At 27.4% G+C, this 72,089-nt stretch overlaps 3 protein-coding genes and 3 long non-coding RNA genes across 11 annotated transcripts; 2 read left to right on the forward strand and 4 right to left on the reverse strand.

Moving 5' to 3' along the window:
- Positions 1 to 3,372: 3,372 nt before the first annotated feature.
- Positions 3,373 to 7,002, forward strand: LOC136088674 (uncharacterized). 2 transcript variants are annotated; one of them, XR_010642388.1, is made up of 5 exons: positions 3,373 to 4,357; positions 4,462 to 4,838; positions 5,041 to 5,137; positions 5,333 to 5,440; positions 6,811 to 7,002. It is a non-coding gene; the product is annotated as an uncharacterized LOC136088674 (long non-coding RNA). The 2 variants fall into 2 exon arrangements; XR_010642387.1 differs by lacking the exon at positions 3,373 to 4,357 and having other exon boundaries at positions 4,364 to 4,838.
- A 1,095-nt stretch (positions 7,003 to 8,097) lies between these two features.
- Positions 8,098 to 11,599, reverse strand: LOC136088675 (uncharacterized). Of its 2 annotated transcripts, XR_010642389.1 has the most exons (6): positions 11,182 to 11,599; positions 10,856 to 10,896; positions 10,487 to 10,583; positions 9,844 to 9,916; positions 9,096 to 9,152; positions 8,098 to 8,291 (listed from the first exon to the last, which is right to left on the reverse strand). It is a non-coding gene; the product is annotated as an uncharacterized LOC136088675 (long non-coding RNA). The 2 variants fall into 2 exon arrangements; XR_010642390.1 differs by lacking the exon at positions 9,844 to 9,916 and having other exon boundaries at positions 11,182 to 11,596.
- Positions 11,600 to 13,801: 2,202 nt separating this feature from the next.
- On the reverse strand, positions 13,802 to 17,379 carry LOC136088676 (uncharacterized). The gene is made up of 5 exons (XR_010642391.1): positions 16,435 to 17,379; positions 15,954 to 16,330; positions 15,654 to 15,750; positions 15,358 to 15,465; positions 13,802 to 13,993 (listed from the first exon to the last, which is right to left on the reverse strand). It is a non-coding gene; the product is annotated as an uncharacterized LOC136088676 (long non-coding RNA).
- A 15,875-nt stretch (positions 17,380 to 33,254) lies between these two features.
- On the reverse strand, positions 33,255 to 38,578 carry LOC136088677 (beta-1 adrenergic receptor-like). 3 transcript variants are annotated; one of them, XM_065813025.1, is made up of 2 exons: positions 38,423 to 38,568; positions 33,255 to 34,548 (listed from the first exon to the last, which is right to left on the reverse strand). In XM_065813025.1, exon 2 carries the CDS (start codon positions 34,510 to 34,512, stop codon positions 33,448 to 33,450), a length of 1,065 nt encoding a protein of 354 aa, XP_065669097.1. In that variant the 5' UTR covers positions 34,513 to 34,548; positions 38,423 to 38,568; the 3' UTR covers positions 33,255 to 33,447. The 3 variants fall into 3 exon arrangements, with proteins under 3 accessions (XP_065669097.1, XP_065669096.1, XP_065669095.1); XM_065813024.1 differs by having other exon boundaries at positions 33,256 to 34,548; positions 38,440 to 38,578; XM_065813023.1 differs by lacking the exon at positions 38,423 to 38,568 and adding an exon at positions 34,649 to 35,059 and having other exon boundaries at positions 33,257 to 34,548.
- Positions 38,579 to 51,140: 12,562 nt separating this feature from the next.
- On the reverse strand, positions 51,141 to 52,521 carry LOC124808207 (trace amine-associated receptor 7e). The gene has a single exon (XM_065813026.1). The coding sequence runs from the start codon at positions 52,201 to 52,203 to the stop codon at positions 51,172 to 51,174; it is 1,032 nt and encodes a 343-aa protein (XP_065669098.1). The 5' UTR covers positions 52,204 to 52,521; the 3' UTR covers positions 51,141 to 51,171.
- Positions 52,522 to 59,270: 6,749 nt separating this feature from the next.
- On the forward strand, positions 59,271 to 63,258 carry LOC136088678 (uncharacterized). 2 transcript variants are annotated; one of them, XM_065813027.1, is made up of 5 exons: positions 59,293 to 59,506; positions 59,828 to 60,884; positions 61,151 to 61,271; positions 62,977 to 63,033; positions 63,118 to 63,258. In XM_065813027.1, exons 1-4 carry the CDS (start codon positions 59,485 to 59,487, stop codon positions 62,998 to 63,000), a joined length of 1,224 nt encoding a protein of 407 aa, XP_065669099.1. In that variant the 5' UTR covers positions 59,293 to 59,484; the 3' UTR covers positions 63,001 to 63,033; positions 63,118 to 63,258. The 2 variants fall into 2 exon arrangements, 1 of the variants encoding a protein (XP_065669099.1); XR_010642392.1 differs by lacking the exon at positions 61,151 to 61,271 and having other exon boundaries at positions 59,271 to 59,506.
- Positions 63,259 to 72,089: the final 8,831 nt, after the last annotated feature.

Genomic DNA, 72,089 nt, shown 5'->3' on the forward strand with positions numbered 1-72,089 from the left:
TTTTTAATTCATTACTTACTCTTTGGTTTTGTTTTGTTGCACGTATTGAAGAATATGCTTCATCCAAAATTTTATTGGTTTAATCATTCTAAGAGTATTATATATACTCTTAAAATGTTGTTCTTTCTTTTTATTTGTAAGTAACGTGCAGTGATGATTTTCTAGATCGAAATTGTTTGGGGTGAAGTCTTTATCAGTAAATTTACACAAAGCACAGCTGATACGGTATAAAGCAATTTTTAACTTTTCTACGCAATGAAAACCATACTTAGTCTTGCATTTACTGCGTTAAACGTTGTTAATAAAATACTATCTAAATAAATAACATTTTAAAATAAATACTACGTATGGCACTAATAACAGAACTTGACGCTTTCCTCCTCTAGCCAAAGCATGTTTTTGCGTTTGACATAGTAGTGATGTCAATTTCATTAAAATTCCACAAATTATTTGGTGAAAACTTGTATTTGGTCAAAAGATAAATTATTTTAAAGTAGATCCACATTATGTTTATTGAATGCAGACATTTAAGCCATTGATGTTATCTCTGGTTTTTTTATAAAAAGTTCTGGATGAAGGTTTAAAAAGCTTTAAACCAATTAACACCGGCATGTTTATTTGCTTCCCAAGGTTTTACACAACCTAGACAGAAATATGAAACTTTATCTCAAGTTTCATATTTAAATGTAAGTGCTCTTAGCTTAAAAGGATTAAATCTTCCATTTTTATAGAAAACAATACTGAAATAGCTCTTTTTTCTAATACTGCAAACACTTTTATAGAACTGCTACTGAATAAAACAGATTGCACTTAACCCAGTATGGTGCTAGTTAAGCTTTTTAATCCGCCTCTTAAGAAGGATTTGACTTGAAGTATTTGTCACAACATTTTTAAATGCTTGGAACAATTGAGATGCCAACCACCTTTAATGACTGTTGCTTTCTGATGTGTCATAATGCTTCTAAAATAAAAAATGAATAAAAAGTTCATAATAATTAAATTGATTATACAAAGTAAATTAAACATAATAATGTTTAATTTACTTTGTATAATCAATTTTGACTGGCTTATGTATTATTTTATATGAGCGACAAATATTATGTATATACCTATATATTTACCTGCATTTATACGCATATAATCAATGAGTTTACATATATATGTATTGCTTATACATATGGTAATAAACTTAAATATTCAAACCATTTTCTCAAATAGTTTGAATATTTAAGTTTATTACCACGAGGAATTGTTGAAATTGACGGTATTTCCGAAGCCGATTGCAATATGCTTAAGTTCAATGTTATTTGTAATTGTTTTATCAACTCCAAAAACTTGATTAATACTTATCAGTTATTCCATCTTCGTATCTTTCTCCAAACTCATAATACTTTCCTCTTTTCTATTAAAGAAATAAAGTTAAATTTTGAAAAACTGTATTTGTATGAATGATACAACATTCTTTGATGCATATTTACGAACTGATTCTACGACTACTGAGCAGTAATCTTATTTAATGAAAATTTCCAGAAACATAATTTATTGTGGACTTCATTAAAGGCAAGCGCAAGAACATCCCTAATAAAAGGTAACTTTGTATGACCAAATGGGATATTTCTATAGAAGTTTATTAATTATGATTTAAAACTAGTTTGTAACTGCTTGTTGCAATATTTTTCATTTTATTCGGTATTTAAAATTAAACTACATGATGAATAACAAAGTATTTTCAAGCAAAATGAAGCAAAAGCAAATTTTACACTTAGGGGTTGTCCATTAATTACGTCAACATTTTTTTGGCAATTTTTACCTCCCCGCCTCCCCCTTGTCAACAACGTCAAACTTTTAGAGATCCCCTATAAAATTACGTCAACAATTAATTTAAACCCCCCCCCCCCTCTTTTTATTTATGTAAAATAAAAAAAACATGAAAAAAAATTTAAACATTTTAAAATTGCAATTGTAGTAGTAGTTTTCAACTTCAAGAAAAAGTGTTTAAAAGTAAAATGCTTAGAAAAAAAAACTTAATTCAACTTTTAACTTATAAACATTTTTTAAATATATATAACCATTTAAAATTAAAAAGACTTGCTCTGAACAAAAAGTGAATAGGAGTAAAAGTTATAAGATTTTCAATATCTTTTTTAACAAAACAAGTTTATATTTTTAAGTTGTTATATTACGATTAATAATTGCAAACTTAAAAAATATATATATAATTAATTTGAAAGTTATGAAATTTCTTTTTTCTTTTTTTTAAATTTAGTTTAGTTTATTTTAGTGGTCAATAACTTTAAATATTTACAACAATCCGTAATAAATTTATAGAATTTTGAAAAATCATGAATGTTCTCTATGTTTAAATTACCTAAAAAGATGTGCTGCATCAGGTACCTCAATACTAACAGCCTTAAGATACTTATGCACATCTGTGACACAAGTACCATGCTTTAAGAACATAATAGAATACTGAAAACATATGCGGAGAGAGTTTATTTCCAGTTATCGTTTAAAAGTTCTCTTTTAACTAATTTAAATATTCATCTAGTCGATTTTTGAAAATGTCAATTACTATTTTCGGCAGGGTATTCCACTGCAACACAACACGGTTCGTGAAGAATTTCTCTCTTAACATGCAGTTGAGTACTCTTTGCTGTGCAAGTCTTTGATTATGACCATGCATAATATATTTTGACGACGAGGGACAATTGAATAAAACGTGAAAGTTTATTTCATCAAATTCACGCATGAACTTGAGCATCAGAATTAAATCACCTCTTATTCTACTTTCTTTAAGTGTCGTAAGACCTAACATGACTCTTCGCTGCTTGGCGGTGGGATTCTTAATCTCAAAAATGGTTTTTGTAGCACGGTTTTGAACCTTTTTCTAGCGTTTCTGTGTCTGCCCGTTGGTAAGGTGACAATGCTTGGATAAAAACATACGTGGCGTAAACTTACCCAGTCGGCATAACTAGTATTGTAAATACTCGGAGTATTGATCACGTATAACATACCGCCATTGATACCAGAAAAATGCGCATTTAGTTTTAAGTTTCGAACTCGAGTTCAATACCACTTATTTATCAAAAATACGTATTTATAATATTTGATCAAAATTGGATATGATATCGAACCCAATTTTGATCAAATATTAACAAAAAATGGAAAAACGAAAATCTTTGCTTTTAAAGCGCATGCTTAATCTGAAATTGCGAAAACAAAATCTAAATTAAAAAGGTCTCTCTCGAGAAATTTAGTAAATTATCTCTAGTACAGTTACAGTGCTTTATTGCACTAAAAGAGTTACTAAAACTTTATCATGAAAATATTTATTACTACTTTTAAATTTATTAATTTAGTTTAATGAAGTCCTAAATTAATATAGTTCAAATATATTTTAAATCCTATCATTTCATACCTTGCTTATGTTGATTATTATTTTATTGACATTTCTGTTATGCTATTATCTTTTTTTGTTCTGTTTTAGAAAATTTAGAAAAATAAGTTAAAATTTTGAGCCAACACTGACATTTTAATTGTTGCTAAACGTTAAATTTTGTTATTAGGATTGCAGTTCTTTTATCTGTTTTTTTGTTCTTTATTCAATAAGTATTTGACTTAAATTAAATATGATATATTTTATTACGAGATATATGTCTTTATATATAAATTAATATGAATCTTTTTAGATTTTTTAATGTTATTTTTAAATTTTTTGTTCACGCAATTCAATTTATATATGTTTATAGTTTGCATATTTGTTTATATTATGTTCAAAATTAAAACGTTTTTGATAAATATATGTATGTGGTAATATGTGTTATATAATTGTTTTCTAAATGTATTTTTAAAGTAGTATAAAATGTATCTATTGTGTATATAAATATTATAAGAGGTGTTTATATATGTTTCATAAATTTAAATAAATATATTGTGTTTAATAGTTCGTATATATGTTTATATTATGTTGTTTCCATGTTTTCAAAGTTTAAGTAAAGTCTTTGATTAGAAAAGATCACAATTTGTAAGATTCTTTTACATTCATTTATTCAGTTATAGTAATAGTAAGATTACTGGTAATATGTTTAATGGTAATAGTTAAATTGAAATAGATAGTATTAGGCTCAACGAAGTTATTAATGTAAATGCTTTTGCATTTACATTAATAACTTCGTTGAGCCTACTTGCAGGCAACTTGAAAATAGTAGTCAAATGAAAAAAAATAGATCTAGGCAGGATGAAATTAATAATTGTTGAAATGCTAGAAATGTTGCTCGGCTAGCAGAAAACTTGACAGAATTCAGTGTCAAGCAGTGTTAATGTCTGTTAATTTGGGTTTACTTTAGAACAAAGCAAAGTATGAGTTTAACTATTTATAGTATCAATTAACACTTTTAAATTTAAATAATTTTAATTTTTTTATAATTTTTAACATAGTTATGTTCTTTTTTTCATTTTTAGTTTGTCTTCCCTTTGTCGTACGACGATGTACCAACATGAATTGTTTTCTAAAAGCTAACATGAAATAACAATATTTAACAACTACTACTCTCTTATCATGACATCTTATCTCTATCTGATATTTTGATTTGCGATTCATATATGATGTTTTTCTTTATATTTACTTATCCATTACATTTTTTCATTTCAGATTTATCATATGATGGATTTATGCAATATAAAAGAACGAATATATGTAAATCTTTATGAATTTTTTAAAAACATCTTCTAATAATTAGTCCAGTCAACGTTCAAACTTCAATTTTGCATATGTCATCTTTAAGTAGTTTCTAGGCTTTTCTAAATGTGTTTCTTATTCACATGGTTTTGCAAGCAAGGTATGCAAGCAAATTTGAGCTGAAAATTTTTTTTTTTAGCCTTTAAGGAGAATTGATGTTACACTTTTTTAAATTTAATTTGTTTAAATATAGTAGTTTTTTACAAATAAATGTTTGTTTGTTCTTTGTTTTTTTACTTATTTGTTTTCAGATTCTTAAGAACTTGGCAACTTATCTAAGTAAGTTTTTTTTTTCTTTTTAGTGCAATTGGAAAGAGCTGAAAGTTATTTTTTAGAGCAATTGAAAAGAACTGAAGTGTTTTTTAGTTACTTCACACGGTATAACTGATCCTGATTTGAGTAAGTTTACTATTTTGTTTTATTTTATATTGGATTTATTTGATATTTGATATATGTTATATTTGATATATATTTTATGTATTTAACATGGAAAACTGACTGTAATTTGTTGACACAAAAGTTTATAAACATAAATCTGCCTATATTTCAGTATATTTTATATTTCTCTGTATCTTTATAAATATTCTTTCTTAGAAAAAATAACAGACTGGAAAAAATAAATAAATTCGTTGAAAGTAGTTGAAAAAAATGATGATGTATTTCCATATTTCTTTGTGTAAAGTGTAATACCACTTTTTAAAGGTATGTGAATAGATATATATAGGGTTGCCAGATGTCCCGATTTTACGAAGGAGAACTAAGTAAAAAAAATATTTTTACATATTTGGCGCAGAATTCTCCTTTGTAAAATCGGGACATCTGGCAACCCTAGACATATAGGGGAACATGGGGCAAGATGACAACTGTTTCGAAAAACGCCTGTATCTTAGTCTCTCCCAAAAATTAAAACTTACCTTTAGCTGGTGATGTAGCGATGTAATAAATCAAGTCAAACAAGGATAAAAAGTTTTTTTCTCAATGTCGGAAAAACTTTTTTAATACTTAGCTTTCGTCACAAAAATAATATTTAAAAAGAAACCATTGATAAATCTAGTAAAATAAATCTACTTCCCTTTCAGCTAAAGTCAACTGTTATATTTAGTTTTGCTTAAGAGATAACTGTAGGTCGTCATCTTGTTCCATTCGTCATCTTGCCCCATTTGTCATTTTGCCCCATTCGTCATTTTACCCCATGTTCCCCTATATATATATATATATATATATATATATATATATATATATATATATATATATATATATATATATATATATATATATATATATATATTTAAATAATTAATTTAGAGTAAAATATATTGATTGACATTGCTTCATTTTTTTATACAAGATTGTGCATTTATTATTTTTGTGCATTAAGGTAAAAATAATTTTGTGCATTTTAGTCTAGATTCTTTTTTAATTAAAAATCATTGATGTAAATTAATGTTGTTTAATATTTTTAATAAACGACTAATGTATGTAAACATATAAAAAGATATGGATTTCAATAAATCTTTAGTTTAAATAAAGTCTTTGATTAGAAAAGATCACAATTTGTAAGATTCTTTTACGTTCATTTATTCAGTTGCAGCAATAGTAAGATTACTGGTAATATGTTTAATGATAATAGTTAAATTGAAATAGATAGTATTAGGCTCAACGAAGTTATTAATGTAAATGCTTATAGGCAACTTGAAAATAGTAGTCAAATGAAAAAAATAGATCATTTCTAAGAAATATTTTACGATTTGCTTGCTATTTTATGGTATAATTGTTTAAATTGTTTAACTATAATTGTCCCTCGATTGTTCAAATATTGTAATAAATAAAATCTTTTCAGTCCAAGTATTTAAGTTAATAAAATATTTTATTAAGTTGTGGTATTATTTGCCAGTGTTACTACATTGTATTGTCTAGCCTTTTTATAATCTTTTTTAATTATACTGTAGTTACAGAATATATACTTTCTGTTATTATTATCCTAATTCTACTAACAATAAAATGCAAATAGTACTTTTGTAATTAGAAATTGTAATTTTTTTTTTAATTTTATTTTTAATTTCATTTTTTAGGTATTTGCAGGCTTTACTTGACTTTCCGTTTCTGGTACCTGTGTTGTGACAGATTTTAAAAAGAACTCAACTGATGTTAATGCGGTCTTCGTCGTTAACTATAAGCAATGACGTTGCTGATAGGGAGTCAAAGTTAAAATATTTATAGATAAATTTGTATTAAATTTTTTAGATAATATATCAAGTTATTAATGTGTTTTTATTGTTATTAAAGATTTAATAACTCATAACCCGTATTACGGGTTGCTTACTGCTAGTCATTATCATTATGTTATGAATTCATATTAGTTAATAAAATTGTATTGAATATTTTCTGGTTATCGTGTTTTATACGTGTTTAAATGTGAGTTTGATACTCAATAGGCGTCGTATTGTATACCTGTCTTTATACGCATCTGATGTCTATTTTTAATGCGCGTTTGACACGATAAAATGGCTAACAAATATTCGTAAATAATGCGTATTCTGGAAAGTTTTAAATGCGCATGTAATACCAGGGAAATATCGTATTGAATATTCTCTGGTTATCGTGTTTTATACGTGTTTACAAGAGTTTCAAATGCGAGTTTGATACTCAGTAGGCGTCGTATTGTATACCCGTCTTTATACGCATCTAATGCGTATTTCTAATGCGTATTCGACACGATAAAATGGCTAACATACATACCACATCGATACGTATTTAAAAGAGTTTCTAATGCGCATTTATAACTAAATTTGCCGACTGGGTATTTCCATACTAAAAAACTACCCAGTCGGCAAATTTAGTTGTAAATGCGCATTAGAAACTCGTTTAAATACGTATCGATGTGGTATGTATGTTAGCCATTTTATCGTATCGAACACGCATTAAAAATACGCATTAGATGCGTATAAAGACAGGTATACATTACGACGCCTACAGGGTATCAGACTCGCATTTGAAACTCTTGTAAACACGTATAAAATACGATAACCAGAGAATATTCAATACGATATTTTCCTGGTATTACATGCGCATTTAAAACTTTTCAGAATACGCATTATTTACGAATATTTGTTAGCCATTTTATCGTGTCAAACGCGCATTAAAAATAGACATCAGATGCGTATAAAGACAGGTATACAATACGACGCCTACTGAGTATCAGACTCGCATTTAAACACGTATAAAACACGATAACCAGAGAATATTCAATACAATTTTATTAACTAATATGAATTCATAACATAATGATAATGACTAGCAGTAAGCAATCCGTAATACGGGTTACGAGTTATTAAATCATTGATAACAATAAAAACACATTAATAACTTGATATATTATCTAAAATATTAAATACAAATTTATCTATAAATATTTTAACTTTGACTCCGTATCAGCAACGTCATTGCTTATAGGTAACGACATAAAGACCGCATTAACATCAGTTGAATTCTTTTTAAAATCTGTCACAACACAAGTACCAGAAAAGGAAAGTCAAGGAAAGCCTGCAAATACCTAAAAAAAGGACATGAAAAAAAATTACAATTTTTAATTACAAAAGAACTATTTGCATTTTATTGTTAGTAGAATTAGGATAATAATAACAGAAAATATATGAACCTGTCATTTCGAAAAGGGCACAAGTCCATTTACTAAAACTTTTCAAAATCAACAAAAATATGATTTTTATTAAAATTATGTCTAGTTTGCTAAAGAAATTAAACATAGAAGTAGATAAATAAAGAACGTATATAATTTATGTATTTTTTATTTTTTATAAAAAAAACACAAATCATACAGAAATTTTTAATTCAAACATATAAACTAACTGCTAAAAGTTGTGGACTTATGTCCTTTTCGAAATGACAGGTTCATATATTCTGTCTACAGAATAATTAAAAAAGATTATAAAAAGGCTAGACAACACAATGTATGCATCGTTACTATAGTAACGCTGGTAAATAACACCACAACTTAATAAGATATTTTATCAACTTAAATACTTGGACTAAAAAGATTTTATTTATTACAATATTTGAAAAATCAAGGGACAATTATAGTTAAACAATTTGAGCAACTATACCATAAAATAGCAAGCAACTGGTAAAATATTTCTTATAAATGGTCATTATCATTTGTGGTATTAAGAAATACATAAGAGCTCAGTAATTACATAAGTTTTATTAAATCTCCCACTCATTTTAGAGAGAGAGAGAAAGAAAGTGTTTCCAAAGCAGCATGTTAACAAATGTAAAAAAGCACGGAATAAATACTAGTAACTGGTTTTATTATGTTACCAGTAAACAAAATTATTTTTACCTTGATTAAAAGCTAATGTCCAGCATTTCTTAATTAAGCTCCAGCTTCTCTCTAACTCTAAATGATTAATAGAGTTAATTTCATATCATACTAAATTTACAAAAATTAAAACCGTGTTTCAACAGCTAGCTAACTAATCAAAAGATGACAAAGGATAGACAAACTAAAAAAAAAAAATGAAAAAAAGAACACAATTATGATAGAAACTATAAAAAAAAAAAAATTATTTAGATTTAAAAGTGTTAATTGTTACTATATATAGTTAAACTCATACTTTGCTTTGTTCTGAAGTGTCTAAAGTAAAATCAAATTAACAGACATTAACACTGCTTGACACTGAATTCTGTCAAGTAAGTTTTCTGCACACCGAGTTACATTTCTTACATTTCAACAACGATTAATTTCATCCTGCCTAGATCTCTTTTTTTCATTTGACAACTATTTTAAAGTTGCCTATTAGCATTTTACATTAATAACTTTGTTGAGCCTAATACTATCTATTTCAATTTCACTGTTATCATATTACCAGTAATCTTACTATTGTTACAATTGAATAAATGAACGTAAAAGAATCTTACAAATTGTGATTTTTTCTAATAAAAGACTATTTAAACTTAACATTTATTGAAATCCATATCTTTTTATATGTTTACATACTAAGTTGTTTATCAAAAATATTAAACAATATTTATTTACATCAATTATTTTTAATTAACAAAGAATCTACAATGCACAAAATTATTTTTACCTTAATGAACATAAATAATAAATGCACAATCTTGTATAAAATATTGAAGCAATGTCAGTCAGTATATTTTACTCTAAAGTAATTATATATATATATATATATATATATATATATATATATATATATATATATATATATATATATATATATATATATAAATATATATATATATACATATATATATATATATATACATATATATATATATATACATATATATATATATACATATATATACATATATATATATACATATATATATACATATATATATACATATATATATATATATATATAGTGAAAACTAAATAATTATTATATACTATATTATTTGCTCTACTAATTATATAACACGCTGTATTGAGCACTCTTACTGGAAATATTAACACAATTCCTATATATATATATATATATATATATATATATATATATATATATATATATATATATATATATATATATATATATATATATATATATATATATATATATACTGAAATATAGGCAGATTTAAGTTTATAAACTTTCGTGTCAACAAATTACAGTCAGCTTTTCATGTTAAATACACAAAATATATATCTAATATAATATATATCAAATATAAAATAAATCCAATATAAATAAAACAAAATAGTAAACTTACTCAAACCAGTATCAGTTACACTGTGTGAAGTAACTAAAAAACACTTCAGTTCTTTTCAATTGCTCTAAAAAATAACTTTCAGCTCTTTCCAATAGCACTAAAAAATAAAACAAAACTTGCTTAGCTGAGTTGCCTAGTTTATAAGAATCTGAAAACAGATAAGTAAAAAACCAAGAACAAACAAACATTTACTTTTTAGAACTACTAGATTTAAACAAATTAAATAAAACAAAGAACAACGCCAATTCTCCTTAAAAGCTAAAAAAAATTTTCAGCTCAAATTTGCTTGCAGACCTTGCTTGTAAAATAAAATGTGAATAAGAAACACATTTAGAAAAGCCTAGAAAAAATTCATAAAAATTTACATACATTTGTTCTTTTATATCGCATAAATCCATGATATGATAAATCTGAAATGAAAAAATGTAATTGATAAGTAAATACAAAGAAAAAAATCAAATATGAATCGAAAATCAATATATCTGATAGAGATAAGATGTCATGATAAGAGAGTAGTAGTTGTTAAATATTGTTATTTCATGTTAGCTTTTAGAAAACAAATCATGTTTGTACTTCATGGTTCTAAAAATTCAAATTGAGATATAAACAAAATGTATATACGGCAAAATGATTTTTCTTGAGTGGCTTTTAGTGAATGATTAAAAGCAGTGAGTTTCAATAATAAAACCACTTACAACTTTTAACAATAGACACCAATATTAAGGTAAGCCAAATGTAACAGCATTAGTAACATAAATAACAACTTTACGCAAAATCTTGCTCAACATGTTTGCCAAGTCGCACACTTTGAAAACATGGAAACAACATAACATAAACATACATAATAACTATAAAACACAATATATTTATTCAACTTTATATAACATATACAAACACCTCATATAATATTTATATACACAATAGATACATTTTATACTATTTTAATGACACATTTATAAAACAATTACATAACACATATTACCACATACATATATTTATCAAAAACTTTTTAACTTTGAACATAATATAAACATATATGCAAACTATAAACATATATAACTTGAATTGCGCGAACAAAAAATTTAAAAATAACATGAAAAAATCTAAAAAGATTCATATATATATTCATATATATGAATATATATATATATATATATATTCATATATATGAATATATATATATATATATATATATATATATATATATATATATATATATATATATATATATATATATATATATATATATATAAACATATATCTCGTAATAAAATATCAAATTATAATTATATTTAATTTAAATCAAATACTTATTGAATAAAGAGCAAAAAACAGATAGAAGAACTGCAATCCTTATAACAAAATTTAACGTTTAGCAACAATAAAATGTCAGTGTTGGCTCGAAATTTTAATTTATTTTTCTAAATTTTTCAAAACAGTACGAAAAAAAGGTAACAGCATAGCAGAAATGTTAATAAAATAATTATCAACATAATAAAATAAGCAAGGTATGAAATGATAGGATTTATAATATATTTGAATTATATTGATTAAGGACTTAATAAATAAAATAAAGATAATAAGAAAATAAGAATATAATAAAAAATAAGAATAAAACAAAATAAATTTAAAAGTAGTAATAAATATTTTTATGATAAAGTTTTAATAACTTTTTTTGTACAAAAAGGTACTGTAACTGTATTAGAGATATGCGATACTGCTTTAGCAGAACAATATCTCTTCATACAACTTTTCATGTATTCCTGACTATTCCTTTTCATTCCAGACAAACTTTTTACTAAATTTCTCAAATGAAAACTTTTTTATTTAAATTTTGCTTTCACAATTTCAGTTTAAGCATGCGCTTTAAAGCAAAGATTTTCGTTTTTCCGCTATATGTTGATATTTGATCGAGATCGGGTACGATATCGTATCCGATTTTGATCAAATATTAAATAATACGTATTTTTGATAAATAAGTGGTATTGAACTCGAATTCGAAACTTAAAACTAGAAGCGTATTTTTCTGGTATCAACGGCGGTATGTTATACGTGATCAATACTCCGAGTATTTACAATACTAGATATGCCGACTGGGTACGGCTGCGCAAAAGTTTTTTTTAGCCTTTCTAAGGAGCGGTTAGCGTTCACCGCAGCTGCTAAAACTTGAGCATTACATTTAAGATCATTTGAGAAAAGAACTCCAAGATCTCTCTCTAAATGAGCAACTTTAATTGCAAGTGGCAGGCCGTTTGATCCTGATATGTAATAGTCTTGTTTTGGTATCTTTTTTCTCGGCCAGTAGGCATGACTAGTAACTAAGTAGTTATGCATGACTGGTAACGAAATAACTAAATTTATTTAAAAAAGTAAAGTTGTTGACGTCAACTTTTCTTAACCTCCCCCCTCCCCCTTGCCAAAAATTGTCAAAAATTTCCAGACCCCCTTCCCCTATTTTGTTGACGTAAATAATGGACAGTCTAAAGTAAAACTTATTTTGTTTAAACTCAACTTTTAGAGTAAAGTGGGGTCAAATGGATTTTAATTATTTATTTATAATAATTATTAATAGTCAAGGATTTTAATTATTTATTTTTTACGGAAAAAAGATTTTTAATTTTTTTTTTAAGTTGTGGAGAATATTGAGCTGTATAAAAATTATAAAAATTTAATAATTTGTTTTTAAATTTTTATGAAACTTTGTTTTATTAAAAAAAATTTATTTCATTCTACACGGACATTCGGGAAGAATGAAATACGCAAATACGTGTGTAATTACCCAGTCGGCAAATTTAGTTATGAATGCGCATTAGAAACTCTTTTAAATACGTATCGATGTGGTATGTATGTTAGCCATTTTATCGTGTCGAATACGCATTAGAAATACGCATTAGATGCGTATAAAGACGGGTATACAATACGACGCCTACTGAGTATCAAACTCGCATTTGAAACTCTTGTAAACACGTATAAAACACGATAACCAGAGAATATTCAATACGATATTTCCCTGGTATTACATGCGCATTTAAAACTTTCCAGAATACGCATTATTTACGAATATTTGTTAGCCATTTTATCGTGTCAAACGCGCATTAAAAATAGACATCAGATGCGTATAAAGACAGGTATACAATACGACGCCTATTGAGTATCAAACTCACATTTGAACACGTATAAAACACGATAACCAGAAAATATTCAATACAATTTTATTAACTAATATGAATTCATAACATAATGATAATGACTAGCAGTAAGCAACCCGTAATACGGGTTAGGAGTTATTAAATCATTAATAACAATAAAAACACATTAATAACTTGATATATTATCTAAAAAATTTAATACAAATTTATCTATAAATATTTTAACTTTGACTCCCTATCAGCAACGTCATTGCTTATAGTTAACGACGAAGACCGCATTAACATCAGTTGAGTTCTTTTTAAAATCTGTCACAACACAGGTACCAGAAACGGAAAGTCAAGTAAAGCCTGCAAATACCTAAAAAATGAAATTAAAAAAAAAATTACAATTTTTAATTACAAAAGTACTATTTGCATTTTATTGTTAGTAGAATTAGGATAATAATAACAGAAAGTATATATTCTGTAACTACAGTATAATTAAAAAAGATTATAAAAAGGCTAGACAATACAATGTAGTAACACTGGCAAATAATACCACAACTTAATAAAATATTTTATTAACTTAAATACTTGGACTGAAAAGATTTTATTTATTACAATATTTGAACAATCGAGGGACAATTATAGTTAAACAATTTAAACAATTATACCATAAAATAGCAAGCAAATCGTAAAATATTTCTTAGAAATGATCTATTTTTTTCATTTGACTACTATTTTCAAGTTGCCTATAAGCATTTACATTAATAACTTCGTTGAGCCTAATGCTATCTATTTCAATTTAACTATTATCATTAAACATATTACCAGTAATCTTACTATTGCTGCAACTGAATAAATGAACGTAAAAGAATCTTACAAATTGTGATCTTTTCTAATCAAAGACTTTATTTAAACTAAAGATTTATTGAAATCCATATCTTTTTATATATTTACATACATTAGTCGTTTATTAAAAATATTAAACAACATTAATTTACATCAATGATTTTTAATTAAAAAAGAATCTAGACTAAAATGCACAAAATTATTTTTACCTTAATGCACAAAAATAATAAATGCACAATCTTGTATAAAAAAATGAAGCAATGTCAATCAATATATTTTACTCTAAATTAATTATTTAAATATATATATATATATATATATATATATATATATATATATATATATATATATATATATATATATATATATATATATATATATATATATATATAGGGGAACATGGGGTAAAATGACGAATGGGGCAAAATGACAAATGGGGCAAGATGACGAATGGAACAAGATGACGACCTACAGTTATCTCTTAAGCAAAACTAAATATAACAGTTGACTTTAGCTGAAAGGGAAGTAGATTAATTTTACTAGATTTATCAACAGTTTCTTTTTAAATATTATTTTTGTGACGAAAGCTAAGTATTAAAAAAGTTTTTCCGACATTGAGAAAAAAACTTTTTATCCTTGTTTGACTTGATTTATTACATCGCTACATCACCAGCTAAAGGTAAGTTTTAATTTTTGGGAGAGACTAAGATACAGGCGTTTTTCGAAACAGTTGTCATCTTGCCCCATGTTCCCCTATATGTCTAGGGTTGCCAGATGTCCCGATTTTACGAAGGAGAATTCTGCGCCAAATATGTAAAAATATTTTTTTTACTTAGTTCTCCTTCGTAAAATCGGGACATCTGGCAACCCTATATATATCTATTCACATACCTTTAAAAAGTGGTATTACACTTTACACAGTGAAATATGGAAATACATCATCATTTTTTTCAACTACTTTCAACGAATTTATTTATTTTTTCCAGTCTGTTATTTTTTCTAAGAAAGAATATTTATAAAGATACAGAGAAATATAAAATATACTGAAATATAGGCAGATTTATGTTTATAAACTTTTGTGTCAACAAATTACAGTCAGTTTTCCATGTTAAATACATAAAATATATATCAAATATAACATATATCAAATAAATCCAATATAAAATAAAACAAAATAGTAAACTTACTCAAATCAGGATCAGTTATACCGTGTGAAGTAACTAAAAAACACTTCAGTTCTTTTCAATTGCTCTAAAAAATAACTTTCAGCTCTTTCCAATTGCACTAAAAAGAAAAAAAAAACTTACTTAGATAAGTTGCCAAGTTCTTAAGAATCTGAAAACAAATAAGTAAAAAAACAAAGAACAAACAAACATTTATTTGTAAAAAACTACTATATTTAAACAAATTAAATTTAAAAAAGTGTAACACCAATTCTCCTTAAAGGCTAAAAAAAAAAAATTTTCAGCTCAAATTTGCTTGCATACCTTGCTTGCAAAACCATGTGAATAAGAAACACATTTAGAAAAGCCTAGAAACTACTTAAAGATGACATATGCAAAATTGAAGTTTGAACGTTGACTGGACTAATTATTAGAAGATGTTTTTAAAAAATTCATAAAGATTTACATATATTTGTTCTTTTATATTGCATAAATCCATCATATGATAAATCTGAAATGAAAAAATGTAATGGATAAGTAAATATAAAGAAAAACATCATATATGAATCGCAAATCAAAATATCAGATAGAGATAAGATGTCATGATAAGAGAGTAGTAGTTGTTAAATATTGTTATTTCATGTTAGCTTTTAGAAAACAATACATGTTGGTACATCGTCGTACGACAAAGGGAAGACAAACTAAAAATGAAAAAAAGAACATAACTATGTTAAAAATTATAAAAAAATTAAAATTATTTAAATTAAAAAGTGTTAATTGATACTATAAATAGTTAAACTCATACTTTGCTTTGTTCTAAAGTAAAACCAAATTAACAGACATTAACACTGCTTGACACTGAATTCTGTCAAGTTTTCTGCTAGCCGAGCAACATTTCTAGCATTTCAACAATTATTAATTTCATCCTGCCTAGATCTATTTTTTTTCATTTGACTACTATTTTCAAGTTGCCTGCAAGTAGGCTCAACGAAGTTATTAATGTAAATGCAAAAGCATTTACATTAATAACTTCGTTGAGCCTAATACTATCTATTTCAATTTAACTATTACCATTAAACATATTACCAGTAATCTTACTATTACTATAACTGAATAAATGAATGTAAAAGAATCTTACAAATTGTGATCTTTTCTAATCAAAGACTTTACTTAAACTTTGAAAACATGGAAACAACATAATATAAACATATATACGAACTATTAAACACAATATATTTATTTAAATTTATGAAACATATATAAACACCTCTTATAATATTTATATACACAATAGATACATTTTATACTACTTTAAAAATACATTTAGAAAACAATTATATAACACATATTACCACATACATATATTTATCAAAAACGTTTTAATTTTGAACATAATATAAACAAATATGCAAACTATAAACATATATAAATTGAATTGCGTGAACAAAAAATTTAAAAATAACATTAAAAAATCTAAAAAGATTCATATTAATTTATATATAAAGACATATATCTCGTAATAAAATATATCATATTTAATTTAAGTCAAATACTTATTGAATAAAGAACAAAAAAACAGATAAAAGAACTGCAATCCTAATAACAAAATTTAACGTTTAGCAACAATTAAAATGTCAGTGTTGGCTCAAAATTTTAACTTATTTTTCTAAATTTTCTAAAACAGAACAAAAAAAGATAATAGCATAACAGAAATGTCAATAAAATAATAATCAACATAAGCAAGGTATGAAATGATAGGATTTAAAATATATTTGAACTATATTAATTTAGGACTTCATTAAACTAAATTAATAAATTTAAAAATAGTAATAAATATTTTTATGATAAAGTTTTAGTAACTCTTTTAGTGCAATAAAGCACTGTAACTGTACTAGAGATAATTTACTAAATTTCTCGAGAGAGACCTTTTTAATTTAGATTTTGTTTTCGCAATTTTAGATTAAGCATGCGCTTTAAAAGCAAAGATTTTCGTTTTTCCATTTTTTGTTAATATTTGATCAAAATTGGGTTCGATATCATATCCAATTTTGATCAAATATTATAAATACGTATTTTTGATAAATAAGCGGTATTGAACTCGAGTTCGAAACTTAAAACTAAATGCGCATTTTTCTGGTATCAATGGCGGTATGTTATACGTGATCAATACTCCGAGTATTTACAATACTAGTTATGCCGACTGGGTAAAACAACACTTTATTAAAAAGACAAAAAGCAGTCAGTAATAACAATTAAAAAAGCAATCAATAATAACAATTAAAAAAAAAAATTAATAATAACAATTTAAAAAAAACAATTAATAATAACAATTAAAAAATCAATCATATAAAATAAACTTTTTTATTCTTGTGATTAAGTTGAGTCGTTTAGAGGTACTAGAGGGTAGGTTGAGTTTTCGTTTGTGCGGCACTTTTTGGTGCAATAAATCTCAGCGCCTTTAACGTATCGCCTTGGTATGCATGTTTGACATAGCCAAACCTTACAATTTGAATTTTCACACTGGCACCATTCCATATTTTGATTTGCAGAAGCTTTGCCTAAAACCTTTTGGCACTTTTTACACTTAAATTGGTTTGCAGCTAATACTTTCGTCGGACTTGTTGCTTGGTTAATATGCTGTTCGCCATTAGAGCTAAGCTTACGTTGCTTTTTAGCTTGCTTTGCTGCTTTTTTGCTCTCAGCATCTTTTAACCTTTTAAGTATTTTACGTTTGTTGAGACACTCCCCTTCGAATCTTGGCACATCTACATTTTTCTTTTTTTGTATGTCAACGTGTTGGATACGAAACATTTGTTGCAATGCTGCTGTAAGTGATTCGGCTGATTGCAGTTGATTTTCAACCTCTATTTGAATTTCCTTTTGAATAACCTGCATAAAACTGTTGAAGTAATTTGCGCCGAGCTCTTTTAACATAGCAATAAACACTGACATCTAGTGGCTGCAGAATATGTGACGAGTAAGCAAATTAACAAGATATTGTTTTCAATGCAAATAAATACGACCCGATAAGTGAAATGTGTCACATGTCCATCGACTAAAATGTAAATACCTAAAATTAGATAACTATAATTAGATTGATATAATCTTATATGAATGTAAAATTAGATAAATATAATTAGATAACTAAAATTAGATTGAATTAGTTACCTGGAATTTTCTTATTGGCGGGGACATACACGTTAGTGAGCCATTGCACAAATTGCTTATCTTCCATCTATCCGGATAAAGATATAGCGTATATGGCATCATCTGGTCAACTTAAACGCCAAATCTCTGTACAGACGTTTTTTTGATTTAAAAATAATGAATGGGGCAAGACGATTACCAGCAGCATTAATGCAATTTCCGTCTGTGTAATGGATTTTTTCATTGTTGCCGACCAATTTCAAAGGTCGTTTGCACCGGCAAACTATATTTTGCTTACCTTGATTACTAGAGAAGCTAGTTTCATCAAAATTCCACAAATGACATGGACTGTTTTTGTTGATACCTGCTACGTTGAATTCTCTTTGCAGTGTGATGAAATACTTTGCTACTATTTCTTGCGTACAAGAAGCGACTCTGAGTGATGAAATATTGCCTATAGCTCTGATACTTAACCTATGACTCCACCGGTTTATGAAAAGGTTATACCAATCTCTTCCTGGTGTAACATTAGGAAACAGATGAGATTGACCTCGGTGTTGCAAGTAGTCGGTCACCAGTGTGATGACATTATTGTAAGTTCTACCAAAGCCCCATCGAATAACTTGATGAAAACTGATTCAAATTGTTTTGACAATCTCGTGCTTAAACCGCTGCTAATTGTTTCACCTATGCCATAGACACGCCTGTGAAGAGTTACTACTGGTATGCTGAATGATTTGGCAGATTTGTTAAGTGAAAATTCACCACCTTGTACTTTAACCACCGCAAGCGCAACTTGCTCTTCGGTGTATAGTTTTTCTTTTTACTTTGCATGCAAGTTCGAGATTTTATTTTAAAATAGATTTAACAATAATCCGTTTGAAGTTTATACACAAAATTTATAGAGATAGCTTCTTGAGATTTAATTATTGATTAACCACAAATGCTAGTTACTTAACAAATAAGTAACTAGCATTTTCATTTATTCATTTAATAAAAGCAGTCAGTAAAAGTTATTCATTTAAATTCAGAAAAATTTAATCGAAAATTTTTTTTCAATACAAAAAATTAGTAGTTGGAAATTTATTGATTACTTGAGACTTGATAAAAAAAAAGCCGCATTTAACTTTTTGTTAGCGTATTTCATTCAACCCCACAATTCTCCTTTTCCGTTTTTTACTCATTACTTTTTTTCCTAAATAGCAAATTTAATTTTGAAAATTCTTCATTCTTGAAGATTCTTGATCAGCGTAAAAAGTTATACCAGAAAACTTTTTAAGTTCAATGTTTTCAAACTTAACTTCCGAGAGTTTTAATTTCATTTTCACAAAATAATAAGAAAAATTTTATTGCTCATACGAAAACTTAAAAATTTATAACTTATTTTTTTTCATCAAAAATAAAATTTGATATCTTCTCAGAAAAGTATTCTCTACAACGTGATTTGAAAATATTTGCAAAAGGATTATCCGATAATTAATTAAGAGCAATCGAATAAACGTTGTCATAACTATTTCATTCTACCAACTATTTCATTTTACCCTGTTTTACTCTATTCATTTTAATTGAAAATTTATCCTATCAAAATTTAAATATCTTAAATTTTAATACAAAGTTGCGTTGTAAAATTTTACACGCAAAGAATGGGCTGCAAAGGTTATAAGTTTTAAAGTTTTTTATGATCTTAAAAATGTTAAAAATAGAAGTAGAAGCCCAATCTTATTTCTAAAAGTCTAAAGAACAATTTAAAATTTTTTTAGAAAAGTTTAAAAATTAATCAAAAATAACTAGTTAAACAAAAAATATTGAATTATATACTCCTTCCCTCCCCTTCCTCCCCCCCTCCCCCTAATCGGAAGGACAAATTAGGAAAAACTGACGCAAGGTACAATCAAAGATAAGACACACATCAAGAAATGAAGGTAACTAATTAGAGTCTGGAGAACGAGTCACAAAATTAATTGATTAAGAGATTTAAAAAAAAGGATAAAAATTTTGAGTTTAGGACAAGCGAGGTTAGTATAACTAGAGCCAAGCCATATTGTGTGATGAGTATTAAAGTCACCAACAGCTACAATATCGGCTGAGAGATAAAAAAAAAAGACTTTGGTCAATTTGATCAGAAACAACATCAAAAAAATTACATGCTTGGGAAAAAGGGGAGCGGTATAGAATACAGAAGATTGAGAGAAGTGGTGCAAAGCGAAAGCGCATAATTAAATACACACAATACAAATACACACAATACACACAAAACAAATAATACACACAAAACAAATTATACACACAAAACAAATAATACACACAAAACTAATCAAACTACAAGGCTTGCAAAACCATGCTTGTAAAGCAATTTATTATCTAAGTAGAATGAGAAATCCTTCTAATGCGATAACAAATATGAAAGTCTTAAACTTGGAAAAACTTAATTTATATCTGGCTCTTATTTTTATGTTCAAATATAAAAATAATATGCTACCAAATTCTTTTTTAGACATATTTTCAATTATGTCACAAGGCTCCATAACACTGAAAAACAATTATGTCACAAGGCCCCATAACATCGAAAAATCAAAATTTAAAAGACTTAAAATGGAATATCGTCGTTCAAACGATAAGCAAAGCTGTATATTCTTAGGTTGTAAAAATGGTTGCAATAAATAAAAAAATAAAAAATGCAAAAAAAATAATAATAAAAAAATAAAATAAAAAAATAAATAGTAACAGTAGAAGTAGTAATTACAAAGCTAATTGCAAAAAGTTATAAGTTTACTTAAATTAACTTTTTACATAGACAGAAAAACGCCAAATGGCGCTGTTTAGGAATTCTGCGAAAAGATTTTACAAAATTGTTTCTACAGACGTATTAACAAAAAGGTCTATATGAAAATTATACATTTCGAGAAAGATAAATCTTTCAGCATTTAGGATAAAAATACAGCAATTATTATAAATGAAAATTTTGTGAAAAAACAACAATTACAAAAAGTATATAAACTAGATAAATACAGCCACTTTGATCAAAATAAATTGATCAAAATTCAGCCACTTTGACCAAATTTCAGCCAGGCGTATGCGGAATGAACCTAAATAGGGGAGAGTGGTCTAAAACGGGCCCCTTAGGTGAAACGGGCCCCTATCAAATCTCTTGTTTAGACTATAAATATTATAAATTTAACTTTAGAATAATGTGCAACAAACTATAAACATTTAAAAAAACCATCCGAAAAATAGTTTTTTTTATTGGTATTTTTTGGGAAAAAGAATATTTGAAAGTAGTACTTTTGAAATTTTTTTGAGCTAAATATTTTTTACTGTATATGTTTAATGTTTTTTGTTGATACTTTCTAAAGCTTTAACATGTTATCTTTTAATTAGCACAAGATTTTTATGAGAATAGTCTAACAATTTATGTTTTTCACTGAATATTAATAACACACTCCAAACCGGTTGAAATGAGGCCCGGGGCCCATTTCATCCGTGCAATTAAAAAAAGATTAAATCGGCAATATTATTAAAGTACTGGCTTTTATTATTATTTTTATTTGAAAAAGTTAAAAATAATAATAAAAATGTCAAAAAAGGGGAAAATGTCAAAAAAGGAAGTGTTGGTGTGAGAGGTCTATGTCATTAGCTATTGAGGCTGTTAGAAAAAAAGAAATGGGATTAAAAAAAGCATGCAAGCAGTTCAATGTACCACGGAGAACTTTGCAAAGAATGTGTCAACATAATTTGAACTTTGTACAAGCCTCGTTGAAATCAATTGGATCAGTAAATGTGTGTTTTCTATTGAAATGGAAAATGAGCTGGTGACTCATATCAAGCAAATGGAAGCTACGCTTTTTGGCTTAACACCTCAAGTTTTGCATAAAGTTACCTACCAGTTTGCTAAACTTAACAATCTTCATAAAAGGTTCAGTTCAAAAAGGGAACAAGCTAGTGCTAATTGGTTTCGTGGATTTTTGACTCGACCTCCCCCCCTCCCCAATTATCTGTAAAAATACCAGAGCCAACTTCTGCAGCAAGAGCACAGAGCTTTAATCAAGTCAGTGTCGGAAAGTTTTTTGATTTATTGCAAGCATTGCAGGAAAAGTGTCATTTTTTTCCAGATCGAGTTTATAATGTTGATGAAACAGGCATCATTACTGTTCCAAATAAGCCATCAAAAGTGGTTGCTATTCGTGGAAAGAAACAGGTTGGATGTCTAACTTCTGCTGAGCATGGCAGTTCGTCACAGTGGAAATCTGCATGAGTGCATAAGGCAATTTTCTGCCACCTCTTTTTGTTTTTCCAAGGGTTCATATGAAATCTGAACTAATGGATGCTGCACCGCCCAGTTCAGTTGCTGTTTGTCACCCATCAGGTTGGATGCAAAGTGATATATTTGTTACTTGGTCAATGCACTTTGTAAAGCATGCCAATCCAACAGAGCATGAATTATTTTGCTAATATTAGATAGGCATAAAACTCATACTTTAAATTTAAAACTAATTAATCTAGCTCGTCAAAATAACGTTACTTTATTGTGTCTTACACCGCATTGTAGTCATAGACTTCAACCTTTAGGTGTAGCTTTAATGAAGCCTTTAATGACCTATTAAGCACAAGAGGTTGAAAATTGGTTTAGAAATCGTCCTGGACGAGTTGTAACAATTTATCAAATAGTCGCACTGTTTAAAAATAGCTACTTGCGAGCAGCATCTACTATCACTGCTGTAAATGGTTTTGTTAAGACTGGCATTTTCCCAATAAATTAAAACGTTTTTTTACAGAAAAAATGATTTTGCTTCAGCACTTTTAACTGATATTCCTCTGCAGTTGCTTAATAAATAAACGACGTTAGAAAATTTTTCTTGGGCAAACATTATTCTTGCCACAGCAGATTATAGACATTGCTCAAAATGAGGATCTGCTCATTGATCTTCAGGCCTCAATAGTTGTAACGCCAATTGTTTATCAAGTTCTGACACTAAGTCTCAACTTTTCAGAGCCAGTTGTTCCACCGAACGTATTAAATAAAAACCAATATTTTCCCTTGACAGAAGTTTCTCCTATTCCAAAGACTATTACTCCGTGGAAAAAAAAATCATCTGCACAAGGGTTTACCGCTGTTTTGACAAGCAGTCCACACAAATATGATTTGGAAGAAAAGCAAAATACGAAGGCAATAAAAATGTTATTAAAAGAAAACCGAAAGTCATTAACAGAAATCAAGAGGGTAAAAGAAAAAAAAAATTACGAAAGCCAAAAAAAGACCACGCTCCGTCAAAGAAACTAATAAAAATAAAAAAAGCAATGCTATGTGTTGAAGCATTGAACAATAAAGATAACTAATCCTTACTACTTTAATTTTATTTACTTTAGTAAATAAAACTAATACTTTATTTTTTTTACTTTAGTTTAATTATAACTTACTACTAAGCAATAATTAAACTGAGGTTTTATTTTTTTTAAATATATTTGAAAAAACTTTTAAGTTTTGCTGAGCTAAATGTTGTATTAATGTTTATTGCAATTATGAAAAGCGCTTAAGTTTATTGTGTTTTTTGATATTTTTTAAAATTAAACATATTATCTTTTTAACTTGCATAAGATTAGTTCGAGAGTTGACACTTCAATTTAGGCATATTCTGCCTCAGTTGAGTTTACTCAGAGTGTCAAATTTTAATGTGAGCAATGAACAAAACATTATGTAACATCAATAAATTAGTTACAGTCAATTTTTGTTCAATAACCAGGTTTTATTCAGAAATTAAATAAGGGGTCCATTTTAGGCTACCTCCTAGGTGAAACGGGCCCCTAGAATCTCTTTGTACAATGGTTATTTCCTAATGTAAGACATAGCCACACCTTTAATTTTTTGATGTTAAATTGTAGAGCATAGATTGAATTTCCTGAAAAATACTTTGTAATTTTCGGTTGATTTTAGCTACCAAATTCTATCATTTTTTGAAAAGAGGCCCGTTTTAGGTCACTCTCCCCTACAGCCAATATAAAAAAACAAGCTTTTTACTAATACTTTTATGGGTTGGCATTTAAAATATTTAAAAATTAATTGTATTACTAAATATTGAATCAATAATTTTTTTAATCTTAGAAATTTAGCCGGTTGACAGATAAACAATAAGTAAAACAGTTTTAGCAAAATTAGACTTAAAGTTTATTTAAAGTTAAAATGAACATGTTCTTAACCATCACTTAGAAAATGATTGCTTAACTTAATACTAAGCATTCATCAATAAATAAACCTTAATAAAGATGCCGAAACCTTAAAAAAAAAAATGTTTTCAGGAGTTGCACCACCTTGTCCTTAGGCAAGAAAAAAAAAAGTATACATATTGGTAACAAATAAAAGTAAATTTTTTTAATGCAAATAAAAACCAAACACAAAACTAGGTTTAATATTTTAAATAAGAACCTATTATGTGTAAATCAGTGTCAATATAATAATCTATACTTCTGTTTTAAAAGATTTGCATAGAATATAATATTCACATTAAAAAAAAAAAGAATTTAGTGAGCTCTATAAAAGACTTTTTTAAACATTAAGAACAAAAATTCATAACAATATAATCAAATTACACAGTTTTTTTATACTTTTATTGGTTCATTTTTATAGCAACGTTTTTTTCCTAGGATTATATTTTGACAATACCTTTGCTTCCTTTTTTTTTAATGTTTTGTAGTCTTTTCAACTTATGCATTTCTTTTTCCACTTCATTTTGAGCTTTATTTTGCATCTGCTTTTATTGTGACTCATATGCTTCCTTTAGAAATAAGCACTAAAAACTTGTCTGAATTACTATATTACTTTCAGCTTTTAGTTCTGTAGTTTTCATACTTAGTTCCACTAAACCATCACTGTTATGCTCTGGAATTTCTACTACGGTTATTGGTTCAGCTAAATAGTCATGATCATTTGCTATAGCAAATCTTGGGTTGGTAATTAGGTGTTGTTCCAACTCAATATCTGGTACTTTTGTGCTGTCTGTTGTTTGATTAATCTGCTCAATTGTTGTTGTATTATCAATTGTTTTAATTTGATCAAAGAGTTTAGTCACAAACCTGTCTTCAGGATACGCATAGTTTGGCAAGTAAGCTTCAGCCAGAATAATTGAAGGATTATGTGGAAAGAATTTACATGATTTAAAGCCAAATTCAATATTAGCTTTTGTCATACTTTTATTCCAGGCTTTGGTTAGAAGTCCTGTAAGCTTGGCCTTGTTTATTATAAACCCAGGGCGATTAGACATCATATCCTGGGCTGCTTTATTATATGAAACTTTGAAAGGCTTAAATACAGTTTGATCGCAAGGTTGAAGCCAAATGCTGGAATGAGCAGGTAATTCAACAATTTCGATTCGGTTTTGTATGGCCATATCTATTAACTCTATGAAATTGTGGGAATCGTGACCATTCAAAATTAAAACTTGTGGAAGTTGTGGTCCAATGTTTTTTAAAAATGTAAGCTCAAACCATAGTTTTGCAATCCCTTGTTTAGTCCATCCAGATTCACTTGGACTCCAGTTGGTTGCTTCAGGAGCATCTAGAACTTGAAAACTTTGAAGGAATTTTACTGTCTTCCCTTTTGGAATAACATGACACTTCTTTAATTTTCTTTAACTTTAATGAGGTGGTAAGGCTCTTCCTGCTGCATTCACACAAACAATTGAAGTAATCATTTCTCGATGTTCTTTTCCAAAACCAATGCCCATTTTAGCTCTGTTGTCTGAAAAATTGAGTAACTTTTTTTCAAGATTCAAGATCAAACTTTTTCTTCCTGCTTTTGCACCAATCCCAACTTTTTCATTTATCCTGCTCTGCAAAGTTGCTCGGGTACTTTAAAAAATTTCGCAGCAGCTCTAACAGGCATTTAAGATGAACAAATAACACTGTTTATAGCTTCAAGTAACACTTCCTCTTTATATTTCACATGTTTACCTCGAGTTGGATGACACTGTTTCTTCTTATGAATTTTTTTATTATTATTGCCATTCTAAAATGAAAAGTTTATATTATAAATTATTAAAATTTTCAATTGAAGATTATTTTTTAATACGACTTCATTTATAAGCAATAATCTACATGTAACAATATGATATCTTTCAATTACTTAGACTTTTGTTTATTTTTAAGTCATCATCCTCATATTTTAAAAATATTATATAAATATTTAACTAAATAAATGCATATACTTGATAACTTTTAGGACATACATGTAACATAAAGTACTTATATTAAAAGAATAAAATCTACTAATATAAATATCTTACAAGTATAAGTTACTTTTAGACACTCGTGAACCTAATTTCGGCCTTGACCGGAATAAGGTTTATACCTGGCCAGATTTTGGTCTTTCGACCAGGTGCATTTAATTCAGAAATACAATCTATAGAAAAGACTCAACATAGTTATAAAGCTAAAATTGCCTTTTTAAGAAATTTATTTATAGTTTAAAATAATTAACATTTTGTTAAGTAATAAATATTTAATGTTTATAAGTTTCAAACAGGATGCTTACATAATATTTTAAATCTAAAGTAGTACTTTTTGGATATAAATATTTGTTATGATGTTTCTTCTATTATAAACACCCGCCAACTAAAATAATGTTGTTTTTTTTTTATTGGCTGAGTTCATACCAGTCTCAAAAAAGTCGCATTTATAAACTTAAAGCAAAAACCAAGACAGAAATATTAAATTTAAAATGTGGCTGGAATTTGGTCACTACAGTCGAGCCGATGCACTGGCTGGAATTTGGTCACTTTACCTTATGTTCCCATTCTAATAATTTGGAATCTTTTAATCTTTGCAATTTAAAATAGTAGCTATTAATGCCAATTTTAATTTAGTCAATTCTAAATTAATTTTGTCAAGGATAAGATTTAACGAATCAAAATTTATTTTATAGATCACAGACATTTGCAAAGGATAAATTTTTTTTTGCAAATGCCCAAATTCAAGACCCCAGATTTGTCTAAAAATGGTAAAACTGATATGATCACATCTCAATGCAAATTAATTTATTCTATTATAAGTATATTGGCTTAAACTATAAAATTCCGTCATGTAAAAGAGCTTAAAAATTAATGGCCCTTGGTAGAAAAGGCTTTATTTTAATTGTATCTTGGGCCACTAGCTATAGTACCTTAGGCCGCTCTCTGAAAATTATGTTTAACTCTATAATAAATTGAGATAAAAGTTAGACATAAATTTGATAAAAAATTTATTTAATCTTAGATTGTTTTCGACAGATTTATCTAGTGTTACTTAATTGAAACACTTAAATAACAAAATTAGCTAACAGTTTTGAGCAAAATTGACAAATATGTCTACGCGTAAAATGGTAGTCCCTTGGCAAGCTCAAGAAAAAAATTCTGCATTAATTAAAACTCAACAATCTACCTCGTTATCAAGCAAATTCTTTACGCACATATGGTCCTAGATACAAGCGAACTAAATGGCTCTCGGTACAAGATAAAAAGAAATAATAGCTTTGTGAAAAATGTCATTTTTTACCGAACCCCGATTGAGAGGAAACTTATTGAACATCGCATTTAGTACTCAAGTAACAAACAATATAATATAAAAAAAATTATATAAAAATATTTTTCCTAGGATTGTAAAACAATTTACAATTTAAGATACCCGCGCAAAAACTTCAACAAGCCGATTATAACTTGCTGTAGCAACGCTCTCTGACGATCAAAATAGGATTAAAAAAAAAAATGATTTTTTTAACTAATTACCTCACTTAGAAAAATTACTTTTTATTTATAGCTTTGTATTTTTCAAATAAAGTGGGATAACCCCAGGTACAAGGAGGCCCTAGGTACATAAACTTTCCCTACTAAAGTGTCTCATCTTTGCAAATTAACCCTAAGTCTTAACAAAAGGCTCTGAGTGTGGTCTTGACAATCTTCACCAAAAGCATTAACAGGAACACCATACATGCGCTGTATGGCACTAGAAACATTAATATGATATTTTTAATCAGATACTGTTGATAAAGTCAATTTCTTTGAGAGCTACCACAGATTTCGGGAAACCTAATTACCAGCAGGCCTCAAAACCATTAAACTAAGTTTTAGAGCTGTACTATCATAAGGAGATAGTTGAAAGATTTGCTTAGTCAATACCAAGGAGGCAATAACTCATGAGTAGAGTTAAAAAAATACAGCATTCATTATCATAGGTAGAAAACAATGCTTGCTTAATCAACCAAGAGCCCCAAGGGTCTTGGTCAAGTAAGTAAGCAAAAAAAAAACAAAAAAAAAACGAATATTTTTAGTAACCTAGTAAAGCAAATCCCACAAGATAGAGGGCATGAAGCATGTTGTACTAAATTTTCTGTTGCCAGTAGCAAGATTTTGATGATTCTAATCCTGACCTGACTCTTGTTTAAAGATTGTTGTATAAATCCAAGTTAAATATAATCGTAAATTTTTGATGACTTTAAATATATTAAAACAATTACAATGAAATATTTTAACTAGGATCCAAATTCTAAATTAGATTCAAACGTAATTTTGAAATTATTGTTTCACTGACATACTGCCCTATCCACATTTCATAATGAAAACTAAAAAAAAATTAACATTTCAGAAGGAATAATAATTAACATGATACTAATTACATAATATATAATTTTTATAATCTTCTTCTTTTTTTGAAGACAATTTTAGAATCTTCTTCTTTTGAAGACATTTAAAAAAAGAATTTTAGTATTATGCTCGGAATGTATGTAAAATATTTTTTTAGGAATAGTTTTTTTGCTTGTTGTTGAACACCACAAATGAGTATTTAACAAGAAGGTCTACACCGGCTTTTTTACGGCTGCTAAAGTGTATACAAATTTTGATAAACAGAAAAACGTGCATACTATATGCTTATATATATTATATGCACATGTTTTTTCTTCATTATAGTCAACTAATAACATTGATCGAAAGTTAAGTTTACCCGATATTCTTATCTGCCTTCTACACTGGTTTATTTATATTCCTCGCCATGAAATTTTTTTTCAAAAAGAGTCTTTTTGATTTAAAATATTCTTCTACTAGACTTTTTTATAATAAATTAGCTGTTTCTGTATAAACACGCACTTTATGTTCATTGCTTACTTTCATGACTACAATTGAATTATCATACTGAGTTTACTGTAGTAAAATTATTTTTGGAAAAATTCAAGTTACATAGCTGTTTTTAATTAAAGTTCCTTTGTCTAATAGATCAAAAGGCAGTTTATTTTGTGTAGAAAAACCTCTTAATGCATCCATGCAATCTGCACTCTTCTTACAGAAAATTATCGGTGCTTAGAATCATAAGTAAATAGAATCAAGAAAAGAACAGTTTTCGTATTTCTTCAGAATTTTTAGTTACACATAAAAATTAGTCTTTTCATATCCGTATAATTTTTACTTTTTATTTAAGTCTTTCCGGATTTGTAAATACGCAAATAGTTTTATTTTTATTTTGTTCAAAAACCAAGAAGTTGTGTTTCTTTTTAAATATATTTGTTTGCGTTTCTAGTGTTATGAGCAATATAATACAGAGTTTACACACTTTTAAATTTACTGTCTAACTTAAAATTAAAATATTAAACAATTGTTATTCTACTTTCTGAATTTGTCTCCATTGACAACGAACCATTTTCTTTCTTCAATAACACAAGACAAATAAGTTTTTTTTACTATGTTAAGTTTTGTAAAAGAAAATAGATTTGGTTTAAATGTTGCATGTTTAAGAATTTTAAATAATTTAATGGTGTAAAAGGGTTAGAAAATAATAAAGAAATAATAAGAACAAAGAAAACGAAACAAGATGTGATGCTATGACAACAGAATGTGTTGAAAGTATCTACATTAAACAAGATAGGATTCAAGTCTGTCTGTTGAAAATAGTATATGTTTATTGTTAACCCCCACATTGAAAATTTGCTAGCTAAGTGTTACTTGTAAAGATCACAAGAAGCTATGAACTGTTATTATTGTTTTATTATTTTGTTTAACTGTGAGACTCTTTACACACCATCTTTTTTTCACGTTGGGGACGTCTTCTTTATTAATGAAAATTTACCTGATGATTGATTCAGTAGTGGTTTTAAAATTTTTTTTGTCTACCACCAATAGTTTAACTAATTTGTTTAGCACTTAAACTGCAATTAATTATTGATAAATAATTTATTTACTATGAAATTTTTATAAATTTTGCATATTTATGTATTTATAAATAACCAATTTAACGGCCAATTTAAATTTGCGTTTGCTGTTTGATTAATAAACATTCATAATTGTTAAGATTCAAGTTATTTTTCAAAAACATAGCATTTTGTAGGTGTTGTTTTTTTTTATCTGATCTAAGAATTTTAAAAAAGTTTTATGTTATTAAAATAAATTAAGTTAAGAGTCCAAGGTCGTCATTTGATTTTATGTTATCTAGTAAAATCCGAACTCCTGTAGTTTTTCTATGTCTGTTAAAATTGTCCTTTGTGGAATTTCTTCCTGATGTCACGTTTTGCTAAAGATTATCAACATTATTATAAACATTTATAATTGCTATTAATATAAAAGATCAAAATTAATTGAAATACAGTTCTGTATGATCCTTTTCTTTTTCTGACAAGATCTTAAAACCACGTTTTTGAAGATCTTGTTTTTCAAAAAAAAGTTTTTATGAAATGTACATAATGTATGAAAATTTTTCTGTACGTCTTGTTTTAATTTTATTCTGTGATTCTAATTTTTTTTATACGAGTTGTCTAAAATAAATGTCTGATTCATAAAATGAATTTTGGAAGTTCTTTGAAGTTTTTCAAATTGATATATTTTTTATAATTATAAATAAATAAAAAAAAGGTATATTTTTCTAGTTGCTAGACAGATACATGCAAGTGGTTGATGGTTACAATAAAAATATGACCGTTGAAAGTATTGTTGAGACTACGATAATGTAAATATAAACTGAAGAAAATACAACGCTCATTAACGTTTATTTATTTTCTTAAATGAGTTTTGAGGGCATTTAATTTTGTTTCTTATTTTCAAATTTAGGGAACCACTCTTGCTTGATTTTATCAGAAAGTTATAACTTTTACTAATAATGACAACATGTTTTCAAGAAACTTAAAAAATTAAAACCACAAACTTTCTAATGACAAAAATTAAACCGTTCTTATCAAAAATTTTACGTTTTTGTATTTTTTTCTTGATTATATTGTTGTGTATTATGTAAACTGTATTTTGTATCTTGATTAATAAACTTAAATTTAAAAATGTTATAGAACAAGACGTGAAAAATTTTAAACACAAATAAAAAGCTTTTCTTTTCATTTTTTCTTTATTTGCCCAAACCAGAACCCTCAAACTATTTAAAGTGGGCATACTGACTGATTTTCGCTGAAAATCAATCTGTATGCTCACTTTAAATAGTTTGATAAAGACAGTTTAAATTCTACTATATTATTTAAAGATATAGTTGAAAGTGCCTTCTATGTTTAAAATATATTTTTATAATTATGAAGAAAAAATATGGTAAAAATTATGGTTATTGGATACTTGCGTGATTTAGTAACATAGTTTAATACTAATAAACTTTACAAAACTTTTTTTAAGATAAAATAATCCTAAATAATATTATTAAGTATAATTTTGAGTAACCGGGTAACAGACTGGATTCCCGTTATACATATATATATATATATATATATATATATATATATATATATATATATATATATATATATATATATATATATATATATATGTATATATATATCCTTCTTTTTTATTTTATTTTGTATGATAATTATAAAGAAAGCATTATTTTTAGTAGTGCAGCTGTTTTTTCTAAACTTTATAGTTTAGATTTTCTAAATATTGATTTAAAGAAAAAAAGTTTGTATTCTTATCAATATCCGCTTTCCAAAAACATGATCCTTTTAAAAACAATTTTCGGCAATAAAAGATCTTCCAAGCACTTCACTTGACATTATTTACTTAAAAATTCGCACTTTTTCACGGGATATAGTTCTTAAGGTACCGACTTCCGAATGTTCTGGAAGAGTGTTTATTCTTTAATTACTTTGTTAAATTAATACACCGAAAACCCTTCAAGGTGTAATAAACGATAACAATTCAAACACGTTCAAATTAATAAGTTAAAACAATAACAAAACAGAAAAATGAAATTATTATATGATATAAAAAAAATGACATTCATAAAGATTAATTGTTAGAATTCAAAATACAACACAACATATATTACAATTATTATCTTATTTAGTAATAGATTTGTAATGAAAAGCCTATAACAATTATTATATTATAACAATTATATAGCAAAACTATATATTAAAAATAACTAAATTTAATATTTGTATATAAATATTTGAAAAAATCTTAATTTGATAAAAATAAAGTTTGATTAAAAAAATTGGATTATAAAAATAGTATAAATATTTATAGTATACAAAGTTCATAGTATAAAAAGTTTGTAATAAGCATAAAACTTGAAAAATATATAACTTATTAAAAAATAATAAACATTAGCATATTTATGTAAATATTGCGGAATAAATTTACTTATAAAAACTTATTCTTGATTTACTTTATATTTTTTATTTTCTATATTGCTATATACTTTATTATCATAAATTTAATTTGATTTTGGTTTATGTGAAACATAACAAATTTCTGTTTTCGGCCTTTAATCTTCTGATGATTAGTTTAATTTTTTTACGAAAATTTTTAAGAAACAATGCATAGATAAAAGGATCAACCAGTGTGCTAATAGCCATTATGAAAATCGAAAATTCTTCGAGTCCAATTGGTATTATGTCTAACCTTCCTATAGCTTCTAAAGTCGTTAGTATTATAACAGGAATCCAATTCATCATGTATGTTAGAGCGACAATTCCGAACGCTGTGGCAGACTTTAACTCTGACATTTTTGACTTGAGTTGTTTAAAAAGAGAAGATCTCGTGTCAATTTCCTTCTTGCAGTTGTTTTCAGAATTATCACTTGTTTTAACAGCGCTTACGCTGGAATCACTTGGTTTGAGAAGATTTTTAGATAAAACAATTTCATTTTCATTTTCATTTTCTGGAACGCAGGTCATCTCTGAAGCTATATTTTCAACCGAAGATGAAAATTGAAGGATGTTTGATCCAATACATTCTTTGTTATAATCAAGCATTTTTTTAATTTCAAGGCATACTTTGATGTATGTGGTGCACACAAAAATTAAAGGTGCAACTAAAAACACAACTAAAGTAAAAATTACGTATACCTTATGGCTAACCATATTAATATCACTATTCCAAAATAAAGGTAGCAACGCGTAAACTAATGAAACAGCCCATGCTGAAACAGCAATTATTGTGGTCTTTTTTTTTGTAATTATCATCATATATTTAAGAGGATAAGTTATTGAAAATAATCTCTCCGATGTGACGGCTGTCAAATTACATATGTACGCAAGAATTGTAACCGAAAGTAGATAGTTATAGAAAAGTGAACCACGAAAAAAACAATGAGTTGGAAGTAATATGCCAGCAATCACAATGTTGCAAAGACACAAACTTAGTATAAAAATGTTTGTCGCTGTTTTCAGAGAACGTACTTTTAAAATGAGGTAGCATACTATTATGTTTAAGATAACAGCTACAACACATGAAGTTAATAAGGGAACTACAACTGTCAATGGCTGATGAAAGGTTTCGGTTGAGTTTAACATGATTGTTACAGCAGCTCAAACAAATTTTCTCAAAATCTAAAAATTAAAATAAGGGATTCAACTAACATTTAATGATTCTAAATTTCAGATCGTAATAAATCTTACTTCATTAAAAAATATATATATATATTGTAACCTTAATACATTGTTTCTTGCTACTTTAAAACGTAAAAGTATATAACTCATCACGTGCTTTTTTCAGTGAAACTTGTTGCTTCAAGTTTTTTAATATTTATCCGCAACAACGTTTCCCCTTTCTTTAGGGAATTCAATCTAAATTTAAATCGATTGTTCTCAGCACATTTTTTAATTGTTCTCAGCCAGTTCTCAATATTTTCCTTGTTTCTCTTATTTTGAATATCTTGTTTTAAAAAGCGTCGTTGTTGGCTTGCTGTGTTCTCAAACTATTTTGTTCTTTGTAATAATTTTTCAAACTTCAGGAAAAAGTTAATGAATTGACACTTTGTTTTTTATATTTATAAAAAGGATGAAAAGTTTTACTAAAAAGTTATTGTAAAATATTTATCAAAAATTTAGCCAATATCAAAAATTAATTGAACCAAGTTGAGCAGAAAAACTGTTCAAAAAATATTTATTGTAGACACAAACGAAAATAAGTTATACTTAAACTGAACATATGGCCATCATGGGTGTTTGCAGAGGTTGTTATGGGTGGAGGAGGGTGCAATAATGTACAACAATATTATTAGTCTCTGGTCGAGTATTCTTATAAATCTCAAATAATTATTTAACAAAATTTTTTTTGTCAAAAAATAAATTTTTTGGATTTAACTTTTTTATAATTTGTTTTATAAAATAATTATTTTAATTTCAGTTTGTAAAAAAAAACATATATTTAAAAACTTACATTTTTATCTCATAATAAAAATGAAATGCTCAGCAAGTGGTAAAGGAAGAGAAAAGTTACTAATTGGTTCCTTAGAAAGCACACAAAAAAGAGGAGCTAAATAAGAGCCACCGATAATTGACCTAAAATTCTGACCAATCAAAATATTCAGAAAATTCTGACCATTCAAAATATTCAAAAGATTATAATAAAGTTGTTATAAGATTACTATTACCAGAAAAAAAAAATTCTACTAGGAAAGTTGAAAGTCTCTTGGAAGCGTTACCAGTCATTGAAAATAATTTTTTTTGGTAAAATAAATAAAAAAAAGTTTTTTGTCGAGACTATGAAAATGTAATAGTTTGGAAGATCTCTCAACTAAGGGCGTTTTTACGATAAATGTATTAAACTTTAACAGCATTTTACAAAATTTTTGTTGTTTGGGCTCCAAATTATGTTGTAGAATAATATTTTAGATTATGTTTCCTATCAATATATGTTATTCAAGATATGTTAAGTAAATCTTTTATCTTCAAAAATCGAAACCTGATGTTATGTCTCTTTTTTTTTTGTAGACTTTTATATTTTGGTCTTTTGACTTTGAGACTTGGTATTATGTTGGTCTTAAAATGTTTTTCTATAAATATTTCAAGGTATTACAAAATTAATGTTTATAAATGTATTAAAAACTTGCACCTTAAAAGGCGCAAGTTTTTCTGTAAAAAAAGAATAAAAACACAAACCATATTTATTGTGATCATAGAAGTATAAAACTTCCATGATCACAATAAACATGGTTCATCAAGCCGCAAACATCAAAGCAGTTTCAAGTTGTCTCGGGAGTAACTACTAAAGCTTTAAGTTTCATTAGTTGTATATCATAATTTCATTCATGCTTGTATTACAGTCATTCATGCTTGTATTACAGTCATTCATTTAATATTTCTTAAACTTCATAAAGTTTAAGAAAAAGATTTGCCGTTTTATTGTTGCCATTTTTAATGTTTATACTTGAGTATTATTGGCGAACCATCAAAATACTACATTTTTAAATTAGGAGTTGTCCATTTTGTACATACGCTTATAGGGGAGGGGAGGTGGGCTTTTAAATAGCGTACGAATACGTATGGAAAGGGGGGCGGGGTGAGGAAGAGGGTTCAATATAAAAGTACATACTTTGTTTTTCTATTTTATCACAATTAACAAGTACTTGTTTATAACCTTTTTTGCAGTTTAACTTCCATCTGTTTTAGACTTCCATGCAGTGATAAAAAAGCTTATTTTTTTTTGTGTTTCTACTTTATAAGTTTTAATTTGTTTATGGCAAGCGTTGTTTTATTGAGATTCCATTTTCGATCTTAATTAATGCGCGTTGTGTATGTTAGGCAATAGGCATGAAGCACGCTTTCCAAACATGTAAACGGTATTTATACTAATAAATATTAAAATTTATTACCGTAAATTTTAATTTGAATATAACTTAAAATCGTTATATGCTTGCCTTACGTGATGTCAAATGCACGCTTTGTTGACAAAGTTTGAGTGGTTTGAGGATACTTATATTTATGTGTATTGAAATAAAATTTTAAAAAATCAAAAATTTCTTTTTGTCTGCATTCTTTGTTTTTTGCATTTTGCATTTTTATTTTGATTCTGCCGAAACTGATAACGTATTTTTTAAATAAAAGCTTATTTTAAATTGAAGTTTCCAAAAATATTAGTAACGCATAGCGGTTTCTTGATGACATGACCTTCGGTCTTCTCCAAGTTTCCCTCGTTCTTTGAAGTAATTTCTAATACTTTACAATTTTATTTTATATATTTTTTGTATAACGTAATTTTGTGATTTTTTTTTAATTTTACTTACTCTGTAAAGATTCTATTATATATTACGAATTTGTAAAGATTAAAGAACAAAAAATTACATTAAAAAAAAAAAAAGGACAGCGACGTGTGATTAAAGACAAAATAAAAATTGCAGTACATTAAAAGCTTTATTAAACTTCTTTTTTTAATTTTTAATTCAAAATTAAAGTATTACTGGCCTTTTGAGTTTTGACAACGCTATTATGTATTTAATTACATACAGTAATTTAAATTACAGGAATAAATACAGTAATTTAATACAGTAACTAATACAATAATTTAATTAAATACAGCATTAAATGATTAGAATTTTTACTGAAAACAGTAAATTAAATTGTAATTAAAACAAGCTATTCTAGGAGAACAAAGTTGTTCTTTGTGTTTTTGGAGAACGAAGAATATACAAGAATCTGACTAAAGTTAAAAAAAAATTATTAAGAAAAGAAGGATTTTTTTTTATCAATATGTTTTATGCAAAGAAAAATATGCAAATTATAGTTTTTGCCAGCCGCTACTTAGCCTACAGGTTAGATTAGGTTTATATCCTGCTTTCCAAATGTTTTTTTTATATTCAATCTTTTGAAGAGAAAATTACTAATTTATCGATAAGCTTAATGGAAACTTATCTTTGAAACAAATTGAAAATATTTTTTATGAAAAATAATTTAAGCAGTTAGACACGATGCAAAACCGGTGTCAAAGTCCCTATTCACCTAGCTAAACACCATACAGATCTCATTAGGAGTTCCTGATTATTTATGATATTTTTCTTAAAAATTGTTTGAACCGCTCAGAACTCTGAACAGTTAACGCTGAACTCTTAATGTTAACGCATGTGAGCTTTAACCGTACACACTAAAAAAAAAAGGTAGAAATTTCTACCTTAGGGTAGGATATGTGATATACCCTTAGTGAGGTATAATTTTCTACCTTTTAAGGTAGAAAATTATATTAAAAACAATTATTTATCATACAATTTTCTAACTTAAAGGTATAATTTTCTACCTTATAAGGTAGAAAATTATACCTTACTAAGGGTATATCACATATCCTACCTTAACTAAAAATTTCTACCTTTAATTTTTAGTGTGTAACTCTGCATGAAATCTAACCGTTAACGCTTCAGACATATAGACAAAAAATAACATAAAAACGCAACAAAAAAAAAAAAACAACAGACAAATTGCATATTATAACCTCTAAAAATATCTCACTTCATTTATAATTCTTTATTCATTGGTTCATTCTTTTAGTTCATTCAGCAATCTTTATTCCCTCTATTTAGTAGCTTTCAAAAAAAATTTTCATCCAAATAAAAATCTTTATGTTCATTCTAAAAAAAGAAGTACTTTTAACTACTTAATTATTTGTTATTAAAATTTTATAAGCAAATAATTAAATATTATTATACAACATTTATCTTGTGTAGTTATGCATAAAATAAATATTTTTTGAGACAAAAACCTTTGTAGCTGTAATTTGAAAAATCTAAAGCAGACAAATTTGTTGATCCGGATTCCAAGCTTGAATTGCTTTTTCAGGAAAGTCATCCAATCAAAGCTATCGTAACATTTTTTTTTAAACAATTTAAACAGTTTTCCGGCGTTAAAACATTATATATATATATATATATATATATATATATATATATATATATATATATATATATATATATATATATATATATATATATATATATATACATACATATTTATAAGGTAAGGTCACCTTTGTTATAAAACTAAATTTTTGTTATATACATCTAGAATATGCATGCATATTTTAGATATATATTACAAAAGTCCAACATATTATTTACAATAATATTTGACCTTTTTTTCAATAGATAATAGAAAATAGATAAATGATAAAGGTGTAGAGCTCTTTCAAGAATATAGAAAAATTCTTATACCATTTAAGTAACAACTGATTGATAGATATTATCAGAAATTAATTAGAATGTCCTCTAAAATTACACATGTTTATTTTGATGATGATGATGATGATGATGATGATGATGATGATGATGATGATGATGATGATGATGATGATAATAATTTTTTTTATTATTTGCAACTAAATTTGTATTCTTCGATAAATTTTAAATTTCAGATTGTTGTCAAGTAAAAAAGTTCTAGTTTTTAAAAAAATCAAGTTTTTGTTATTAGCGAAGTTCAAAAGAAATATTTTTCTTTTTTTGAAATTATATACTAGGGTGTTTCATACTAGGGTATTTCATATTTTATCGATTTTTGAAATTGAACCTGCAACTCAATTTATAAATTGACTATTTATATGAAAATGAGTTTGAGCGAAAAAGGCTCGAATTTGGGCGTTTCAAACGCATGTTAAAATGTTGAGTGTTTTAAACAGATGGCGGGGACCTTGAAATTTATTTTATAAAATTTTTTATTCTTTTAAATGTTATATATTAGGCCGTCGCAAAGGGTGTGTGTTGGCGGTGTGACCCCCCCGGTCCCCCATCAATGAAATTTTCATACACTTAGTCGGCAAATTTGACCCTTTTAGACAAGTCAGTCGGTAAATGTTGACCCTTTAGATAAGTTGGTCGGCAAATTTAGACAATCAGTCGGCAAATGTCAAATAGTCAGTCAGCGAATTTTAAAAAACGAGGAGCTTTTTTTTTTTAGTTGGCAAAACTATAATGGCACCCTCCCACGTGACACATTTTCGCGCCGGCCCTGGTTATATTTTGGATTAAATATTATTCACATAAAAGAATCATGTTGAAAAAATTCCAAGAACAGTCTACAGAATCTTTTAATATTTGTGAAAAAGCAACATTTTTCTTCACGAAAACCAAATATATATATATATATATCTTATCACTCGGTGGCGTATAAAAAACGTTTTTGGTTTCCTAATAAACTGTTTTCAGACAATTTTTAATTTTTTTAACATGCTCTATTTATATGATAAATATTCAATCCAGTGTATAACATTTAAATGAATTTAAAAATTTCATTATAAAAGTTAGTTTTTTAGTTGGCATTTACAGGAGTTTCACCCCCCCCAAATAATTTGGGGGGGGGGTGAAACTTTCTTACCATGACGCGAAAATATGTACAGAGCTTATTTCGAACCTCGATCGCGTGCTTCTTAAGCAAGCGCTCTAACCACTGCGCTACGGCCGCAATAAATTTGTAAATTTATATCTAAATCTATATATCTCATATATCTCTATCTCATGAAAAATTAGTACAAAGAAAGGATCAGTGATATTATTTCGAAAAGGAATTTTTAATTCTAAAAATTAAGGGGCAATCAAAATAAAAATGTTTTCGTTTACTAAAAGGTATACTTAGGTTTTTATCTTACTTTTAGTAATGGTATACTACTGCTATTCTGTGCTTAAGGTGGTTTACCAGGAAATAAAGTTGATATTTTTCAAATTTTTCAAGTTTTCAGTTTAGATTGTTTTAAGATAATTAATTATCCCTGAATTCATTTCTGAAATCTGTTTTTCAGAAAAATAAACACAAAAGGTTTATTTTAAGATTTAAACGAGGTGGTTATAATAATTTTCCATAGCAACGGCCCCTATCAACACACTTTTCTTTCTTGTTTTGTACGAATTTTTGTATACTTGGCATACTTTTAAAAAATTGAATTTTAGTATGATGGTTAAGTCTGTTCTATACCGTAGATTAAAAAAAAATAAACAAACTACATTTACTTTCAGTGTTATATAAAAGATGAATAAGTTTTAATGAAGGAACATCTGGTCTTAAACGCGTTTTTGAGTATCTAAATATACCACACAGTGGTAAGACTGTAACCGGTTCATTGAAAAAGGACAAGCGTCGTGTTAGTAATATGGAGAGAAAAGAAAAAACTTTTATTAAAAAAAGAAGAATTCAATTAAGGGGATTATCTAAAGGCTGGTTTTATAAAGAACGAGAACTTGAAGCTAAAAAATCGTATGCTTCTGGAAGTTTTTAGACTGTTTTTTATCTTTATATATTTAGAATACTGATTTCTCAATATGTCATTTTTTGCTATTTACCTTTACGTGGAACAAAATATTTCCAGATCGGTTTAAGATGTGAAGCTGAAATTCTTAAAGCATTTGCAGTTATAACTTAGATCTGGAGACTGAACTAAAATCAAGCATAAGGTGCTCTATTTACAGTGTTATCACTCATTGTCCATGATTTTTTCATGTAGACCCCCTGAAAAGTGGTATAAGTTATAGCAAATTTTAATAATTAGCCTTTCTACTTGTGCAATGAACTTCATTTTAGTTCAGGAACTAGATAATATAAGCAAAATTATTTGTGCAAAATTTCGAAAGAAAAAGATAATTTATCTTTGAGTTTTCTTGTTTCATCCATGTGTACAGTTTAATGCCTTTTTCGGCTAAAATTTGATGTTTTTTATAAAAAATTTCAGAAATTCAAATTTTTTTTTCATAACTAGTAACTAAATTTCGCTATTGGTACTATTTTATTTAATATTCTGAAAAAAAAAATTCAATTTGACAAAAAAAATTTATTTCTGGGTAAACCACCTTAAGAAGTTTAAAACCTGCTATATCTAAAAATTATAGCTTTTTATCTTAAACAGCGTAAAACTTTATTTTATTTTCAACTTGTTTATATAATTCTGATTAACGCCTTAAATAACTTTGTATTATAACTTACTAGCATGAGTTACCCGGCGTTGCCCGGGCCAATATTTAAACTGGCTTACCTGATATCTGTACACAAAAATGGTCCCAAAAAATGGTCCCCTCTGATCCCGGGGTCAGGGGGGGGGCCATTTTTGGGCCCCCTTGACCCCGGGGGTTGGGGTACGGGGTCAAAACCCAGCTAAGAACCTTCTCCTCCTCGAGGACTACCCCATGCCAAATTTCATCGAGATCGGTCGGGCGGTTTGGATTTCTATACAGAACAAACAAACAAACACACACACACACATTGCCCTTTATATATATAGAAGACAAACAAACAAACACACATTGCCCTTTATATATATAGCTGGAGTTACCCGGGCCAATATTTAAACTGGCTTACCTGATATCTGTACACAAAAATGGGCCTAAAAAATCGGCCCAAAAAATGGTCCTCCCTGACCCCGGGGTCAGGGGGGCCCATTTTTGGGCCCCCTTGACCCCGGGGATCGGGGTACGGGGTCAAAACCCAGCTAAGAACCTTCTCCCCCTCGAGGACTACCCCCATGCCAAATTTCATCGAGATCGGTCCGGCGGTTTGGATTTCTATAGAGAACAAACAAACAAACACACACACACACATTGCCTTTTATATATATAGAAGATAGAAGATTTAATCCTAGAAATTTAAGAAAATAAATTTGATGTATTTAGGGAACTTCGGAACTGACAAATTAATAATAATGAATTATGACAAGCTAATTTGAATAACAAATAATTTTTTCTAAAAAAATAAAAATTTAGGGGAGAACCTTAATGAATGGGACAGTTTTTATAAAATGCATTTTTTGAGGTTGATAAATTTGTTTAAAAATTGCTTTGAAAATAGTTTGATAACTGTTAACTCTCGTACTACGATAAACAAAAACAAAAAAATTGATCAGTTTTATTGGATCATGGCATTTGTCCCATTCATTAAGAACTACTCATTGAATGGGACCAAAAAAATTATTGAATGGGACAAATCTAAAAAATTAATAAAAGAAAAGAGGTCCTAAGTAAGTTTCAAGGCAGTCAAGTGTTAGTGACAGACCTCTTAAAATTAATATACATATGTTTTTTAATAAAATAATTTTATTAAAAAACATGTATATTAAAATTAAATTAAAAACACGAATAATTGTTTTTAGTAAAGCAAAAAGCGTTGTTTAAATGCTTGGATATAATTCCCAGTTATGACACATTTCCAATAGGGAAATGAGTCATTGCCTGCAGCATCCCAATGCTAAATTATAAATTAGAAATAAATAAACAACTTTATACCATATAAAGTATCTAGTTTACTTTCAAAAAACTCAATAACAAAGCATCTTATTAGATATTTAAAAAATTCATTATATTTATGTTTAACCAAAATACAAAAATCAACAATTATTGCTTGTTGCAAAGAACATGAAATAAAAACCAATAAATCAAAGAAAGTGTTGAAGATATTAACAGTCAACTTCACATAGTTCGCATTCATAATAATGCTTCTTGCTGTTATTATTACAATTACCATATATCCACCATTGACAAGTAAAACACTGAATCCAAGCGGGTCCAAAAAAATTTTTTCCAGTTGCATTTGCATATTTTGCAAGTATTTTGTTGTTGTTGATGCATTTTTTACAGATGACACAGTTAAAAAATCTGCAGAGTTTTCTGTTTCTTTCACTCTTTTGAGGTCAATTTTTCTTTTTCGATTTTGTGTGTTAATTTTACTAGTTTCAAAAATTTTCCTCTTTTTTGTCTTTTCTGGAGTTTTAGTTAATATAGTACTTTTACCCTGCTGTCTTCTTTTTTTAGAATCATTTTCTTGGGGGTGCTTTAGGGTATGGATGAATGGTTTCTGGACTAACTATTTTGACTGATGATTCTGAAGAATTAACTTGTTTATTTTTTTCATATGATTGTTGATTATCTGGTTGTTTATTTTCTGGTTGCTCGACAAGAAGAGGTCTGTCACTAACACTAGATGATATGAAATCACTTTCCCCAAATATTTGTCTATTAAGTGGATAGATCCCATATTTAGAAAAACCACTGCAAGCTTTTTTTTATTGTGAACAACATATTATATGCTGTGCATGCTAGCTGAGGTAAATTATATATGTTAATAATTCTCCCTGGATTGGAGGCTAACCATTCATTCTGAGCCAATCTAAAATGAGATTTAAAAGGACCAAACACCGAAACATCCAAAGGCTGCAATCTATGACTCTAGTGTGGTGGAAATATTAATAAAATCAAAGAGTTTTCTTTTGCAAATGTTATTGTTTCAAATTAAATGTGGCTTTCGTGGTTGTCCATTAATAACAACACTGGATGATCCACAGATGGCTTAGCATGGGAAACAAAGTGCTTCATTGCAACTAAAAAGTTCTCAGTTGTCATCCAACCACTTTTGTTACACAGCCCTAAATTTCCTGTTAGGGCTCCATTTATCATAAAATCCTTGTAGTTTACTCTCCGAAATATAAAGACAGGTGGAACTGTATTACCCATAGCATTCACAAAAGCTAACATTATCACCAACGAACCTCTTCCTGCTGAAACAGCTTGTGAAACCCTTTTAGTTCCATGAGTTGAAATAATCTTTGGAGGATCTGTTACTGTTAATAATCCTGTCTCATCTGCGTTAAAAATACATTCTGGTTTGAATTGATATTTTAATTGAACTCTAACAAGTTATCAAAAAACATTGACACCGTATGTGAATTAAAGGCAGTTGCACAAGCAAGACTAACTTTTTCTGGCTTACGTAGTGATAATTTTCGATGTCGTATCAAAAAACTTTCCAAACATTGCTTTCCAGCCATTTTATTTCGGTGCCATGACTCTGGAATACTGTTAGAATTTAATGCAATTCCGTACTTGTAGGCTAACTGCCTAACTTGTAATTTAGTTAAACCATAGCACATATTTGAAGACGTATGCAAATAATCTGCAATAGCACTTTCCTTTGACGCATGAAATATTTTTCTATTTCCAATGTTTACAATGTGTTTATAATCTGACAGCTTTTGACATCTTGTCATTTTAACTGCTCTACCTACTGCAGATTTTGATAAACTATATATTTCAGCTGCATCTCGTATGGGCATACCCTTAAGAACACTTTTGACTGCATCTTCAACATATAAAGAGTTTTTACGTATTAATTTTGTGTTTGGTTTCATCTAAAAAAAAATATTTAAATACAAACATAAAATATATAATTAAAATACACACAGATATACACACACATATATATGTATGTATACATATACATACATATATATGTGTAAATGTGTAAGTGTGTAAATAGATATACATAAATGTATATAAATACAATAAATAACTACAAAACAAGAATTATAACAACATATCTAATTAAACATTTATACATATTTATACCTATTATAAATATCATACCTCAACATATCTAATTAAATATTTAAAATTAATTTCATTTAATAAACTATTGATCGACTCAACTTTAAAGAATACCAAAGAAAAGATTTTAAAAGAGATTTAGTTCTCTCTTAACTATGAACTAACCATGAGCAAGATCTCGTCTCGTTCTCGTTTCTCGTGAGAAATGGGACTTCTCGTGAGAAACGAGAAATAGAAAATTCTCGCGAGAAGTAGAACAAGACTTAAATATAATATTATTTTCCAAATTAAAAATTATTATAATTTACAAAATGCTTAATAATTTGTTTTTTTTAATTAATTAATATTTTGACTCCGTGATTTTAATAAACCTAATTAAAAATTTAATTTGTTTTTGACAAAAACAAATTAAATTTTTAATTAGATTTTTTAATTAGATTTTTTTTAAAAATCTAATTAAAAAATTTTAACTAGATTTTAAATATTTTTAATTAGATTTTTAATACAAAAACTTTTTGTATAAAATGGTGCACTTTCGACTTAATTTCATTAGTTTACCAGTGGAATTCAACTTGACACATATTGTTCATATTGAAAAGAAATATTCTTGCCTCATTTCAAAGATCAAAAATGTCACCAAGAAAAAACAAAATCTGGAGATATTTTCAAAAAACAAGTGACGGTGCTGAATGCAAGGCGTGCAAAAAGTCTTTGAAAACAAAAGATGGAAACACAAGCGGGTTTCATCGTCACCTCGAAAAAAAACACAACCAAGATTACGTTGAGTATTCTAAAAAAACTGACGAGTCTCTTCTTTCTCCTCCTAAGAAGAAACAACGAACCATGGTCGAAATGCTTGAAACAAAGTCCAAATATGACAAAGACAATTCCATTCAAAAACAGTTTGACTCTGCAATGCTGGATTACTTTTGCACTGATCTGGCATCCTTTTCAGCAGTCGAAGGAAGAGGTTTCAAGAAATTGTTTGACATTGCAAACCCTAAACTGAGCCTTCATCACAAAACAACATATTCAAGAAAGCTTTCAATTCGGTCAAGAGAAGTTCAAGCTGGAATGAAGAGCATAATAACGGAGATTACGCCAAATCTAAAAGTGCTGCATTTACTTCTGACCTTTGGACTTCTAGAGCTCAGGACAGCTACATCTCCCGGACTTTTCATGCTATTGACGAAAATTGGAGACTACATCACTAGACCCCCCATGTCCAACAGTTCCCAGGCAGACACACAGGTATCTTAATTGAAGGAAAGCTGGATTCTTTCTTAGAAGAACTAAATTTGCCTGCTGATTTGCCAATGTACTGCGTGAACGACCAGGCAAGAAACATGACCAATACTTGTGCAACAATTATATTTTGCAATGTGCAGTTCGAGAATCATTTGGAATGACTGCTGGAATGGATGCTGCGTTGCAAACATGCAAAGATTTGGCTTCTTTAACTCACCAGTCAACAGTTGCAGCTGAGTTGCTTGAATCAGAATCAGACGCTCAAGGAATCAATTTTAGACAGTTACGCCAATCTGTTAACACAAGATGGAATAGTGAACTGGAAGACCATCAGTGCATCACAGTGGAAATCAATCGAGGGAGCAGTAGAAATTTTGGCACCACTTAAAGAAGCTACAGAAACGTGGTCGGCTGAGTCTATTCCAACAATTAACACTGTCGCCGATTCTCTTTATTTAATCCATGACAAAATTGATCAATTTATTGAGATGAATGGAAAAAATGGCTACGGTGTCTTGTATGAAAAAAAACTTGAAATGCTGCATTGAGAAAAGATTTCTTCTTTGTCACACTGGAAACTTATTGAGTGCTGCAGCGAACTACTTAAATCCTGCTTTAAAGGGACTTCACTTGAAGCTCTTCAAAAAATTTCAAACAACAAAAGAATGGATAGCCTCACAGGTTAAGGATAATGTTGAGTGCCAACCTGTTGCCAGAGTCCTTTCAGCAGCTTGTCCCCTAATTCAAAACTGAAGCGCAAGTTAAACGTCAGACTTGAAACACAAGAGCCAACATCTGAACTGAATCCTATTTTGAGCGAAATGTGCCAGTATGAATATCTCCCTGATGCCAAAAAAGACTTTCCGATTCTTGATTGGTGGAAATTGCATTCAAATACATTGCCAGAACTCTCTTCATTAGCTAGGCAAATTTTAGCTATTCCAGCAAGTTCAACTAAATCAGAGAGAGGTTTTAGCTCAGGTGGAAATGTCGTCCGATCATCCAGACACAACTTACACCCAGAAAAAGTAGAACAAATCATCTTAATCAGAGAAAACATTGTCTTGTTGGAAAAGTTTGGCAAAAAAATTCTGAATTAATATTTGAAAAAGTTTTTTACATTTGACAAATGCCATTTGTGTCTATTTGTCAAAACCATGTTTACATTTTTTTTTTTTACTTGGATTTTAATAAATCCAAGTAAAAAAAAAACTTCTCGTCTCGGTCTCGTCTCGGTTTGAAAAAACTAGTCTCGCTCATGGTTACTATGAACACAATATTGAATTTTAGCAAAAGCATTGGTCACACCTGTTTAGAACCACATTCTAACATCAAGTTAAAACGTAATTAAAAATGAAATTATGTGTGACCATAACTTAGTTGCCGAAATATATTTTTTTGCTTTTTTCACATCAGGCCGTTTGGAAAAGTCCCATTCAATAATCAATGCTTTTTCCCATTCAATAGGCTTCCCACTATATCCACAAATGACAGGACAGGCTAAAAACAGTAATACCTAACCACAAATGCTTTACAAATTTAAAAAGTAAAGACATTTGGGGGTTTAAAAATGGAGTTTCATTTTCCATAACTTTAGTAATCGCTGCAAAATCAGACACAGAAAATTGTTTTTAAAAATTACTTATTTTTCTTCAAAACACAATAACATCCAATGCCATTATGTTTAGACCATAATAGAAATAAAGATTTGGTTTGTCGAATGGTTGTGTCAAACACTTCTTACCACAGAAGTTTGGATAGCCAACCGTAGATGTTTCTATGCAAATTTGATTTTGTCCCATTCAATAATTGTCCGATTCTTTAAGGTTCTCCCCTAGGTTTTACAAAAGTACAACATTAAAATGATTTTTCGTTGAACTGCCACAATATACCCCGTAAATACACATACGTCTATTACACGTCAAAACAACGTTTCGACAAAACGTTCAGATTTGGTCGATTATCCGTTTAGAATCAAATCCAGATTAACGTTTAGAACAAACGTCCATAAAACGTCTACATTCAAACGTATTGTAGACGTCTATTATAGGATTATTATACGTATATAGCGGCCGTGGCGCAGTGGTTAGAGCGCTTGCTTTATAAGCAGGAGATCCAGGTTCGAAACGAGCTCTGGACAAATTTTCGCGTCACGGTAAGGAAGGAGGTGTGAACTTCCTGGTTAAATGCACTTCCGCGGTGCTCTGTGACAAGACCGTAAAGACTTCTTGGGGCACCTAAAAAAAAAAGTTCTATATAAAGCGTTTAGATTTTGTCTAATTTACGTTTAAATCTAGTCTAATTAACGAATATAAAGCGTTAATATGTTTATAAAGTTTTATACTATACTACTTATGCTATACTTTTATTTTATAAAACTGTATATAAGTTATAAACTTATATAAAACGTTTTCATATAGTGGGGATTTAGAGAAAAAATGTTTGTGCACTTACTTGTTTATATTTCGATAATAAAAAAAAAATTAAATGATGTGGGCACCAACTTCCGTGGGATGTCCATACAACGTCTTATGGACGTCACAAGTCTGTAGGACGTCAATTTGACGTTCTGTGTCCGCTGGGATTAAATAAGGATTAAAAGAACTTTAGATGTCTACTAAGGTTTTATTTTAGATGTCTACTAAGGTTTTGAAGGTGAGAAAAAGATTGAAAAAAACTAGTAATAACATTATTATTGTTTTCTTCATAACTATTAATTTAATCTTCAACAATATCTGACTTTTGCACTCTTTAACAATATCTATTTGACTTTTGTACTCTTTCAGTCAAGAGAGCTTGTTTCGCGGTTAGGAGAGGTATATTTTAATAACTATGATATTGAGTTCATTCATTTTAAACTTTATTGCCAATATATTGTCATCCACGTAGATTACTCTAATTTTCTGGAAATGTTGTCTTTGCATAAAAAACAGATTTCCGCCAAGCGGTCGACCTTGTTCATGCTTCTTAGGCTGATGAAAATAGACAGAGTGTGTATTTTTAGATATATCTCTGATTATGGAATATTCATGTTTAGATAAAAAATTTCACATCGAAACTTTGTAATATACAAACTTACGATTAGCTTCATAAACTTAATGTACGACTTAAGTCCCTTATAGTTAAAAGTAAATATGTTAAAAGTTGAAGAAAACTCGTCTTTCTCTATTACGCTGTTTGGATTTGTTTTAGAATAAAGTTTTTTATCTTGGCTTCCAATGGATACCAGATTTTGTTAACATTTATGAAAATATTAACAAGAACGTTAACGTTTTGTTCTAAAAGGTTTCAATAGAGTACTGTTGAACCGTAGATCAAGGTTAAATATTTTAATTTTTCCGACTTGTTTATTGTAACTTGAAGGGACTTGTTAAACTCGTTTACGTTGTTTGCGGCAATAACTTGTATTTTCATTATGTGAAATTGTTATAACAAAAAAGATATTCTTATGTTATAGCAAACAAGATACTCTTATGTTATAGCAAGCAAACAAGATATTGTTATGTTATAGCAAGCAATATATTATATGTGATACAAAACAGCTTTATTTATTATTCTGAAATATTGTTCAATATCTTATAAAATTATTAAAGATTTTTACTCAGAGCAGTTTCGCTATATATCCAAATAAGACCTACTAATTTTTTAATTTCAGATAAATAAGCTTTAAACTTTATCTTGTAAATAATTTTAGAGATAATAAACTAAAACAACTAAACTAGATGTAAATAAATAACAAAAGCATAAGTAAAAACAATCTAAACTTTAATCACGTTTTATCGAAAATATGTAAATTGGTCTGTAGAACAATCCAATTCTAGGAAGACGATCTGTATTTATTTTGGAATATCTATAGTAATTATATACTTATACGGCAAAAAGCAAAAAAAAAAAGTTAATGATTTTGGAGTAAACATAGAACCCTTAAAATAAATAGATCATCTGGTAGGAAACCACATTTTGGACACTAGGACCTAAATTTGAACTTAAATGTTGTTCAAAGCTGCCAACCACCGCAATATTTTCTGGAAAATGTCCAAGTTATAACTGTATAAGATTTGTTTAAAAAATATAACTTGTTTCTGATATACCTTTTCTGTGTTTAAATTTTCTCTACTATTGTGTTGCAAGGTGTGTTGCAAAAATGTTTCAAAAATTATTCGAGAAATACTCATATTTGGATAGTTTGTTGATTATGTGTCCAGTTGTGCAGTAAACTTTAATGTTAAATGAATATATGAGTAAAAAATAAAAAAAATTACAAAGAAAATTTATTTTATTTTGTACAGAGAAAATTTCTGTAAATTTCTCTATTTTGTTTTAGAGAAAATTTATTTTATTTTGCAGAGAAAAGAAAGGAAGTTAGTATTGGTTTTATGTCATTTAAAGAAATAAAGCATCGCTTTAATCCAGGTTTAATCTGGGTTTGATAAGATTAGTAGGACACGTTTGATATTAAAGTAGCCATTTTAATTGTGATATTTAAATATTTTGAAGCATTAAAAAAACAAACAAAAAAAACAAAAAAAAAACAAGAACAAAGTATAATGTGAATAAAGAAAGTATTATCAAAAGAAAGCTTCTTAAAGTAAAAAAAAAATAAAGAATTCCATTATGACTTGTATTTAATTTCAATTTGATTATTATTTTAGACAAAGCAGAAACAACTTTCGTTTTTTGTTTTTAGTTGTCTTAGAAACAGTTTAATTGTTTTGCGAAAATTTTTTAGAAACAATGCGTAAATTAATGCGTCAATTAATGTATTAAAAGCCATAACAAAAATTGAAAATTCTTCTAGTCCAGTTGGGATTAAGTCTAATCTGTTGATAGCTTCCATAAAACTAAGTATAATGACGGGGACCCAATTCACCATATATGTTAAAGCAACAACGCCGAACGCTGTGGCTAATTTCAGCTCAGACATTTTCGATTTTAGGTGTTTTAATAAAGACGATTTTTTTTCTAGTTTTTGTCTACAAACATTGGAGAAAAGTTTACTTGATTTAAGAAGATTTTCAGCTAAAGGAATTCGGTTGTTATATTCCTCTAAAATGGAATTATTTTTTGGTCCAATATTTTCAACGGATGGTGAATATCGAAAATTGTTTAAACTCATGCAATTTTTGCTGTAATTTAGCATTTTTTTAATTTCAATGCATACTTTAATGTATGTAAAGCATACAAATATTAAAGGAGCAACCAAAAACAAAACTAATGTAAAAAAAACGTACATTTTATGCACAACTCTTTTGGTGTCACTATTCCAGATCAACGGCAATAGAGAATAAATAATCGAAATGAACCATGCTAAAGCAGCTACCAATTTTGTATTTTTCTTTGTCACAAATATTGTATAGTTTAAAGGGTATGTTATAGAAAGTAACCTTTCTGATGTGACAGCCGTTAAATTACACACATACACGAGAACTGTTATTGTGAGTAGGTATTTGAAGTAGGTAGAGCTATTAAAGTAACAATAACTTGGAATCAATATACCAGCAATTAAAATGTTACAAAGACATAGACTGAAAGTAAAAACGTTTGTTGCTGTCTTAAGAGAACGCACTCTTAAAATAAGGTAACATACTGCTATGTTTAAGATAACAGCTAAAATACACGAAAACAGCAGAGGAACTACCACAGACAATGGCTGAGTAACCGCTGCAGTTGAGTTTGACATGTCCTTTTTTTTAGCCGCTCGAAAAAAATTCTGGATTTAATACGTTTATCTTGTCCAAATAAATTTTCTTAAATTCAAAAATATATTCTAAACCAATAAGAAAACTGAACCACTTTAAAAAAAAAACCAGAACAAATATTCTCTAACTTCTTAACACAAACACTATATTATTCATTAATTGTAATGCTTTACCTCGCGTTTAAAATTTATTAGATTTTTGGAATCATTGTTCTCAGCTCGTACCACAAAAATAAAAATAAAATCTTTTATTTTGAATTTCTTATTTCGAAAAGCGCGTTCTGTGGCTTGCTGAGTTCTCCAGTTTATTAGGGCTATATAAAGCTATTTTAAGCTTTAGAATTAATACATTAATATGTTGTTTTATTTTTTATTTTACTCACTTTTTATTTTTAATCAAATTAATTCATAATTATTAAAAATAAAAGTTTTAAAATCATATAATATCTCATTGTAAATCAAGAATCTAAAAGATTTTTTTGTTTTTAAAGAAGCAAAGTAAAGATCAAAGTAAAAATAATCTTCCGATTATTAAATCCAGTTTTTTTTTATCAGTTTTGAATTACCATCAGGTGATCAGGTTATCTTCTCATCAAAGATAACCTATTGAAAACGTAAAAAATACAAAGTCATTTAAAGTAAAAACATCAGCTGCAAATTCACATCTCTTTTTACATTATAGTTTCAGTAATACAACTAATTTTTAAACCTCTCAGTGAGCATTTATAAAGTACGTTCCAACGTATCTGTAAATTGCGTACGAAAGTATCTATTAAGTACATACAAAATTAATGAGGGTTAGCCAAAAGCGTACAAAAGCATATAAGAGCAGTGGGGTGATAAACAGCCGTGTCGCAGTGGTTAGATTTATAGACTTAGTGCCAAAAGGTTTCCGATACAATGCCGGCTCGGGTCAGATAAGCGACATTGGTAAGGAATTATCAAATAAGGAATAGAGGCGTTAATTTCCTGGTGAAATTTTTTTTCCGCGATTCTGCGATAAGACCATTAGGTCTTCTTGCACCTTAATAACTAAAATGAAAAAAACATAAATAAAGATAGTACGTAAACGTTTTAACTATTTTTTTTCACGAATACTTTCTTAATCTTGAGCTCTTTTTCCTTCATTTTTTTATCATTTTTTTCCTCCAACAGTAATATATATATATTATACATGAATATGTATATATATATATATATATATATATATATATATATATATATATATATATATATATATATATATATATATATATATATATATATATATATATATATACATATTCATATACATATACATACATATATATATATATATATATATATATATATATATATATATATATATATATATATATATATATATGTATGCATATATATATATATATATATATATATATATATATATATATATATATACATATATAAACATGTATATGTATATATATATATACATGTATATGTATGCATATATATATATGTATATATATATACATGTGTATATATATATATATGTATATGTATATATATATATATATATACATATATATATATATATATATATATATATATATATATATATATATATATATATATATATATATATATATATATATATATATATGTATGCATATATATATATATATATATTTTATCTAAAATGTTTGCACTCTTCTGACTCCAGATTTTGATAGACATTATAATCTAAATTTTTAATTATTTTATATTAAAGTTCATTAAACTTTAATTCAACTATTTTAAATTTATTATTTAGGTTTTATTTTTAAATATATTATTAGATTTTATGTGTATTTTCTTATAACTCATGGTTTGTTATAACACATTTGCTCGTAAATACAAAACAATTTAGTATTTACAAGCATTACTTATATTTTGTAAATACGAGCATTATATATATATATATAGTGCTCGTATTTACAAAATACGAGCACTATATATATATATAGTGCTCGTATATATATATATATATATATATATATATATATATATATATATATATATATATATATATATATATATATATATATATATATATATATATATATATATATATATATATATATATATATATGTATATATAAATATATATATATATATATATATATGTATGTATATGTATATGAATATGTATATATATGTATATATATATATATATATACATATATATATATATATATATATATATATATATATATATATATATATATATATATATATATATATATATATACACACATATATTCATATATATATGTATATACATATTTTAGATAACAAATATTTATGTATATTGAATAATATATAAATATATATAATTAAAACGTAACATTCTTTTATTTATTGCTAGCTTTTATGATCCCTTAGGGTTAAGTATCCTTATTATTAGGGTCCTGTAAAATAAGGATGTAAAATTTTATTCCAGTCAATTTTCAAATTAAATTGAGGATGGTATTCACCTATAGAAAATTATATTTTAAACGAATGGGAAGAAACAATTAATGACTTGAGTTCGGTTCCTTTTATTAGTATACCTAGATAGTATAATAAATCCGTAGACAACACTCAATTTACTAAATTTGAATTATATGGATTTTGCGATGCAAGTTTAAAAGCGTACGGGTGTTGCATTTATTTAAGAAGTAGCAATGAAGGGTTTGCGAATTCCTGTCTAATTTCTTCCAAATCAAAAGTTTTACCTTTAGTTAAAAATATAACTCCTAGGCTAGAATTAAGAGCAATGCTATTGTTAGCTAATTTTTTTACGGTTGTATATAAAGAGTTGTCATGTGTTTTAAACATTTCTTGTGTAAAACTTTTTTCTGATTCCATTATTTGTTTAAATTGGGTAAATAATATAAATAAAAAAATATGAAACATTTATTCAAAAACATTTGGAAAAAATTCGTTCTTTATATGATATTAAATTTTGGAATTTTATTGAAAGTGAACGAAATCCCGCAGATATCTCGTGGTTGTAAACTTAATACCTTTCAAAATAATGATTTTAAAACGTATGATCGTCTCCTTAGTCAAATAAAGTCACAGCCTTTATTTTACGCTTTGTTAATATTATTAAGAAAACATGTACTTATAATTTATCTACTCCTACAGCCTCTGAATTAGATCATGGAGAGGCATTATGGATTAAGTTTATTCAAAGAAATATTAAATGTATAGGGTCTTATAGCCAATTAAAAAAAGATTTAGGCTTTTTCTCAGTTGACGGAATAATTCGTTGTCACTGTCGATTCAGTAATGCACCGTCACCTTATAATGCCGAATTCCCGATATATTTACCTAAAAATTCTCTTATTACAAATTTAATAATTTTACATTTCCTTTCACTTAGTAAACATAGCGGTGTTATGGAAACTTTAAATCAATTAAGGTCGAAGTTTTGGTTGTCCAAAGCTCGTAATCAAATTAAAAACATAATTAGGGACTGTTACATATGCAGAAAATACGATAGCAAACCTTTTACTTATCCTAATGCTCCACTTTTACCGGTATCTAGACTTGAAGATGATGATGCTTTTAAATACATAGGAGTAGATTTTTGTGGTCCGATAATATTAAAGAATATATATAAAAATTGTAGAATTTATAAAGCATGGATATTTTTTGTTACATGTAGTGCACGTTTTCTTTAATTAGATTTGGTTCCGAATTGTACAGCGGAAGCTTGCGTTCGTATACTTCGTAGATTTATTGGTCGCTATGGCGCACCTTATCAAGTCATCATTGAAAATTGTTAAATTTTACTGCGGAAAAATCATCTATTATACCGAAGAAAAGTTCACCTTGAACCCGTGGATTCAAATGATATATTACTCAAAAATGACGATAAAGCAAGATTTTAGAAACGAAAATTAATTACAAATCATTTTTGGAACGTTTGGAGAACAGAACCCGAGAAAAAAAAACCCGCTAATACTACTAGGAATATGTTTAACTTCCTGCTAATCCTGTTAAGTTCCTGCTAATACGGCTAATCCTGGTAAGTTTTCGCTTAATACGGCTAAACCTATTAAGTTTCCCATTAGTGAAATGACGTTTATGAATTTCCTGCTAATCCTAGTAAGTTCCTACTTATCAGGATTAAACGAATTACTTAGTAAGTTCCTAGTAAGTTTTCAAAAATAAAACAAGTATAAAAAATCGTCTGTGTTATACGCCATCTTTTATTTATTCACGCGGAAGACAAGTCAGCCATAAAACAGCTTTTTTAGATTCAATAGTTTTACTAATTAATATTTGTAATTCTATAAGGAAAAAGCTCAAGAACATCTGGGGATGATTGCGTGGTTTGCAGTTTATTTGATGAATATTTGTTAATGTGTTATAATGTGGTTTTAAATGTTAATTTTAACTCTATATAAATTCGAGCGTTTTCTGTTGTATCAATTCGAGCATTTTCTGATTCATAGTGATATGTATGGTGATGTGTTTTTTAAATTATATTTTATTTTTATTTCTGATTTTTTTTATTTTCATTGTTTCTGATTTTATATTGTTTAATAAACATAAAATCATAAATCATAAACAATTATATTGTCACTCTTTCTTTTTACTATTTCTTTTTACTAAAAAGAGTAAATGACTTATCTTTATTAATAAAGATTTGTCACTTCTTTTTAGTAAAAAGAAAGACTTTTATTTTTAATTTTCTTAAAATTTTATTTATAATTTTATTTAAAAAGTCAAATTTTTATGTCAAAAAACCACTCACTTCATGCCTGACTAAAAGTTTTAGTCAGACTAAAAAGGAGTAAACCATTTGACATTAAAAATTGATTAATATTGAAATTACTCTCTCATAAAATATATATAAAATTTTTTACTGGTAAATATATTTTTTTTGTTATCTCTTGTTAACAAGATTTAACATTTCTTTTTAACATGTTAAACAAACTATAAAATTATTGAATATTGTTATATTTTGTATTATAATTTTTATTTACTTAACATTAAGATTTTTGTTATATATGCCATTATATAAATTAATTTAAAATTTCCATAATTTAATTTTATGATATTTTGATTAATTACTACTATATATAGTTATATAATGCTAGTTACTCAAGTTTTTAGTAATATATATATATATATATATATATATATATATATATATATATATATATATATATATATATTTAGTGCATATATATATATACATATATATATATATATATATATATATATATATATATATATATATATATATATATATATATATATATATATATATATATATATATATATATGTAAATATATATATATATATATATATATATATATATATATATATATATATATATATATATATATATATATATATATATATATATATATATATATATATATATATAAACACACACAATATGTTTAGTTCCATCTCAAACCATGGACAATCAATCAGCTTCAGGTAACTATTTTATTTTCTGTTTCTTTATATATAATGTGATTATGCATAATTATTCATCAATCATGTTGAATTTAAATGAAGAACTTGAAATTTTTTGAGTGTGTGTGTGTATGTATATATATATATATATATATATATATATATATATATATATATATATATATATATATATATATATATATATATATATATATATATATATATATATATATATATTTATACATATATATATATATATATATAAGAAAAGTTAAAGTGAGTTAGTGATTGTAATTATTATTTTTATTAGAGATGAAAAAGTTATTAGTTAAAAGAAACTGTACAAACATTTTCTTTTTTCTTTTACAAAAATTAAAAAAGATAAAGTGTTCATTCATTCAAAAGTTAATTTGATAATTAAAAAAAAGCTTCAAAAATTCATACTGTTCAAAAGTTTGTTAGTGTCTTTCTTCATAACTCTAAAGTAGTTCCTTTTTTTTTCAGGATGTTCAATGAAAACTTATCAAAAATCGTCACGGGTACATAAACCTGTTGAAAAGTATGTTGAAAGTTCTCTAGAATCAGGTTTTTATCTTCTATTTTTTAAAGAAGAAAACCTTTATGAAGTGATATCAAGCAATTCAACACTGTTGCCCAATAATTTATCTTTCAACTAAGTGACAGAAAAGCAAGAGATAATGCTGAAGCCTGACATTTTGGCAATAGTTATTTCAAAATCAAGGTATATGAAGGACATGGAAGTTTATAAAAAAAGGATGGAACTTAAAATATCAAAAGGTTTTGATGTAGTCAATGATTCTTTTAGTTTCCTAAACAAATCCATCAACGAGTCCCTTCTATCTAATCTGAAGCCAATATGTCAAACAGATATCAATTATGAAGAATCTGATGATTCGTTGTCAAGTGTTGATCTAGAAATGGATTCACAAATAAAAAATCCTAATAAAAAAGTTGAATCAGTCACTAAGCCTCTTCCAACAATTGATGTGCTTTTACAAAATGATCTCCTAAAGCAACAATTAAAGGTCCAAAAAAAGATATTGCTTGAGTTAAAGTCGATAAAAAAGCTATTAAAAAAAGAAAAAATTATCCCTGTAGCTGATGAGGCAATCCCTAACCCAGTAATGTTTAATGGTGAAGATTTGGTCTTAATTGGAGAAAGAAATATGGAAGTTACTAAATTTGCTATCTGTGTTGCTCGAAAACGTTTTACTGATGATGAATTAAAAACTCGTATTCTGTTTAAGCAATGTGAGTCAGGTAGACCAAGTTTATCGCCATGTCGCTCTGATATGTTTAAAAATGCTGTTAAAGGACGCTTTCAGGATGATCAAGACGTAACTACTGCAATTGCTGCTGTAAATGCTCTTGGACTTGATTTAAGAAAGGGTAATCGCAAACGTAAATTAGTAGTGTAGAGGATGTTTAACTATTTTAATTTATTCAAAATATTTCAAATTTTCTTTATATATATTTAATATATAAAATATATTGTTATATATAAAATTTCAAAAATTCTTTTTTTAAATATTTCTTACTGTAATTTTTTTCTAAACCTTGAATAAGCAATAAATCAACAAAACTATTTTTTCATAGAAAAGTTTAATGTACACTTTTACATATTTTGACATGAACATGTCTATGAATATTTATTAATATAATGTTATGTATATATGATTTCCATAATATACATTTTTCAAAAAAAAGTCTAGACTATGTCAGTTAATTGGTTATTTAAAATCATTATATGGTATTTTTAATTATCTTTTTTATTCATGTAGCATTTATTTTAGAAACAAAATTATTTTATTTATAAAATGCATAGACAGTCGACATCAGGTAACAGATTTTTTATTAAAGTGATGTTTTTTTTTCATTGTTACATAATAAATGTAAAGTGTTTTTAAATTACATAAATATATAGATTATATAATTAAGTTATTTATGAATTAAATAGTTATATAAAAACGTGATAATATAATTAATCGTTTAATAAAACAACGATATAAAGAGATTGATTTTAAATTTAGTTTTATACACAAAAGTATGTTTTAAAAGTTTTTGTTGCCATGCTATTTGTACAGTGGATATATATATGTGTGTGTGTGTATGTATGTATGTATGTACATTTGATATATATTGGATTTGATCATATTTTAGGTGCCTATGTTAATAAAAGAAAGTATATGGGAAAGAAAAAAATGCCAGTAAAACCAAGGTTTAAATCCAACCAATCTTCTTCATCTAACTCAGTTTCTTCAAATTGCTCGTGTTGTTTGAATGACAGTTTTTCTAGTCCAAATATATCTAATGATGATTTGAATTCTTCAATTTTGAGTTCCAATGAAGGTTCTCCAGATCAATCTAATCAGATATCTTTTAATGATTTAGAGCCTAATTTTTCTGGAAATGTTGACAATGATTCTCTTTTTTTAAAACAACAACCAATTTGGACATCATCTCCTATAAATTTAGAAAAAAGTAACGATTTTTCATTTACCACTATTTATAACGAAACCTCATCTACAAATACATCATTTGAAGATCTATATGAAAATGCTATGGTATCAACAATTAGTTTAAAAAATCAAATTTCTACTTTAGCTACAAAACATCAGTTATCAAGTGCGGCTGTTGGTGATATATTTAAACTTATTTCAAATATTTTACCAATTCCTAATAAGTGCCCTTCATACTATCAGTATAACAAAGATTTTTCAGATATACTAATTGACTCGCATGATGTTGATGGAGGAATTATTTATGTTCTTCCCTATCAAGAACAGATCTCCAATCTATTAAAGAACAACCCTAATAGTCAAACTCTGGTAAAATGCATTCACCAAGATTCATTATTTTGTGATATAAGTGATGGAACACAATTTCCAATAATTCAGCCAAATATTCTTTACTTTCTTTTAAATACAGATGGCCTGACACCAATTTTATCACGTAAAACGTCAGTTTGGCCTTTACTTTTATCTTTCTTAAATATCTCTCCAAGTAAACGTAGAAAACTCCATAATATTGTATTAGTTGGTCTGTACATTGGTCATTTTTCTAAACCAAACTGGTCGCAATTTCTTCCTATCCTTACCAATTGTATTTCCAAAGGTGTATACATAGATCCTTTTCACCTAAGATGTAAGATTGTTGCTTTGGTTGCTGACCTGCCTGCAAAAAGTAGCATATGTAACATTCAGAATTTTAATGCAAAGTAAGTTTATTTTTGTTATATATATATATATATATATATATATATATATATATATATATATATATATATATATATATATATATATATATATATATAATTTGGTTAATTTTTCTTTTAAACAAAAAAAATTAGCAGGTGTATTTGAGCTTATTTTTTTAGATTTGGATGCAGTTTATGTTTAATTGAAGGCATCTTGTGGTGGAATTTTCTTATATCAAAGTTAACCACAAAATTCTTTTTCCTAATAAAAAAATATTTATTCTTAGAAATAATGCAACCGATGCAGATCACTGTATACATGCAACTGAAGAAAATCCTGTTTTTGGTGTTAAGAGAAAGACAGCTTTAACAGATTTGATTTCACTGCCTATTTGTGCACCTCTTGATGTAATGCATTTAATTTATATAGGAATTGCTAAAACAATTTTAAACTTTAGTGTTTCCAAAAAATTAGTAAATATTCCAAAGTTATCTAATATAATAGACTCCATAAAATTGCCACATTTTTTTTGACGGAAGCCAAAAAATTTGAATAATGAACTTGTTAAGTGGAAAGCTCAAGAGCACAAGTATTTTCTATTGTATTATGGGCCATTTGTGTTTTACAAACTTGGTAATGCTGAAATTTGTTCTCTTTATTTAATGCTTTCAACATCTATTTATACATTATCCAATGAAATTGTTTCATCAAATGATATTGATGCTTGTCAGCAACTAATTTATTTATTTCAAAAGGCATTATGCTCCTATTTCGGTGAAGGTATTCGCACATTCACTTTCCATGCATTAGCACATCTCTCTGACCAGGTAAAAAATTTTGGACCTCTTACAGCAACGTCTGCTATGGTGTTTGAAAATGTAAATCGCCAACTAAAGAGGTCTGTTACAGGAACTAAAGGCCATGGAAGGCAAATGGATGAAAAATTTATTAGATTTCAGACGGAAGACCACTTAAATACTTTTTCTTTGAATCCTTTTGTGTTAGATGCAGCACAAAATATATCAGATAAGTTGCGGAATATGGATATGAATGATTTAAATGTTGACCTAAATCTTTATCAGTTTTATAACCGTTTTAGAGTTGCTGATAGAACTTTTCATGCTTATCATTATGGTAAAAAATTAAAATCAGCTTCATATTATGCATATTTAATAGATTTTAATGTGATTGTGAAAATTTTGTTTATTGCATATAACCAAAGACAAATCTTGTGTATATGTCGATTGTATAAAAATGTAAGTAAGTTTCATCGTCATATGGATTCTTTTAATATTCCTATCAAAATCAAGCATGTTTTGTCAAAAATATCTCCTTATTTATTGTTGAAAAAGTGTGGATTAGCTGTTTTTGATTCAAGCAAATTTACTCACTACGCTCTTGTAAAAAAAACAAAGAAATTTTTTTAATTTTCATAATTATGAACATGATTAGGTTTTATTTCTATTTTTTAAAGTTTGAAATTGTATTATGTTTTTTTGTATTATTATATATTTACTTTACAATATTCTTTTTATTAGAAGTTGTTATTTAGGATTCTGTTTGCAATCAATTAATTAATGAAACATCAAACTTAATTCATAATGGCGACAAAGTTTGTTGTTAACAATGATCTAAATCAGATTTCTTTTTGTACCATTTTGACTTTATGTAGTGCTTCTTTTAAGAATTAAATAAATTTGTTAAGAGAAAAGAAATCGTATCCACCTGTTATCGCGGATAACAGGTGGATACGAATAATATCTATTAAATTAATTAAATATTCATATTTTAGATACAATTATTAATTGTTTTCCGTCAACTGTAAATTTTCCTTTTTTTATATGTATATAAAAATAATATGTGTATATATACATATATATATATATATATATATATATATATATATATATATATATATATATATATTTATTTATATATATATATATCTGTGTGTGTGTGTGTGTGTGTGTGTGTGTGTGTGTGTGTGTGTGTGTGTGTGTGTGTGTGTGTGTGTGTGTGTGTGTGTGTGTATATACACACACGAGGCTTATTTAAATTTTTTTAATTTAACTTAGTTTCATATTTTCATACACTTTTATTTTGAAATTTTAGATTATAATAGCTTTGAAACAATGATAATGAAAGTTTTTTCATCGTTCTAAATTTATGGTAAGTTAAATATGCTTTTTTGTTATAAAATATATGATATTATGTTGTTGAATAACATTAATATTTTTATAAATTACGTTATAGCTACAGTTATGGTCGTAAAAGATTAAGAAAAATCTTATGGGTGCAATTATTCCACTGGCACCTGCGAAATTACCAAAAGAACTGACCATCGCTGTTTATTGTATTTTTTTAAATGTTCTAGTTAAACAATCTAACACTTAATTATTTGTTATTTTTATTATTGTTTTATAAATAAGCGTCCTTATTGCTTAGCGACTAGTTAAGTTATATTATAAGGATTATATTTTCAAGAAGAATCTGTGTTTAAGTAAAAATTATTATTTTTACTTAAACTCGTGTATTTCTTGAAAAATAAGCCTACTAATATATCTATGAAATCTTTAAAACTCAAATAATTAAATAAAACCCTAATAGAAATATGAATTTAACTAAAAAAACTATTAACTAAAACTAGAAAGTAATACTTAACCGAGAAAAAAAACCTACTAATCCTGTTAAGTACCTACAAAGTTCCAAGTAAAAACCCTAGTAATACTACTAAGTTCCGAGTAAAAACTTGCTAATCCTACTAGGTTTCCTACTAAAAACTTGCTAATCCTACTAAGTTTCCTACTAAAACTTGCTAATCCTACTAAGTTTCCTATTAAAACCTGCTAATCCTACTAAGTTCCTAGTAAGTACTCGGCGGGAACTTACTAAGTTTTAGTAGGAAACTTATTAGGAACTTAACAGGATTAGCGGGGTTTTTTTTCTCGGGAATACTTAACTACATTACGCGAGTTTCACAAAACCATCTCACATCGAAATTCTGGGTTTATTGTAAAAATTGGCGATGTTGTGCTTATTGACGACCCGAAAGTTCCTCGGTCATTATGGAAAATAGGAGTTGTTCAAAGTTTGATACCATCGAGTGATGGTCAAGTACGAGCAGCGGAAGTTAGAATTATATATAATGATAAACCGTCAATTATTAAAAGAACGTTAAACAAGCTGTATCTTCTAGAAAATCATAAACATTTGAAAGAATTAGTTGATATTACATTTGTAGGCGAGAGAAACATTGCATTGATAAATGATTTAACTGTGCCGGGCGCAGTATTGAGTTAGTTCAATGACGCTACAGCTAGTAGCGTTATTAGTTTCTGGCGCATGCCCGCGAATTTATAGTATATAAACTAATGCGGCATGCGCTGAATTCTCTTCTCTTTTTGCAGTTACGCTCTTTCCTTGCACTCAGCTCTTTTGTATTTGGATTATTGTAATTTGTATTGAGCATCCTGAAATATATGTACAATAATCAAAGGGCGTCAAATATTTTGTTAAAATGAGTTTGATATTGTTTGAAGATAGACTCAATGATTTGTGTTAGTAGGAAACTTCCAGCTGTATCTTTAACGACACAATAAACTAAGAAACATCATGGGTTCAGAGTTAAAAATTTTTTAATAATCTATGAAATATTTGTTTTTATTGACTTACGCTCTTTTAACAAAAAACAATTCAGTTATTCTATATTCAAAAGTAGAAAAAAAAAGTTGTATATAGTCCATTGCTAGTATTTTTATAAAAAGGTTAATATGGACCTATTAGTTTTATATAAGGTTACGTTAATGAAAGAAACTGCTTCTCCTTTTTTTTCATTTTGAAAATATTGGTTTATGTCTGGAACTGATGATATCAAGGAACATGTGATTCCAAAAAATCTGGACAAATTAAATTCTAAAATATTTTTAGAAAGATAAATTATTTTTTATGTTTTGAACGATGTTTCAAAAAGAGCAATGTTCATAGAGTAATATTACAAAAAATTACAAATTTTCCATTCCTTGTCTGCGAACTGTATCAACTCTTGTAAAACTCTCCTTACCAAGTTGATGTACGCGCTCAATGTCGACATGTTTGAAGCAGTAATTGATACGATTCCTCAGTTGGATTAAATTTTTAGCTTCCCAACAATTAGCATATACTGCTCTCTTGATTTTTTTCAAAAAATTTTCAATAGGTCGCAATTCTGGTACGTTTGCAATATTTTGACTTCTGGGCACATATTCGACATTTTTGGACCTCAAAAATTCTTGAACTTTTTTGAGTAGTGAGAGATGCAAGGTAAGGCCAAAATTTCATCATCTTTATGAACAGTCTCTATAAATGGGGGCAAACATGATCTCAAACACTTGTCTATGTACACATTTTCATTGACAGCTTGACCGGAAGGTGTAACATAATGCTTTGACAATCCCTTTGGAGAAATTGCAACCCAAACCAATAACTTTTGTTCAAATTTTGATTTTCTTTTTAATTTAACATCATTTGGTGTTGCAGTAACATCTGATGAATAAAATCCACTGTTTCCTGAAATATTACAATTACTTAATCCAAAATATGATTCTTCGTCAATGATCATCTGTTTTTTTCGAAAAATTTTAACCAATTTAGAGCACTTTGGACGAACAAGAGATTGTTGTTCAGGAGTTCTTTTTGGAGCCTTAATTTTGTTATGATAATGAATGATTGTCTTCTGCTTTATCGTTTTGCATATGTATGATTGATTGACATTGAATTTTTTAGCAAGAGAACGTTGACTGATTCCATGTTGAATGTCGAATTTTTTCCAATTGTTTGATCTTCTTTTTTGTCATCTTAACTGCTTTCCTACCGCCTTCTACTTGTCGTTCGGGTAATATGCTGTTGTCTTTTCGTTTTAGAATATGGTAGAGCGTAGATCTTGGAATACTTTCCATCATAAAATGTTTTACAATTGTGTTTTTGGAAAGTTCTGGGTTAATCTCAATAAACTCGTACACTCGCTTTCTTACGTCATCTTGTTTCGAAGTAACTTTTTTCATCATTTCAAGTTTGTTGCTCAGTATAAAATTAATGAGTTTTGTAGAGAATTTAATTCTCTACAAAATGGCGTGCGAGCCAATCAAAATTGATAAATATACGCGGAGAAAAAATTGGCGGGAAGTTTGTCCAGATTTTTTGGAACCACATGTTATATATATATATATACATATATATATATATGTATATATATATATATATATATATATATATATATATATATATATATATATATATATATATATATATATATATATATATATATATATATATATATAGATATATATATACATACATATATATATATACATATATATATATATACATATATATATATATATATATATATATATATATATACATATATATACATATATATATATATATATATATATATATATATATATATATATATATATATATATATATATAGATATATATATACATACATATATATATATACATATATATATATATATACATATATATATATATATATATATATATATATATATATATATATATATATATATATATATATATATATATATATATACATATATATATATATATATATATATATATATACAGTGGCGGATTAAGACTTTTCGGGGTTCGGGGCTATTTAAAAGTAGGAGGCCTCGTTCCACTAACAACGACAAAAATGAGTAAAATGAGTTTTATATTTTATTTATTGAATTAAGTTGAGTGATTTTTTTCAGCTTTTCTTCCCCGCAAACTCTGCAATCACATCGCAGAAATCCAAAGTTTTTAATAATTTTGACTTAATAGTTAATCTTGCTATATTACTTAAACGACTATGGATCATTGTTGATCGGTGCATGTTCTTAACTCTTTGAAGAGTAGAGAATGATCTCTCAGCTTCGAAATTTGTTATGGGAACAGTTAGAAACAAGAGATATGCTATATAAACATTTGGAAATACATCAATATCGGTTTCAACAATCCAATTTAAAACATGCAGAGGAATCAATGTGTTTTCAGTCTCAGATTTATCTTTTTTATGCGAAAAAAACCCCAGAGGCTGCAACTTTAATAATGTTACAAATTGTTCTTTTTCAAATATGAAACTATCTTCTAAATCATTTGAGTACACTTCTACAATTTTTTTTCGCGCTAACTTGCAACTCCATGGTACTAATAGTTAACAGCTTCGATAGAAATCCAAATAACTTATTTACGTGATTGTAACCATCACTTCTTATAGTTAATTGTGTCACAAGTTTGTCAATAATGACAAAAAATGTATTCACTCAAAACTTGTCGGATACGCTTAAAGAATCAACTTGGTTTTCTCCGTTGCTCAATTTTTTTATTACCTTTCTTTTGTTCTCATCCGAATAGTCTTTTTCAATAAAAGAGCTAAGTTTTTTTGATTCATTCTCAAATCTCGTAAAGTCGTTTCGTAAGTTTTTTACAAAGTCAATTAGTGAAAGTAACATATTGCTTGCTGTATGCAAACCTAATTCAACTTTTTGAAGAAATTTGCTAACTGCATTAAACCTCTTAAGTATGTGATGCCAAAGTACAGCCATGAATGCAAACTCTAGCTTAGTGATCTTATTTAGTAAACACAAAGCTTCATGACGAGTATCAGAATTTTCTTCTGTATCCTCAGCTATATGACATAGCGCTGCATGAATCCCATCAAAATTTTCTACTAAACTTTTTGAAGCATCTGACCTACATGACCATCGTGTATATCATAGGCGCTTGAGTGTAGCATGATTTCCTTTCAATAAATTCCATCTATGTGTTGAAGCTACAAAAAATGAATACAAACTCTGGAGAACGCCAAAATAGTTGATAGAATAGATGCACTCACTGACACTGCACTGCCCTACTAAATTTAAAGAATGTCCAGCGCAGGGGATATAAAAAGCTAATTCACTCCGCTCTTTTAAACATGTTTGTAATCCAGAATATTTACCAGACATATTGCTTGCATTATCGTATGCCTGTCCCCGACAATTGGTTATATCAATATCATATCTTTCCAGTAGATCTAAAATGTCAGTAATCAAAGATTTACCGTCGTGGCTTTTAATTTGGAGAAAACAAAAAAATCGTTCATACACGTGGCCATTTAGATAATAACGAAATATCACAGAAAGTTGATCCACGTGAGAAATACCAGGAGTCGAATCTACGATAATTCCCCAGTATTTTGTTTTTTTTTATTTCAGTAATAATGTGCGTTAAAACCTTTTGAGACATAATATCAATTAGCTCTTCACAAATAGTTTTAGACAAATAATTTACATTACCTTTGCCTTTATTTGCAATAGTGTCAATGTGTTGCTTTAAAACTGGATCAAATTGAGTCAACAGTTCTAACATGCCTAAGTAATTTCCGTTATTTGACGATCCTATAACTTCATTATGGCCTCGAAATGCTAAACCTCTTCCGGCTAAAAAACGAATAACCGCTACTATTCTATTTAAAATTGCAAATCAATAATTAAATTCCTTTTTAATCTGGCTTACCATATATTCATCGACATGAGTATTTTGTTTTATAAACTCTATCCAATTAATCATACATTGAATATGTTCCTTGCTGTTTTCGTGGCCGAAAATAGTTTGTTTAGCTTTTTTCCAATTGTAAAAGCCACTTTTGACAAGTACGTTGTCGTAATCGGTTGAAAACAACTTGAAAACATAACAAAATACACATCTAGTGGATTCAGAAAACATTAACCATTTTCGGTCACGCTTTTTGCCATTATTCATCACTTTTTGAAAATATTTAACCGAATAGTATCTGTACTGGTTTTTGAACATCCGTTTCAAAGATTCGAAATTAGAGTCTTTATTTTGAAAAAAAGCATACCCCTTGTTTAAATACTTCATACGTTCATTTTCCCTTAATTGTAATGGCCATAAAGCAGGGTCTTCGCGTAGAATGGTATCTAGGGAAAAAAATCATGATAAATAAGCCTAATAAAAAAATAATAAGTGGCAATTTATAGAATAAAAACATTAACTGCCTAAAAAGTAAATTGTTTGTTTAGCAGATGTTAGAGGTGTCATCAAAGATAGTAAAAATTGGAGTACCTGAGTCAAGCTCATTATTATGCATTGTAGATTCAACACTTTCAACTTCTTGAATTTCATTTGAAAGACCTTGGCAGGCTACCTCATTTTCCTTGTTATTGTTTTCATCTTTTCTTTCATTGTTTTTATTATTATCTACAGTTTGTGGAAATTGCATATTAGTTTGGTTTGATGAAAAAAATTTGTCATTTTCGGAAGTTTAGCTACCATTTCCTCTCTCTCTTTCTTCAATCTTCTTTTAGAAGCTCCACTTTCATATTTTCTTAGCATTTTAATTATAACTATATAACCTGAAAAGTGTTAAACTGTTCTTTTTTTCTCTTATACGAATTTAGCGCTTCAGCTATTAAATGCATTCACGCAAGAACTCTTTTGTGCGGAAGTACAAAAGAATTTGTAAAATTGCAATCGTTAATGCATTTTCAATAACAATATAATTATTCAAGTCATTAATAATTTTCCGAAGGGAATTGTTTTTGTAGCAATTTGTACAAATGTTACATTCAATTATTGCTCACCATCTAGTAATTTTTTTTTTGTAGAAGTAGTTGTGCTCCTTCGTTGTCAAAGTCCGGAAAAAAAAAATAATGCAGCGTTTTTGTTGACAGTTATTTTATTTTTGTGCTTTTGTTTTCAGACAATTTAGTAAATTTAACTTTGGCTCTTTTAAGTTAATAAAAGATTTAATTTTCAGAGTTAATAAAAAATTATTTACTTTGAATCGGGGCCCCTAAAATTGTGGGGCCCGGGGCTATAGGTTCCTCTTGATCCGCCACTAAATATATATATATATATATATATATATATATATATATATATATATATATATATATATATATATATTTATATATATATATAAATTAGTAAAAACACTTATCTAATTTTTGATTACTTCAACACTGTGTTTCACTAACCATGAGCGAGACTATGTTTTTTCAAACCGAGACGAGACCGAGATGAGAAGTTAGTACTTCTCGTGAGACCGAGAACGAGACGAGTTTAGGGTTTGCAATGTCAAACAATTTCTAGAAACCTCTTCCTTCGACTGCTGAAAAGGATGCCAGATCAGTGCAAAAGTAATCCAGCATTGCAGAGTCATTATGTTTGAATAGAATTGTCTTTGTCATATTTGGACTTTGTTTCAAGCCTTTCGACCATGGTTCGTTGTTTCTTCTTAGGAGGAGGAAGAAGAGAATCGTCAGTTTTTTCAGAATACTCAACGTAATCTTGGCTGTGTTTTTTTTCGAGGTGACGATGAAGTCCGCTTGTGTTTCCATCTTTTGTTTTCAAAGACTTTTTGCACGCCTTGCATTCAGCACCGTCACTTGTTTTTTGAAAAATATATCTCCAGGTTTTTTTTTTTTTTTTTCGAAAAAAATATCTCTAGATTTTGTTTTTTCTTGGTGACATTTTTGATCGTTGAAATGAGGAAAGAATATTTCTTTTCAATATGAACAATATGTGTCAAGTTGAATTCCACTGGTAAACTAATAAAATTAAGTCGAAAGTGCACCATTTTATAAAAAAGTTTTTGTATTAAAAATCTAATTAAAAATATTTAAAAATAATTGAAATTTTTTAATTAGATTTTTTTTAAAAATCTAATTAAAAATCTAATTAAAAATTTAATTTGTTTTTGTCAAAAACAAATTGAATTTTTAATTAGATTTATTAAAATCACGGAGTCAAAATATTAATTAATTAAAAAAACAAATTATTAAGCATTTTGTAAATAATAATAATTTTTAATTTGGAAAATAATATAATATTTAAGTCTCGTTCTACTTCTCGCGAGATCTTTCTATTTCTCGTTTCTCACGAGAAGTCCCATTTCTCACGAGAAACGAGAACTAGACGAGATCTCACTCATGGTTATGTTTCACCATCAGTAGGTTCATCAGGAAGAATGTCTAAACATAAAAAAATTTTCAAATTATAGAAAAACTATTTCACAGGAAGTTGGGAATTGTTATAATTAATTATGTAGTAACTGTAGTACTTTGCAACCAGGAAGTTGCATCAACTACATTAGATAATTAAAAAATCATGAAACGAATTCTTTAGAATTAGGATAAATTTGGACTAGTCATTTGTTTTTATAATTTTTTAAAAGGAAATTATTTTCATGTCTGCATTTAGAAATTAATTCTGATTTTTTATTCAGTAAATTTTTTTGATCTAAATGAGTAATAATTTCAAATTTTTCTTGTAAACATAGTATACATTTTTTGGAAATGTTGTTATAGGCAGGCGCACTTTTTAGGATAGACCAGTTTAATTTAAATTCCCAACTTCCTGTGAAATAATTTTTCTATAATTTGAAAATTTTTTTATGTTTAGACATTCTTCCTGATGAACCTACTGATGGTGAAACACAGTGTTGAAGTAATCAAAAATTAGAAGTGTTTTTACTAATTTATTATTGCTCTTTTCTTTTAGAACATTGAGCACTCTATTTGTAGAATACACTAACATCATTTATAGTTTATATATATATATATATATATATATATATATATATATATATATATATATATATATATATATATATATATATATATATATATATATATATATATATATATATATACAGTGGGGTTCAAAATTATAACCTCACCTGTATAGAAACCTTAAAACTATCTTTCAAAGTTTGTTGATCAAATTTTATTTGTGGATCATTTTTTGAAATACCGTAAAATCTTGATTATAATACGCACTTTTTTTTCACATTTTATTCCGAAAAAATGTGGGTGCGTATTATACTCGAGATCAAAATAATAGTTGTTTTTAAACAATGAACAAACGTATAGCACAGCTGCTCACATCTTTACTCCGTAATTTATCCGCATGTTTAAAGAAATATTATAATACGCACTTTTTTTTCACGTTTTATTCCGAAAAAAAGTGGGTGCGTATTATACTCGAGCGCATATTATAATCAAGATTTTACGGTAAACAATTAATTATTTTGAGTGTATTTATACTTTAATTAACTCATATTTTAAAACCCTTTAAAACCGAGGTGCACAATTATAACCTCGTTATCTAAGTTGCATCAAAAAATAGTAATAAATTCCGTTTTCAAATTAATTTTATTATATTTTAAAATT

This window comes from Hydra vulgaris, chromosome 12 (assembly GCF_038396675.1).
Source record: "Hydra vulgaris chromosome 12, alternate assembly HydraT2T_AEP".
Lineage (NCBI taxonomy): Eukaryota > Metazoa > Cnidaria > Hydrozoa > Anthoathecata > Hydridae > Hydra > Hydra vulgaris.

Coding starts and splice junctions, on each gene's coding strand:
- LOC136088678 (XM_065813027.1), top strand. CDS start 59,485: ATGCATAGACAGTCGACATCAG. Junction 59,507..59,827: donor GCATAGACAGTCGACATCAG/GTAACAGATTTT, acceptor ATCATATTTTAG/GTGCCTATGTTAATAAAAGA. Junction 61,272..62,976: donor CTATTTGTGCACCTCTTGAT/GTAATGCATTTA, acceptor TTGAAATTTTAG/ATTATAATAGCTTTGAAACA.
- LOC124808207 (XM_065813026.1), bottom strand. CDS start 52,203: ATGTCAAACTCAACTGCAGCGGTTACTCAGCCATTGTCTGTGGTAGTT.
- LOC136088677 (XM_065813025.1), bottom strand. CDS start 34,512: ATGTTAAACTCAACCGAAACCTTTCATCAGCCATTGACAGTTGTAGTT.